General features: G+C 45.5%; 2 protein-coding genes and 2 long non-coding RNA genes across 4 annotated transcripts; 2 read left to right on the top strand and 2 right to left on the bottom strand.

Moving 5' to 3' along the window:
* Nucleotides 1–9,164: 9,164 nt before the first annotated feature.
* On the top strand, nt 9,165–11,264 carry LOC140185041 (uncharacterized). The gene has a single exon (XM_072238261.1). The coding sequence runs from the start codon at nt 9,165–9,167 to the stop codon at nt 11,262–11,264; it is 2,100 nt and encodes a 699-aa protein (XP_072094362.1).
* A 20,747-nt stretch (nt 11,265–32,011) lies between these two features.
* Nucleotides 32,012–47,225, bottom strand: LOC140185406 (uncharacterized). The gene is made up of 2 exons (XR_011882611.1): nt 45,821–47,225; nt 32,012–33,673 (listed from the first exon to the last, which is right to left on the bottom strand). It is a non-coding gene; the product is annotated as an uncharacterized lncRNA (long non-coding RNA).
* A 3,905-nt stretch (nt 47,226–51,130) lies between these two features.
* LOC140185304 (zinc-binding protein A33-like) lies at nt 51,131–63,492 on the bottom strand. The gene is made up of 6 exons (XM_072238694.1): nt 63,069–63,492; nt 62,290–62,385; nt 61,641–61,874; nt 58,786–58,808; nt 58,593–58,711; nt 51,131–51,840 (listed from the first exon to the last, which is right to left on the bottom strand). The coding sequence occupies exons 1-6, from the start codon at nt 63,477–63,479 to the stop codon at nt 51,296–51,298; spliced, it is 1,428 nt and encodes a 475-aa protein (XP_072094795.1). The 5' UTR covers nt 63,480–63,492; the 3' UTR covers nt 51,131–51,295.
* Nucleotides 51,936–61,636, top strand: LOC140185423 (uncharacterized). Its single transcript, XR_011882628.1, has 3 exons — nt 51,936–54,908; nt 57,070–57,276; nt 61,432–61,636. It is a non-coding gene; the product is annotated as an uncharacterized lncRNA (long non-coding RNA).
* Nucleotides 63,493–72,089: the final 8,597 nt, after the last annotated feature.

Genomic DNA, 72,089 nt, shown 5'->3' with positions numbered 1-72,089 from the left:
TCGTTTCCGCCTGCACCACCACTGCTGGCAGCCCATTCCGCGCACTCACCACTCTCTGCGTGAAAAATACTTGGACAGGTACATAGATAGGAAATGGTTAGAGGGATATGGGCAAACACACACAAACGGGACATGCTCAGGAAGACATCTTAGTCTTGCAGATGGATGAAGTGGGCCGTTGGTTAAACATCCATCAAACCCCTCCTAGACCATCATCCTGAGGAATCTCACCCTGGAGTCTGTCTGTGAACTGTTGATTTGACGTCACGTCAGAGGGCAGCTCAGTGCCTCAGAAAGACTGGGTAAGGAGCACAGATTTCATTCCTAAATGGGAATTTGTGCCTGTCTCTTTGACCGTGTGTCACACTCTGATATTATGTGTGTGTGTGTGTTGATTGTGGTAAATATCAGTGTGTTTGTGTGTACACATTGAGGGAGAGTGTGCACATTGAAATATTTGTATGTCACAGTGTGTCATCACATGTCTGGTGTGTGCTGACAATGTGTGACATGTGTGAGTTGTTTAAATAAGTAAATTGCCGTGTCTGAAGAGAATAGTTTCCAGGTTACTGAGGGAAATAACAACATACATTGCTGAGACTCTGACTACAATCTGCCAATTCCTCTTGTGTATGTCTGTGGGGGAGTTTTGCCACGCCGGTTATGCTATGTGTGCTTCTCCGGAAATGAAATCTTGAAAAATGTCAATGCTGGTTGGTGTGTCTGGGCTCATTCTCACAATGCTTCAATGCAGTGGTTTGATAACCATAAGACCATAAGATATAGGAGCAGAATTAGACCATTTGGCCCATCGAGTCTGCTCCACCATTCAATCATGGCTGATCCTTTTTCTCTCCTCAGCCCCACTCCCTGGCCATCTCCCCACAACGTTTGATACTGTGTTCAAACTCTGTTTCTAAATAGACACGCCTTTATCGTGAGGCTGTGCCCTCTTGTCCTAGACTCCCCCACCATGGGAAACATCTTTTCCACATCTTCTCTGTCTTGGCCTTTCAACATTCAAAAGGTTAAAATGAGATTCCCCCCTCATCTTTCTAAATTCCGGTGAGTACAAGCACAGAGCTATCAACTATTCCTCATATGATAACCCTTTCATTCCCGGAACCATCCTTGTGAACCTCCTCTGAACCCTCAATGATACCAGCACATCTTTTCTTAGATGAGGAGCCCAAAATTGTTCACAATACTCAGGGTGAGGCCTCACCAGTGCCTTATAAATCCTCAGCATCACATCCCTGCTCTTGTATTCTAAACCCCATGAACTGAAACAATGGATTTACCTTTCCCACAACTGACTCTACCTGCAAGTTAACCTTTCGGGTGTTCTGCAGAAGGACTCCCAGGTCCATTTGCATCTCAGATTTTTGGATTTTCTCCCCATTTAAAATAATCTGCATATTATGTCTACTACCAAAGTACATGACCATGAATTTTCCAGCATTGTATATCCTACCAAGCAGCCAATGCTCTGACCATACCAATAACATTTCTGGAACACCGTGGGCTCTTAACTTGGTAAGTAGCCTCATGTGTTCAACCTTGTCAAAGGCTTCTGAAAGTCCAAATATACAATATGCACCACAACCCCTTTATCTACCCTACGTGTAATCTCCTCAAAGAATTTCAACAGGTTTGCCAGGCAAGATATTACCTGAAGGAAATGATGCTGACTTGTCCTATCATGTCCAGTGTCACCTAGTATTCCATAACCTCATATGTAACAATTGACACTAATGTCTTCCCAACCACAGAGGTGAGGCTAACTGGTCTATAATTTCCTTTCTGCTGCCTTCCTCCTTACTTATAGAGCTGAGTGATATTTACTGTTTTCCAGTCCTCTAGCACCATGCCAGAGCCCAATGATTTTTGAAAGATCATTTCAAATGCCTCCACAATGTCTACCGCTACATCTTTCAGAACACTAGGGTGCAGTTCATCTGGTCTGAGTGAATTATGAACCTTTTTGAGCACCTTCTCCCCTGTAACAGTAACTGCACTCACTTCTCTTCCCTCGCACTCTTCAACACCTGACACAGTGCTACTGTCTTGCACAGTGAAGACTGATGAAAATACTCATTTAGTTCATCTGCCATCTTTTTGTTCCCCGTTATTATATCTTCGACCTTATTTTCTAGTGGTCCTATATCCACTCTCATCTCTATTTTATTTTTTACAATACTTGAAAAACATTATGATATTGTTTGCTCACTTGTTTTATAAAGACAGGTGTGTAAAAAGGGCCCGAAGGATCATTGGAGACCCGAGTCACCCCAACCACAAACTGTACCAGTTGCTACCATCGGGGAAATGGTACAATAGCATAGAAACCCCAACAGGGTCCAGGGACAATTTCTTCCACCAGGCCATCAGCCTGCTTAACTCATGCTGAGGTAACTGTATTTCTACGTTATATTGACAAGCATGTTCTACATGTAGTTTATCATGAAGAGAACAAGGAGAAAACCCTTAACTCCGAGTGGAGTCATTGGGATGCTGTCATGATGGTGTTTTTTAAGCCGGCTTTCTTATTCTTATGAGGCCGCGTTGCTAGCTCGACGCTCAACCCAGCACGGACACTGTAAATGGCACATTGAGACGGAGACATAACGTAAAGAATTTTACTGCTCGTTCATATGAAGAATGCAAGTAATAGTCAGTTCAATTCAATTTAATATTTCATTTTTCCCCTCCCAATCATTCTTTCAGTTCCTCTCTGTAGGTATTTAAAAGCTTCCCAATTCTCTGTCTCCTATTAATTTTTACTTTGTTGTGTGCCCACTCTTTTGCATTTACATTAGCTTGTCTTCACTTGTCAGCCATTTTGCCATTTGAGTATTTATTTGTTTTTGGAATACGTCTATCCTTCACCTTCCTCATTTTGCCAGAAACTGACACCATTTCTGACAAATATACTTTGGCCAACTCCTTTCTCAGACCACTGTATTTATTTTATCCACTGATTACTACAACGTCAAACATTACTTTCTGCTGATCAAATTTCAGGTTGAACTCAGTCATGTTGTGAGCATTCTCTCCTAAGGTTCTTTTACCTAATCACCTCCGGTTCAATACATAACACCCAACCCAGTAGAGCTGTTCCCCGAGTAGGCTCAATGACAATCTGCTCGATAAAACATCACACAGCATTCAACAAATTCACTCTCTTGAGATCCATTACCAACCTGATTTTCCCAATTGTCCTGCATGTTGAAATCTCCCATGACTATTATAACATTGTCCTTTTCATCAGCCTTTTCTATTTCCAGTTGTAATCTGTGGTCCACATCCAGCTACTGCTGGGATCCTGTATGTGACTGTCATCAGTGTCATTTTTACTTTTGCTGTTCCTTAACTCAACCCACAAGGATTCAATATCTTCCAATCCTATGTCACATCTTTCTACCGATTTACCAGCAGAGCCACACCAACCCCTCTGTCTACCTTCCTATACCACCGAAACATTGTGTAACCTTGGACATTCAGCTCCCAACTACAACCATCCTTCAGCCACGATTCAGTGATGGCCACAACATCATACCTGACAATCTGTGATAGTGCAGCAAGATCATCCACCTTATTTCTCACACTCCATGATTGAGATATAACACTTTATATAGTGTATCTGCAACCCTTTCAATTCTGCATCCCTAATGCACTGATACTCACCCTGCTGGCTGCAATTTTGTCCTTGTACCTGTCCGCCCTATCTGACAGTCTGACTGCATGATATCTTTGCATTTTTACCATCAGTCCTATCCCTTCACTCGTTCCCAACCCACCCCCACAACCAAATTACAGACAATTCTCACTTCAAATTGGAATTTAATTAAACAAGGAGAAATGAATCTTTGTAAGTTTTACCTCGATCAACGGCATCAAGTGTTTCTCTCAGCACTGTGTTTAACAAATAGGGGTAATCGAATTTTTCAAACGGTTGGGCCTCATCTGTCACTGACAATTCCTGGACATCATCATTAATCCTGTAAATATTAAACTACTTGTTATAAACTGCCAGTTTGAACTATACCGATTTTCAATAAAGAGTATGTCCTACCTCCTGTTCCGACGAGCTTCCTCCTGAAATAAATCAAACATAAATCTGATTAGACTTGGACTTACTGTCCACATCATGAATTTCATCCAAGTCATGACAAGGTGTTGAAAATTCCCACTCCCACGGTAACTCACAAACACAACCAAAACAGAACCACCGGTTAAATTACAGGGAAAGTTCCTGAATGTCAAACCATTACTGAGAGGATGAAACTTACAAGGAAGACAGGACAGGTTGTGTATTTTCATCTGGATAGACATTAGGGTGATTAAATGTAGGAATTTAAGATCAATGATGGATTTAATTGTGTGCAGGGGTGAGGCATGTACCTCTATTTATGGGAAGAATTGTGGAAGAGGAAGTTCAGATGGATTTTAATAAATCCCATAAGAAATTTAGTGAAGAGGAACTCGCTACCACAGGAGTGGTTGAAGTGGAACAGCAGAGATTGAATGTAATGGGAAAACTGTATTGTATCATTTCTTAATGCATGCATTACTAAATGAAAATGAAAGAGGACTACCTGTTTTCATAATCTAAAAAAAAAACTGGATAAACACGTGAAGGACCATGGAGTTCAGGGCACTGTTGCTGGGTGTGGGAAGAGAATTCTGAAGCAGGGAAATTGTTGGAGGATGACGGACCGAATGGCCTGTTTATGATGGAGACCGGATGAGATGTACCCCCGGCCACTGTGGGAGGTGAGGGAGGAGATTGCTGAGCCTCTGGCGATGATCTTTGCATCATCAATGGGGACGGCAGATGTTCCGGAGGATTGGAGGGTTGCAGATGTTGTTCCCTTATTCAAGAAAGGGAGTAGAGATAGCCCAGGAAATTACAGAACAGCGAGTCTTACCTCAGTGGTTGATAAGTTGATGGAGAAGATCCTGAGAGGCAGGATTTATGAACATTTGGAGAGGTATAATATTATTAGGAATAGTCAGCATGGTTTTGTCAAGGGCAGGTCGTGCCTTACGAGCCTGATTGAATTTTTTGAGGATGTGACTGATCACATTGATGAAGAAAGAGCAGTAGATGTAGTGTATATAGATTTCAGCAAGGCATTTGATAAGGTACCCCATGCAAGGCTTATTGAGAAAGTAAGGAGACAATGGATCCAAGGGGACATTGCTTTGTGGATCCAGAACTGGCTTGCCCACAGAAGGCAAAAAGTGGCTGTAGACGGGTCATAATCTGCATGGAGCTTGGTCACGAGTGGTGTGCCTCAGGGATCTGTTCTGAGACCCTTACTCTTCGTGATTTTTATAAATGACCTAATGAGGATGTGGAGGGATGGGTTAGAAAGTTTGTTGATGACACAAAGGTTGGAGGTGTTGTGGATAGTGTGGAGGGCTGTCAGAGGTTACAGCAGGACACTGATAGGATGTAAAACTGGGCTGAGAAATGGCAGATGGAGTTCAACCCAGATACGTGTGAAGTGGTAGATTTTGATAGGTCAAATATGATGGCAGAATATAGTATTAATGGTAAGACTCTTGGCAGTGTGGAGGGTGAGAGGCATCTCGGGGTCCGAGTCCACAGGACGCTCAAAGCAGCTGCGCAGGTTGACTCTCTGGTTAAGAAGGCGTACAGTGTATTGGCCTTCATTAATTGTGGGATTGAATTTAGGATCCGAGAGGTAATGTTGCGGCTATATAGGACCCTGGTCAGACCCCATTTGGAGTACTGTGCTCAGTTCTGGTCGCCTCCCAACAGGAAGGATGCAGAAGCCATAGAAAGGGTGCAGAGGAGATTTACAAAGATGTTGCCTGGATTGGAGAGCATACCTAATGAGAATAGGTTGAGTGAATTCGGCCTTTTCACCTTGGAGCGACGGAAGATGAGAGGTGACCTGATAGAGGTATATAAGATGATTGGAGGCATTGATCATGTGGATAGTCAGAGGCTTTTCCCAGGGCTGAAATGGTTGCCACAAAAGTGCGCATGCGCCGGTCGTGCATACAGCCTGGTACAGCCGTTCCGATCTATTCTTACTTTCTTCTTCTTGCTTTTTAATTTATGTTATTTTTTGTATTCTTTTTCTCACGGTAACACGTCGAAGCTGCACCCTCTCTAACATGCTGGTAGAGAGAGTTGTATTTGTTTTTTTTTAAGCGCTGGAAATGGTCACACCCCGACACGCGGGACAGAAGCAAGGTCGCATTGTGTATTCCAGGGACCAGCTAATGCCGGAGGGTTTAGCGAGCAGAGCGGCGGAAATCCGGAGGAAAACACGCAGAGGATGCAGAGGGGGATCACAAAGTCGAGGAAAGAGGACCGGGTCGAGACAACAGAGACTTTTGGAAAAGAGGAGTTCGGTGGGTAATACCGCTCCGGCTGACCAGAAGTGCACTGAGAGCGATAAGCATAAAGGAGTGGGAGCTTACTGATCTGGTTAACAACAGGTGGTGCAATCCTGGGCATATTACGATCGAGGAACGTGTTTGCAGACTGGATATTGAACTTTTTACTGTTGGACTTTTGCCACATTCCACCGTGATACAACACTGGGCGGCGCGGGAGATCGTTCCTGCTTTTGGCCATCGAACGTGCAGCTCCTCCCGTGGAGGGTCAGACACCCTGAGCCAATAGACTGGTCCTGGACTTATTTTCCATCTGGCATATTTGCATTTTGTTGTTTGATTGTTTGTGGTTTTTGTATTGCTATATGTACGCTCTATTCTTGGTTGGTGCGGCTGTAACGAAACCAAATTTCTCTCGGGATTAATAAAGTATATCTATCTAATCAGGACTCAGGTTTAAGGTGCTGGGGAGTAGGTACAGAGTAGATGTCAGGGGTAATTTTTTTACGCAGAGAGTGGTGAGTGCGTGGAATGGGCTGCCGGCAACGGTGGTAGAGGTGGATACGACAGGGTCTTTTAAGAGACTTTTGGATTGGTGGATGGAGTTTAGAAAAATAGAGGGCCCTAGATAAGCCTCGTAATTTCGAATGTAGGTACATTTTCGGCACAACTTTGTGGGCGAAGGGCCTGTATTATGCTGTAGGGTTTCTATGTTTCTATTATTATAGTTCTGTATTTTATTTTTCGCAAAGTCTGCACACTTCCAAGTGAGTTTGCAAATGATCTTTCCGTCACGAAGTTTCCCCTCGGGATCAAATGCGCATGCGTAGAGGTCTGAGCTAATCCCGGATATCGCGCATGCGCTAAGTAGACGAGAGGCTCAGGAGGAGCGGTCGCAGGTAGGAGGAGGCTTCGGGTGGGAAATTAATCACCGGTGTTCGAACCGCGACTGAAGTACAATTACCTTGAGCTCCGGCCACACTGGTTCTACACCCCGCGGCAGCCCCAATGCTATTCCTCTTTCTCAGCCCCACAATCTGTACTCCGGCCCTGGGAACCTTTCGTCTGGTGAGCTCTGGAGCCGCAGCCAGCCCTGCGGCGCATTCGCATCACTGGATCCTGGTACAGCGAGTAGACAGGTTTCTGGTTCCTCCGGCATTCTGGGTAAAGAGGCAGCCATGGGTGAAGTTGCCAGCCTTGTCCCCGTACAGGCGGAGGAAATGGTGTGGGTGGATGTATCTCCCAACTACTGCCGAGCTCCAGCTATTTAAATCCGAGGATTAAGAACTCGGAACAAAAATATAATTCAAATTAATCTCGGATGAATAGTCTACCTTCCAGTCAGTGAAAATGTCATTTAGTGCTGAATTGGGGGAAAAAAAACACATTCTGTCAGCTTTTGTTTTCTCCGGGTGAATAATGATACGAAACACGTTTGTCTTCGATGACAAGTGACTTGTGGCTTTCACATCACAAAAGCGCCACACTCGATTAACTCAAACAACAGGAATTCTGCAGATGCTGGAAATTCAAGCAACACATATCAAAGTTGCTGGTGAACGCAGCCTGATGAAGGGCCCTGACGAAGGGTCTCGGCCTGAAACGTCGACTGCACCTCTTCCTACAGATGCTGCCTGGCCTGCTGCATTCACCAGCAACTTTGATGTGTGACAATCGAATAACTGCTGCCCTCCCCTTCATATTAATTGGCATTGCCATCGATGGGTTCATGACTGTCAATCAGCTCGGGAGAAGGGATCCGAGGAATTAGAAAATCTCCAGGATCAGACGTGTAGTAACAAAGGCTCTCTGTAGTGTTGTGGAACATGACCAGAAATTGAAATAATACCAAAGGACAGAAACAAATTGAGCCACGTCACAGGTTGATTGAGGGCAGAAATACCCATTCTCATCCAGACAGGAATACAGTCAGAGAATTTTCTGGTCAGTTAGGATGCCTGATCCTAGCCCAGTTAGAAGATGAGGAATTCATAGATATACATTGAAATCTACAGTACATTACTAACCCTTTGGCTTCAACTTGAGATGAACTTTCTAACATTGTGATGCTAGAGCTAATGACAGACTAAAATCTCACCTGAAATATTGTCCTTCACCCACTGATATCTTTTGCAAATATTTTTACAGGTTTAAAATGCCAGAACGCTTGTGCACGGGAATCTCAAACACAGCAGCACGTCAGTTTCACTGTCTCTGAATGGATATTTAAGGAGTGAGCAAATATTGTCTTTGCAACAATAACACATCTGTTGTCGATCCTTGGAGATGAAGAAGTATCTCATCCAAACTGGAAATGTATTTTGTGTCTGAAATGAAGTTTTCTGTTGCAACTCAGTGTTATCTACTGGAACCGGGAGCTGAGAACACACCAGCATTTGTTCACTGGAGATCAGTTCTTCAACTGCATTGATTCTACAAGCGATTCAAATGTCTGACTTTCACCTGTTCTATGTGTAGGAGGGGAACTGCTCAGTCATCCAGCCTGAAGAGAGATGAGCAATTTCACACCATAGTGAGATGCTCCACCTGTTCTGACTGTGGAAAGCCATTCATTCTGTCATTGATGCAAAAGATATATCCAAAAATTCAGCAGTCAGAAGATATTGACCTGCTGTGAGTGTGGGAAGGCATTTACACACTCAAACACACCACAGTGACGCCAGCAAGTTTACAGCATGGAAAAGTCAATTACCAGCTCTGAATGTGGGAAAGCATTCACTCAGTCATCTCCACTGAACGAACACCAGCGGGTTCACACTGAGAAGATGCCGTTCACCTGCACAGACTGCGGGAAGGGATTCACTCACTCATCCACACTTCAGAGGCACCAGCGAGTTCACACTGGGGAGAGGCCATTCACCTGCTCAGACTGTGGGAAAGGATTCACTCAGTCATCTCACCTACTGACACACCAGTTAGTTCACACCTGGGACAGACCATTCACGTGTTCTGAATGTGGAAAGGGATTCACTCGGTCAAATCACCTACTAACTCACCAGTTAGTTCACACGGGGGAGTGGCCACTCAGCTGTTCTGAATGTGGGAAGGGATTCACTCAGTCATCCACCCTTGTGAAGCACTTCAGACTTCACACTGGTGAGAGGCCGTTCACCTGCTCAGACTGTGGGAAGGGATTCACTCATCCAGCTCAACTAAAAGAACATCAGTTAGTTCACACTGAAGAGTGGCCACTCACCTGCTCAGACTGTGGGAGGGGATTCACTCGACCATCTCACCTACTGAGACACCAGTTAGTTCACACTGGGCAGAGGCCTTTCACATGCTCTGAATGTGGGAAGAGATTCACTCGGTTATCTCAGCTGAAGGAACATCAGTTTGTTCACACTGGGCATAGGCCATTCATCTGCTCTAAATGTGGGAAGGGATTTGCTCGGTCATTTCAACTGAAGGTACATCAGCGAGTTCACACCGGAGAGAAACCGTTCTGCTGCTCTGAATGTGGGAAGAGATTCACTCAGTCATCCACACTTGTGAAGCACTGTCGAATTCACACTGGGGAGAAGCCATTCACCTGCTCAGACTGTGGGAAGGGATTCACTCAGTCAGTTCAACTAAAGAAACATCAGTTTGTCCACACTGGGGAGAAACCATTCACCTGCTCTGTTTGTGGGAAGGGATTCACATGGTCATCTGACTTGAAAGTTCACCAGCGAATTCACTCTGGGGAGAAGCCATACACCTGCTCAGATTGTGGGAAAGAATTCAAACGGTCATCTGACTTAAAAGTACATCAACGAGTTCACACTGGAGAGAAACCATTCATCTGCTCAAATTGTGGAAAAGAATTTGCACGGTCATCGGACTTGAAAGTGCATCAACGACTTCATACTGGGGAGAAGCTATTCACCTGCTCCGAATGTGGGAAGAGATTCACTCGATCTTCTCACCTACTGACACACCAATTAGTTCACACTGGGGAGAAACCATTCACCTGCTCAGTCTGTGGGAAGAAATTCATTCAGTCATCTGACTTCAAAGTGCATCAGCGAGTTCACACTGGGGAGAAGCCGTTCACCTGCTCTGAATGTGGGAAAGGATTCACTCGGTCTTCGCAATTGAAGGAACATCAGCGAATTCACACTGGGGAGAAACCTTTCAACTGCTCAGACTGTGGGAAGGAATTCAGTCGGTCATCTCAACTGAATGAACATCAACGAGTTCACACTGGGGAGAGGCCTTTCACCTGCTCTGAATGTGGGAAGGCATTCACTCGATCCACTCAGTTACTGACACACCAGTTCATTCACACTGGGGAGAGGCCGTTCACCTGCTCAGACTGTGGGAAGACATTCACTCAGTCATCCATGCTACAGACACACCAGAGAGTTCACACTGGGGAGAGGCCATTCACCTGCTCTGAATGTGGGAAGGGATTCACTCAGTCATCTCACCTACTGACACACCAGTTAGTTCACACATGGGACAGGCCATTCACTTGCTCTGAATGTGGGAAGGGATTCACTCGGTCCACTCACCTACTGTCACATCAGTTAGTTCACACTGGGGAGAGGCCGTTCACCTGCTCAGACTGTGGGAAGACATTCGCTCAGTCATCCATGCTACAGACACATCAGTTAGTTCACACTGGGGAGAGGCCGTTCACCTGCTCAGACTGTGGGAAGGGATTCACTCAGTCATCTCAATTGAAAAAACATCAGCGAGTTCACAGTGGGTGGAAGCCATTCAACTGTTCAGACTGCGGGAAGGAATTCATTCAGTCATCACAACCGGAGGAACATCAGCTCGTTCACATTGGGGAGAAACTGTTCACCTTCCTCAGATTGTCGGAAGAGATTCACTCAGACATCTCACCTAACGACACACCAGACTGTTTTCAGGAGTGAGAGGACGTTGAGCTGCTCAGACTGTGGGAAGGCATTCACACACTTACCCACTCTGAAGGGACAGTGGCGGGTTCACACTGTGGTGAGGGTGGTCACCTGCTCTGAATGTGGGATGGGTTTCAATCAGTCATTCACTCTTGTGTCGCCCTACCGAGCTTTGACCCATCGTTAATCGGAGAGATCAGAAGCTTGAGAGGACGGAACTCACTCAGGTTTGACAATTGAGTGTTAATAGCAGTGGCTCAGGACAGTATTTATTAAAGCTTTGAGCAGTGGCCAATCAGTGTACAGGATTTATTTTCAAAAATAACTTAATGTTAGGCAGGAGCAAGAGGAGTGGCCAGTGTTGGAGCGGCCCATGTTGGAGTGGACAAAGTTGGAGCAGCCCATGCTGGAGTGGACAATGTTGGAGCGGAGACTTTGAGGTTTCAGTGAGGAGAAGGCAAAATTATGACGGAGGTAGAACTTTCTTTTTGCCCCCTTCTTTACATTTGCTCAGTTAGATCAGCCAAGATGCCAGGCAGGATAGTGGAAAGCTCCTCTGGCGGGATGTGGGAAGGCAGGAGACCCCCCCTGTGTCCCTGATAACTACCCCTGTGAGAAGGGCATCCGGCTTCAGCTCCGAACGATCCACATTGAGGAGCTGGAGCTGGAACTGGATGAACCCCAGATCATTTGGGAGGCTGAAGGGGTGATAGGTCGGACATATAGAGAGGTAGTCGCACCCAAGGTGACAGCACAAGAAACTGGGTGACAGGAAGGAGAAAGGGGTTAAACAGTGAGTGCAGTGCACCCCTGTGGCCATCCCTCTGAAGAACACATATATCACCTTAGATACTGTTGGGATGGGGGGATGACCTCACAAAGGGAAGTCACAGCTACAGGGTCTCTGGCGCTTGGTTCTGCAAAGGAAGTTCAGTTAGTGAGGTGCTAAGTAAAGAGACAACTCATCCAGGGCTGTGGTCTCAGGACTGCCATCTGTGCCATGTGCCAGGAATAGGAAGGGTAAACTGTTTGACACGTGGCTAAGGAGTTGGTGCAGCAGGGAGGATGTAACATTTTTGGATTATTTGAGCCCACAGGGATTGCAGTGTGCACAGGCGTGTGAGTGCGTTGGGGAGAGGGGTCATCGTTGGTGGAGACTGAGTGGGCAGACATGTCTGTCTGTCTTTCTCTCGCTCTCTCTATCTCTCTCACACACACACATGCAGTGGAGTGTGAGATAAGGGGAGTGAGAAGGGAAAAGCGAAATGAGCCGTTTGGAGTTAGGGCTCCTTCACAAAGTCCCAGACTCACCCAGCCCTCCCCCTCTGGAATTGATCCCATTCCCTTCCCCAGGCTGGGGGTGGGCATTGAGTTACCTTGTAAACATCTCATGAATTGTTCAATAGCATCTGGTTCACATACTTTGATAATAAAATTACGTTGAACTTGAAGATTTAAACGTATTTTTCATAAAACATGTACTGATGAGAAATGGTCTCAGTGAAGGTCCGAGAGTGGAAAATGAACCGGTGTTCAGACCCACTGCTCCGTGCCAGACAAGAACCCCTGTCTGAGTCTGTCCCGTCTGTCTGTGCTTGACAAACCTCACTCTAAAGTTTCCTTATTCTGCAGCTGTCCCAGGTGTCTTTTATGGTCTTCTCAACCCCATTCTCCTGCCTTTACTAATCAAGCACCGGTCAATGTATGTTTTAACTAAACAGGATGACTTGGACTCTGAGCTGTCCGTGGCAATGAATTTCACAGGTCCGTTATCTCCCTTAATGCACGATCTCTGGTATTTGACATTGTGACCCAGAAGATTAAAAATGTCAGCTATCTACTCTATTGAGATCTTTCGTGATCTTATCAATTTCTATCAGGTCACCCTGAGCCTCCTCCACTCCAGAGAAAACAGCCTAAATTTGTCCAAACTCCCCTTACACAGAAGGAGGAGGAGGAGAAGATGGCGGCGCGACGCAGTGCGCAGCGGCCACTCCGGTGATGAATATATGTTATCTGTCAAGTAGGGTGCCATGCACAATTCTGATTTGATGGAGACAGACATGAGAGCACGGAGGAACATTTGGTGAAACTTCTGAAATGCCTGATTCGCTGCCTCTGCTACTGTGTGATCCAGAATCTCCGGAGGGGAAAGCCCCGAGTCCTCAGCTTTGCTTGTTGCTCGGAGAACAGGGCGGAGTTGAAGCGCACGGTGCTCGGTGTCAGAGGGCTGGTCGGAGGCTCGAATGTTTTCGGACGGACTCAGAGTCGGCTGTGGTCGGGTGCTTCCAGGATGCTGCATCGGCAAGTTTACAGCGCTGGAGGCTCATGGCAGGGAGAGTTTCTTCCTTCTGTCATCTGCGTGAGATGTTGGGGCTATCGGGACTTTGAGGTTTTTTTTTTACCGTGCCCATGGTCTGCTCTTTATCAAATTACGGTATTGCTTTGCACTGTCATAACTCTATGTTATAATTATGTGGTTTTTGTCAGTTTAGTCTTGGTCTGTCCTGTGTTTCTGTGATATCATACTGGAGGAACATTGTATCATTTCTTAATGCATGCACTTATAAATGACAATAAACGAGGACTGAGTGTCCTCATAATCTAATCTAATCTAATGTTTACTTGCAGCAAGGGAAGACTAGCACTGCCCAAGATCTGGTAATAGCTTTATCAAAAAGAGACAATACCATCACCCCTTTGGACACACGTTCAAGGACAGGGTGCATTCTGTTGTCTGCTGAATCAATGTTTGGCATTCTTCCAGTAACACAGCTGCGGTTCTGCACTCAAGTGCTCAGGTACCATCAGCATCATGTTGTACGAAGATTATTAGCAAAGCACTCTGATACACTACAGGTTCCATTTTGTTACAGAAAGAAATGCCATTTTGGACCGACAAGTGAAGTACGTTTCCCCGGTGGTGGAGAAACATTCCTTTACACCTCGCCATCTGTGAAAACACTTATGTCACTCCCCATTTCTGTTCACACCTCCGATCCCTGCGGCCATCACCATCTGTGAAAACCCTTCTTACCCTACACCCATCGTCATTTTGTAACCCCGCCTGACCCCTACACCATTTACCATCCCTGTAAAGCCTCCACCATCCACACTGGCGCAATAGCTGACAGCTGACCTGAGAAGGACACCGACCGTGGCAGGTAGCAGGGCTCACAAAGCACACTCACACCAGCTGACATTTTTTATAACCCGACCGATTTGCATGGTTATCTTGTCTAAACCGCTTCCTACCTTCCTATCTTTACCTTACCCCGGTCCCCCCACTAATCTCCCTCCTGGAACATATCCTTGCAAGCCCCGGGAAGTTCTACACGCTCCCATTTACTTCCTCCCTCAGCTCCATTCTGGCTCAGAAACAGTCCTTCCAGGTGAGGCAACATTTCAAAACGGGGTAAGAATAGGATGATTCGGCAGATGAATGTGTGGTTGAGGAACTGGTGCAGGGGCATTGCATCAGATCTCTGGGTCATTGGGATCTCTCCTGGGGTCGCAATGATCTGTACAACAGGGACGGGTTGTATCTGAACCTGGCGGGGTCCAGTATGCTCGTGGGCAGGTTTGTTACAGCTTGTGTTTAAAATAACTTGTCAGGGGGATGGGAACCGGAGTGTGAGTGCTGGGGATGAGGTAGTTGGTTGGCAACAGAGGTAGTGTGCAGTGAGAGTACTAGCGAGCAGAGGCTGATGTCAGGGCAAAATTACAGTCAACGGGATGAGTTGCAGCGTTAAAGTGGGATAACATTGATAAGGGGGGATGAATGCAGGACTGGGGGTGTTATATTTGAATGTGCGCAGCGTACAGAATAACTTCCTCCCCCTGGTGTGAAGTTGCTGGAGTTTCAGCAGATGCGATGACTGATTAAATCTCTTTCCTCACTCAGTACAGAAGTATGGCCTCTACTTATTGTGAACTCGCTGGAGCCTCTCAAGGTGGGTCAACTGAATGAAACTCTTCCCACGCTCCGAACCGGTGTACAACTGCTTCCCCCTGCGTGAAATGGCTGGAGCTTCAGTCGCTGAATTAACTGATTGAACCCTTCCCACACTCGCCGCTGGTGAATGGGCTCTCCCTCGAGTGACCGCTCCGGTATCTCTGCTGATCGGATGTTTGTATGAATCCTTTCCCACACCCGGAGGTGAACGGCCTCACCCCAGTGTGAACTTGCTGGTGTATCTGCAGGTACAATGTCCTCATGCATCCGTTCCAAAATGAGAGCCCGTGAATGACATCCCACCGCTACCAACTGACTGGCCATTCATCAGCTCAGATCACGGACGTGTACACATATTCGGGTTTCCTTGTCACAACTGTGTGCTGTCTTCTCCAGCATCTCCTGCTCCACATTCGAGGACTGAAGACATTCAATTCCTGGTGAAGTAACAAACACAGCAGAACTGATGTGCTTTGTGTTTGATATTCCCACACACAGACCCTTTGCCTTTTCCACACGGTCAAAATTCTGCAAATGTCAATGGATGGAAGACAGCTGAAATGATTTTAGTCTGAATGGTGACCTCTGGTATCAGACTGTAATAGCAAGGTTCAACACTGGTCGGAGGGGGAATCCCTCATCTACTATATCTGCTGTCCCGTCTGATAGTGACTGCGGGTCAGGGTAGGAGACAGGGGGAGAGACTACATCTGCTGTCTCGTCTGACAGTGACTGCGGGTCAGGGTAGGAGACAGGGAGAGGGACTACATCTGCTGACCCGTCTGACAGTGACTGTAGGTCAGGGTAGGAGACAGGGGGAGAGACTACATCTGCTGTCCCGTCTGACAGTGACTGTAGGTCAGGGTAGGAGACAGGGGGAGAGACTACATCTGCTGACCCTGCCGGTATCAGCCCCAGGGTACTGAAGACCTGTATGATCCTGCTGTCTGGGATTTTGCAGCACCATTACAATCTGAGACCAAAACCAAGGAAATGGTTATTGATTTTCGGAGGAAGAGGACTGTGACGAGTCCTGTATACATTCTGGAGGAAGAGGACTGTGACGAGTCCTGTATACATTCTGGAGGAAGAGGACTGTGACGAGTCCTGTATACGTTCTGGCGGAAGAGGTTACTGTGGCGGAGGTGTACAGTTACTTAGGGGTTCACCTCAGCAAAAGACACGACTGGAAAACCAACACAAAGGCTGTTTAAAAGAAGGGGACGAGCAGACTCTATTTTCTAAGGAAGTCGAGATCCTTGAATGTGTGAGGAAGGTTGGTGCAGATATTTTACCGATCTGTTGTAGCCAGTGCAGTCTTCTTTGCTGTTTTCTGTTGGGGGAGCAGCATCGGTGTTGGTGATGCAAAAAGACGAAATAATCTCATCAAAAAGGCTGGATCCATCCTTGGCCAGAAGCCCGACTCTTTCGAGTGAGTGGTGGAGTGGAGGTCACTAAACAAACTGTCATCGATTATGAACAATCTGTCAAATCCTCTCCATGACCTACTGAACAGGCAGCAAAGCCCCTGACCCCTTTCGAACAGACTCAGTCAACTCCGCTGCTACCAGAGGATGCTGAAAAGAGGATGCTGTCCAAGTTGCATGCCATCTCGGTCAATGTCTCCCATCCACTACATAATGTACTGGTTGGGCACAGCAGTACATTCAGCCAGAGACTCATTCCACCGAGATGCAACACAGAGCGTCATAGGAAGTCATTCCTGCCTGTGGCCATCAAACTTTACAACTCCTCCCTTGGAGGGTCAGACACCCTGAGCCAATAGGCTGGTCCTGGACTTATTTCATAATTTACTGGCATAATTTACATATTACTATTTAACTATTTATGGTTTTATTACTATTTATTATTTATGGTGCAACTGTAACGAAAACCAATTTCCCCCGGGATCGATAATGTATGACTATGACTGTCAGTGTTTTGTAAAGTTGACCTGTAACTTTCTAAGACGGGTTTGGTGGTGCAGACGGATTTGAGGATTCTGCGGATTTGGAGAATATGAGGGAGCACATGGATTTAGCTCAGAAATGGGTGTTTGTCAGCGAATATTGCGGTGTATGCGGTTTTGAGGGTGGCGGCGGATGTGGGGGCACACAGAAAATGGGTGTGCTCACCGATTTCAGGGTGCATACATATTTGGGCGTTCCTGTGACTGTTTGCAGAAATTTGGGAATGATGGCGGTTTTGAGGGTGCACACGGATTTTGGGGAATCGGTGGTTTGGAGCATGCTCATGAATTTGGGGGTGCACATCTATTTCAGGTTTCTCACGATTTAGATGTATGACGACTCTAAAAGTTATTTTATGAAGAGATACTTCAATAGTCAATGGAGTTTGGACTTTGAAATTTGCTCTTGCCCTTTTCCAAGGTGGAGGCAGCTGTTTTGTGAACTATTCGAAATGATTCTTGTTCTGGGATAATCCAGTGTGCATGCTGGGGTGTCCGCTGATTTGGAGCTGTGACGAATCTCCGGGTTGTTTCATTTCTACAGACATTAATAGTAAATGCAATTTGAATTTTGAAATTTGTTCTTAATGTTTTATGATTTAGGCAATCATTTTGTGAAATGTTTGAAATGAGAGTTCGCGAGCATCTGCAGTTTGCAGAGACAAATGGGAAGGAAATGCACCAAGGGGAAATAAACTGAATTCGAAGTATACGGACAGGTGTACAGTCAGGCAGGGTCAGGCAGAGACAGTGAGTCTACCCACACGCACAGACACAGAAACACTCTGACACACATAGACAGACAAAAAGACACAGACACACACGCACGCGCACAGAGACATACAAGCACACACGCACACGAACCACCCCCCCACACACCAGAACAAACACACACACACACACACACACACACACACACACACACACACACACACACACACACAACTACATTTTCTTAACCACCTCTCCAGCCCTCCGCCATGTTCTCTGACATATGCGGGGTGATAAGATTAAAACATAATCTCCCGTCCACACTAGACTGCTGAGTTTGCTGGCCATGTATAAGGGTGAGAGTTTGGTCCCAGACGAACCCCACAGGCAGTTTCATGGGGAACCTCTCGGTAGAATCCCCTAAACACAATCTATATCAAGAGTAATAGTGGGTGATTCAATACATTTCATAAGCTACAATGACATAATTTACTGCAATATTGTGTGTTTGACAAATGGTTCCTTTGAAGTACATATTTACAGGGGAAACACATTTAACTGATGAGACACTTCGGAAGGTTCAGTCACATTTCTTGGGGCAAACTAACTCTCACAAATGATCTAAAAATGATTACTTAAATTAATCGCAATCTGTCACCGCGGGGATTGCACCTGCCTGATGTAATCGGTTTGTAAACACTTTAAACATGCTTATTTTTAAACCTGTTGAAACCTGTCCCTGTGGAGTAGCTGAATGGTATTAAAAACCCCAGGAATATTGTGCCACAACACTTTATTCCGCGAAATCGCTTGTAGCATAGGGGCTCAGACACTGGACAGAGTAAATGTCTGCAATGTTAGTTAGATACGAGAGTGTGGAGAAAATATTGTACGTGTTCATTGCCGTCATTGGAGTTCCTGGTGAGTGAGAGAGCAATTCATGTTTGGTATTTCTGTGTGTTAACCATGTGAATCTGTTTACGATCATTTGACGAGCTTCTAACTTGATGATAATTGCACAAATATCCGTCAGAAATATCGATCCTGTCAGTTCAACATTCAGATTTTCACATTTAATAACAAGCGGAACTAAACCTCCGTCTCTCCTCAAACTCAGGGTATCGACTCGAATGTTAGTCTTGCCTTTAATGACAGCTTGTCTAGAGTTGGCTCTGTTTTGGCGACGGGCAGCTCTGCTGAAGGTGAAATTGGGAGGGTTTACGTTGTAAAGTTCACTGTTTCTGACTTATTGATCAGAGAGAAAACCCGGTCCTGTGTTTTACGTCTCCCCGTGGAATCTCTCAGAGTCGGGTTTCACTGTCTTTTGGTCAATGATCGGGTCTTATCACCAGAGCCAGTGGCCACGCATCTGCTCACTAGTATTATCGAATTCATCTGTGCTGTAGAATCAGTCCATTAATGGAGCCCGTCAGCCTCTGATTACAGAGTTGTTTCTACTTTCCCACTACCACCCGTCATAAATTGGGGGACAACTTCGTCCTGACGAAGGATCTTACCCGAAAGTGGAGTTTGTTCAATTCCATGTATGGTGCCTGACCTGCCGAGTTCCTCCAGTATTTTGTGTGTGTTCCTCAATTCTGTATTCATTTTCGGCTGCACCTGATGCTGAGTTTCCTGACGCCTGGTCAGTCACGGTTAAATCAGCGACTGGAATCAGGATTAGCACTGATCGGTGTTGTTGTTCATGCAGATTTTCTTCTTTTTTATCGCCGACGAATGTCTCTGATCCCCACACTGAGGACAGCAGGTCAGAGAGGGTGTGAGCCGTGTCTGGTGTTAGATTAGCATTCGCAGACTCCAGCACTCCTGATCATTAGCTGAAACCCGATCCCGTGTTAATTCCCGCAGAATGGGTTCAGTAGTTCCCAATCTCTGTTCCCTCTCACCAGTGAATTTAGTGGCGATTGTGATCCTGTCTCGGGGAAAGTGCGGCCTCTCTACCTGCACCACTCGCTACCTGGTGGCCATGGCAACGGCGGATCTCATGACAATTATCACCGAGGTCATTTTGTATCAAATCACCTTGCATTACTTCCCGTGGAGTTTTCTGGGCATCACCCCGGTGTGCAGTGTTATCGAAGTACTGACGTTCTCCGCCACTGACTGTTCTGTCTGGTTCACCGTCACTTTCACTTTTGATCGTTTTGTCGCCATTTGCTGCCAGAAGCTGAAGACAAAATATTGCACCGGGAAAATTGCGGCTGTGGTTCTAACACAAACCGGAGTACTGTCCTGTCAGAGACATGTTCCCCGATACTTCACGCAGGAACCCAGCGTGATCATCGACAATGTACCGTGGTTCTGTAAACTCATGGACAAGTATTTCACTGACCCCGGGTGGGTAGTATACGATTGGTTCGATACGGTTTTCACTCCGTTCCTCCCTTTCGCTGCGATCCTGTTGCTCAACGCTCTGACAGTCAGGCACATTTTAGTGGCCAGTCGGGTCCGTAAGGGGCTGAAGGGTCAGAGTAAGGAGGAGAACCGCAGTGACCCGGGGATGGAGAGCAGGAGGAGGTCTGTGGTTTTACTCTTCACCCTCTCCGGCAGCTTCATCCTCCTGTGGATGACACTGGTTGTAAATTTCATATATTATCAGATCTCAGGAAAAGGATACGATTTCATTGATTCGGAATGGATCTATCTTGTCGGCTATTTGCTGAGGAATTTCAGCTGCTGCACGAACACATTTATTTACGCGGTGACTCAGTCGAAATTCAGGGAGCAGATGATCAGCGCGGTGAAATATCCGGTCACCTCGGTGCTTCAGTTCATTAACAAAGCCGCGTCCTGAGCACAAGACAAAGGCGGCCGCGTTTTCTCCAGCCCGAAATTCAGTTCCTCACATTAACCGCCTAATCTCCCAGGTCTTATTCCCGGGCAGATTGCCCCATCGACCGGCAGCTCCGGGACATTAGCCCAGGCAACCTGTTCATATTCTATACCTTCACAGTATGGTATTGGTCAAATTTGACCGGCCCCATGAATCCCCTCATAACAAGTGTCTATCCCAAGTTTTGGACCACAGATCTATTCGTAGTGTATAAATCGCCTGTCTGACATTAATAAATGAATGATTAATCCTTAATTAATGTTTCAGAGATCTAAAATCCATTTCAATAGGTACGGGTCAAATTTGACCTGGAACAACCTCAATACAGAAAACAAAATGTAGTACCTGTACAAAAGAAAACCATAGAAACTACAGCACAGAAACAGGCCTTTTGGCCCTTCTTGGCTGTGCCGAACCATTTTCTGACTAGTCCCACTGACCTGCACACGGTCCATATCCCTCCATACACCTCCCATCCATGTATCTGTCCAATTTATTCTTAAATGTTAAAAAAGAACCCGCATTTACCACCTCGTCTGGCAGCTCATTCCATACTCCCACCACTCTCTGTGTGAAGAAGCCCCCTTAATGTTCCCTTTAAACTTTTCCTCTTCGCCCTTAACCCATGTCTTCTGGTGTTTTTCTCCCCTTGCCTCAGTGGAAAAAGCCTGCTTGCATTCACTCTATCTATACCCATCGTAATTTTATATCTCTATCAAATCTCCCCTAATTCTTTTACGCTCCAGGGAATAAAGTCCTAACTTATTCAACCTTTCTCTGTAACTGAGTTTTTCAAGTCTCGGCAACATCCTTGTGAACCTTCTATACACTCTTTCAACCTTATTAATATCCTTCCTGTAACTTGGTGACCAAAACTGAACACAATACTCCAGATTCGGCCTCATCAGTGTATTATACAACCTCATCATAACATTCCAGCTCTTATACTCAATACTTTGATTAATAAAGGCCAATGTACCAAAAGCTCTCTTTACGACCCTATCTACCTGTGACGCAACTTTTAGGGAATTTTGTATCTGTATTCCCAGATCCCTCTGTTCTACTGCATTCCTCAGTGCCTTACCGTTTTCCCTGTATGTTCCACCTTGGTTTGTCCTTCCAAAGTGCAATATCTCACATTTGTCTGTATTAAACTCCATCTGCCATTTTCAGCCCATTTTTCCAGCTGGTCCAAATCCCTCTGCAAGCTTTGAAAACCTTCCTCACTGTCCACAACACTTCCAATCTTTGTATCATTAACAAATTTGTTGATCCAATTTACCACATTATCATCTAGATCATTGATATAGATGATAAATAACAATGGACCCAGCACTGATCCCTGTGGCACACCACTAGTCACAGGCCTCCACTCGGAGAAGCAATTCTCTACCACCACTCTTTGGCTTCTTCCGTTGAGCCAATGTCTAATCCAATTTACCACCTCTCCATGTATACCTAGAGACTGAATTTTCCTAACTAACCTCCCATGCGGGACCTTGTCAAAGGCTTTACTGAAGTCCATGTAGACAACGTCCACTGCCTTCCCTTCATCCACTTTCCTGGTAACCTCCTCGACAAACTCCAATAGATTGGTCAGACATGACCTTCCACGCACAAAGCCATGTTGACTCTCCCTAATAAGTCCCTGTCTATCCAAATGTTTGTAGATTCTGTCTCTTAGTACTCCCTCCAATAACTTACCCACTACCGACGTCAAACTTACCGGCCTATATTTTCCTGGATTACTTTTCGATCCTTTTTTAAACACCGGAACAACATGAGCCATTTTTCAATCCTCCGGCACCTCACCCGTAGACACCGACATTTTAAATATATCTGCCAGGGCCCCTGCAATTTCAACACTAGTCTCCTTCAAGTTCCGAGGGAATACCCTGTCAGGTCCTGGGGATTTATCCACTTTAATTTGCCTCAAGATAGCAAGCACCTCCACCTTTTCAATCTGTACAGTTTCCATGATCTCACTACTTGCTTCCCTTAATTCCATAGACTTCATGCCAGTTTCCTTAGTAAATACAGTCGCAAAAAACCTATTTAAGATCTCCCCCATTTCCTTTGGTTCCGCACATAGCCGACCACTCTGATCTTCAAGAGGACCAATTTTATCCCTTACAATCCTTTTGCTCTTAATATACCTGTAAAAGCTCATTGGATGATCCTTCACTTTGACTGCCAAGGCAACCTCATGTCTTCTTTTAGCCCTCCTGATTTCCTTTTTAAGTATTTCCTTGCACTTTTCGTACTCCTCAAGTACCTTATTTACTCCCTGTTTCCTATACATGTCATACAACTCTCTTCTTCTTTATCAGACTTGCAATATCCCTTGAGAACCAAGGTTCCTTATTCCTATTCACCTTGCCTTTAATCCTGACAGGAACATACAAACTCTGCACTCTCAAAATTTCTCCTTTGAAGGCTTCTCACCTACCAAACACATCTTTGCCAGAGAACAACCTGTCCCAATCCACACTGTTTAGATCCTTTCTCATTTTTTTTTTCAAATTTGGCCTTTTTCCAGTTTAGGAACCTCAACCCGAGGACCAGAACTATCTTTATTCATGATCGTGTTGAAACTAATGGTGTTATAATCAGTGGAACCAAGATGTTCCCGTTCACACACTTCCGTCACCTGTCCTAACTCGTTTCATAACAGGAGATCTAATATTGCATCCGCTCTAGGTGGTACCTCTATATATTGATTTAGAAAACTTTCCTGAACACATTTTACAAACTGTAACCCATCTCGACCCCTAACAGTATGGGAGTCCCAATCAATATGTGGAAAATTAAAATCCCCTACCGCCACAACTTAATGTTTCCTGCAGTTGCCTGCTATCTCTCTGCAGATTTGCTCCTCCAATTCTCGTTGACTATTGGGTGTTCTATAATACAATCCCAGCAATGTGGCCATACCTTTCCTGTTTCTCAGCTCCAACCATAAGTACTCAGTAGACAAGCCCTCTAATCTGTCCTGCCTGAGCACTGCCGTAACATTTTCCCTGACAAGCAATGCTACCGCCCCCCCCCCACCCCCACAACCTTTTATTCCTCTGCCTCGATCACATCTGAAACATCGGAACCCTGGAATATTAAGCTGCCAGTCCTGCCCCTCCTGTAGCCAAGTTTCACTAATTGCTATAACGTCATAATTCCACGTGTCAATCCACACCCTCAACTCGTCTGCCTTCTCCGCAATACTCCTAACATTGAAATATATACACCTCAGAAGATTTTTACCACCACTCGCAACCTTTCTATTAGCGGATTTGCTTGAACTTTTAACATAATTTATTTTCACCCCAGCCACACTGTCAGCTCTTGCACTCTGGTTCCCATCCCCCTGCAAATCTAGTTTAAAGCCTCCCCAGTAGCACTAACAAACCTCCCTGAAAGGATATTGGTCCCCTTGTAGTTCAAGTGTAACCCGTCTCTCTTATACAGGTCCCACCTGCCCCAGAAGAGTTCCCAATGATCCTGAGATCTGAAACCCTGCCCCCCTACACCAGTTCCTCAGCCACTTGTTCATCCTCCAGAGCATCCTATTCCTACCCTCACCGGCACGTAGCACAGGTAGCAATCCTGAGATTACCACCTTCAAGGTCCTGCTTTTCAACTTCCTACCAAGCTCTCTATACTCACTCTCCAGGACCTCCTCACTCTTCCTTGCTATGTCATTGGTACCGATGTGTACCATCACATCTGGCTGATCACCCTCCGACTTCAGAATGTCATGCAATCGATCAGAGACATCCTTGATCCTGGCACCAGGCAGGCAACAAACCATCCTGGATTCTCTGTCACGACCACAGAACCTCCTAACTGTACCTCTAACTATCGAGTCCCCTATCACTACCGCTCTGCTCTTCTTCCATTCTCCCTTCTGCACTGCAGAACCAGACTCAGTGCCAGAGATCCGGCTGCCGCAGCGTCTCTCAGGTAAGTCATCCCCCCCAACAGTATCCAATGCGGTATACTTGTTGTTGAGGGGAATGGCCACAGGGGAACCCTGCTCTGCCTGCCCTTTCCCCTTCACTCGCCTGACAGTGACCCAATTTCCTGTGCTCTGCTCCTTTGGTGTAACTACCTCCCTGAAGCTGCTTTCTATAATCTCCTCTTTCTCCCGAATGATCCGGAGGTATCCAGCTCCTGCTCCAGTTCCCCAATGCGGTTTGTTAGGAGCTGCAGCTGGACGCACTTCTTGCAGGTGTCGCTGCCAGACGCTTTGACTCACCGTAATGTAATGGAATGGTCTCGTCCGAAGCCTCGACTCTATTCTTCTCAATAGATGCTGCTTGAGTTGCTAAGTTTCGTGAAAAGTTGCATTTAGTTCTAGATCGCATTCTATAAAAAGCATCTTTTGTGCTGGAAGACTGCAAAGGAGGTTCAGTACGATTGTGGAGGGTGCAGAACAGGCGCAGGCCTAACCGACGTTTTCTTAACGCATATGGAGAAGTTAGGATTAGATATCTCAAAATGCAGCGGGCAGGCATATGATAACGGGAGCAATATGCGGGGCAAAATAGCGGGGCGCAGAAGAGGGTGCTAGGTACTAACAAAAAAACTCTGTTCATGCCATGCGCCAGCCGCAGCCTAAACCTAGTCATTGTCGATGCTGCAAAATCAACAGTGGAGTCTGTGAGCTTCTTTGGGGCGCTGCAACGTCTATACACACTACTCAGCTCAGCGACACAGAGATGGGAGCTTTTCAAAGAGAACGTGCCACAGATGACCCTCAAGGCCATATCCAACACGCGATGGGAGTGCCGCGTGGAAAGTGTGAAAGTCCTGCGCTACCAGCTTCCCGATGTTGGCAATGCGCTCCTGTGACTGATTGAACATGCCACACAGAAATGTGACAGTGAAACCACATCTGCAGCCAGAGGCCTAGAACAGGAGATCATGTCATGGAAATTCCTGCTGACTGGTATCATCTGGTACAACGTTTTACATGAGGTGAATCGTGTCAGCAAGCTGCTCCGGAGCCCACAAGTGGGAATCGATGTGCTACAGCGCGAGGTGGAATATGTTCTGAAATTTCTCAAGGAATACAGAGAGAACGGCCTTTCATCCGCCCAAACAGATGCCAGAGACACAGCTGAAGAGATAGGGATACCAATGGTCTTTCCTACTGCATGAATCAGAAAACCAAAACGCCAGTTCCAGTGCGAGTCCCAAAGTGCAGATCCTTCCCTGACAGTGGCACCCGAGGAACGGTACCAGAGAGAAGTTTTCCTTCCACTAGTGGACTCTGCCATCACAGGCATCAGTAAGCGCTTCAAGCTGATGGAGTCGTTTTACAGTCTGTTTGGCTTCATTTATGGAAGAGAGGAAATGAAAAAAGCCACCCAAAGTCGCACACTGAAAGACAGCTGCGTAAACATGGAGAGGACACTTGGTGATGTGGATGCTGAGGACCTTCTGAGCGAGGTGTCGGCTGCTGTTGTGCCTGCAAAAAAAAAAAAAAAAAACTGGCCTGCAAATCCTGAGCTACATTTACAGCAACAAGCTGGTTGAACTGTATCCTAACCTCACCATTGCTCTGAGACTCATGCTGACAGTGCCTGTGACTGTAGTGAGTGGAGAGAGAAGTTTTCCGAGACTAAAGCTCATGAAAACGCATCTGAGGACAACAATGCTCCAGGAGCGTCCGTCAGCTCTTGCTCAGGTATCAATTCAGCATGAAATAGCAAGATCACTGGACAAAGATGAGCTCATTAAAGCATTCTCAGCACTCAAGCACAGGAGGGTGTTGAAGTTCTAGTGATAAGTCCTTTAACACATTTTTAGCAGAAATAAAGTTTATAATTATAATAAAATAAGCCACATATTTCACTCAAAATGTGTATAGGTGATTTGGCGGCGTTTCCACAAATCGTAATATCGCTCTCCCGCTTGTGTCCCCTCTCTCTCTGACTCTCCTCCTGTTCGCTCTCCAGGTCTTACGTGAGCTGTCCGTGGTGCTTAAAGAGAGCGAGAGGCAGTTTGTTGTAACCTTCCAGAAGTTCACTTTCAGACACTGTTTATTGAATTAATAAAGTGTGATTTTTTATTAAATATGACATTGCTTTTGTCATTAATTTAATTAGAGGGAAATTCTTTAAGCTGTCTGTTCTTATGTCAGCTGATACCTAACACATAGTGCCATTCGATGCAGACTAGTTGCTGAAAAGGGCGAGGCTTCTCATTCCAAAGCAAAAAATGTCATTGTTTCAGTTTTTAATTAAGATAATTGTTTGGATTATGTTGAGCTCTCTGTCCATTATGCTGAAAGTGCATATAATGCATCAACGTTTAAGTCCGAAATGATACCATTATTGATGCAAACCAACTTGAATATTAGTTTTTATTCTTTATTTTTTTTTGAGGGGGAGGGGGAATCGGCGGTAGGGCCCCACAATAACTCTTGAAATGGACCCCCAGACGCTTTAGGCCGCATATGCGTCTGTGGGCCAGTGTTTGTGGTGGTGGGTGGGTCAGGATTACAGTGGCGTGTGGGGCAGTGTTTTTGGTGGTGGGTGGGTCAGGATTATAGTGACGTATGGAGCAGTGTTTGTGATGGTGGGTGGTCGTTTGTGGAGGTTATGTTTTCTCCATGGACCATGATAATGAAAGGCTTTCCACTGTGAGGGTTAAGGTATGTAAGACCGCAGTGTTAGGTTTTATTTTGACCATCTGGGGAATAGATTATGTCCCGAGGCCTGGTTATTTGGCTTCACCTCGTATTAAGATGTAAGCTCCCCACATTTGGTTTTCTCTGATCTTTATGTTATGTGTGTGTGGGGGTGGGGGCGTACTCAGGATTAAATTAACAGAATTTACTGGATATTCGGTGTTACTTAACCCTGCAACCTGGAGCTTAGGGTGACATATTTTCTGCGATCCCAGCTTGTGTTTAACCTCCTGGTTCCTTTTCTCTTTCTTTTTATCTCGGCTTTTTTTTTTTTGTTGCCATCCCGTGGAAAAGGAGAAGGAAAAGCGTGTCGCCTCTGATTAGATGCAGTTCTGCGGGCAGTGGGAAATTATCTGGTGTTTCCTGATCTCATAATTGGTCGTTCATCGTCACCGAAACCTGCCATATTGCTCTGCCCCACGCCTTCACTAACTAAGTCAACACTTACCTTTACTGGGGTCTTCCTCGTCTTTGCACAAATTTTAATGTGTATGTTTATAACTGTAGGGTTCTCAGTAATATTAACTGTAATGTTAACTGTTAACTGCTAAGTATGCTGAAATGGCTTCTTTGCAATGCTAACTATTAGGTAATGTTCTCCGTCGTTGAAATGCTTGGGTTATAGTTATAGATAACAGAGGAACTAACCAATGGAAGCTGTGTTATTCTATCTGTATGTGTGGGAGTCTGGGTAAGTGGACCGACTTGTCGGGAGGAGAACCGAAGAGGAAGTACGTGCTGGACGCCCTCTGATCGACCACCGTGGTTGGTCCCAGGCGGCGGGTCGGAGGAGATCGACTGGTGGAAAGAAGACCCCGTTAATTGAGCTCCAACTGTTGTGCACGAAGTGGTTGAACTCTGATAAGTTTGGCGCCTTTAACTTTCCTTTTATATTGTATCTGTGTTAATTACATAGTTCCAGTAAGATCTATAAAGTGTAATCTGTAAATCGTACATTGTGTGCTGTCTGATATTTGTTGTGTGAGTTTGTACCAGGGGGCATTACACAGCGACTACGCAAACATGAGACACGGTTTGACGGCCGGACAGGCTTTCCCCCAGACAAACACGAGCCGGTAGCCCTGAGCCTTACAGAACTATCTATTTGTGGTGGGTTTATTGCTTATCGGTAGTGTCTAGGCAAGGGCTGAAGGGTGAGAAGGCCAGGTGCTGTGGCGCCGTGTGGGCCAGGGTTTTTATAGCTGTGAGGGCCAGGTTTAGAGTGGTGCTAGAAAGTTTATGAACCCCGCAGAGTTTTCTCAACTTCTGTATAAACATGATCTGATCTTCATTAATCTCATAAAACTAGACAGAGAAAACAACTCTTGTTCATTTATTTAATGAGAAAAAATGAAGCAATAATACTTACATTTGCTGGGGAAAGTATGTGAACCTCAGGGATAATGCCGTCTACAATATCTATTCGGAGTCCCGTGTTCAATGAGATCAGATTGAATTGTTGGTTGTAGAGGTGTCCTGCCCTATATATATATATAAAGATTCACAAAGTCGAGTTACCATCAGAGCCTGCTCTTCTTCAGCCTGCACCTGTTAATGTGGACCATATCTCGATCAAAAAAATAACTTTCAGCAGAAGTACTGTAGAGATGCACGAATTTGCAAAAGGCTACAAAAACATTTCGAAAGTCCCGAGTGTTTCTTCAGTCCACAGTAAAGGAACCTATCTACACATGGAGGAAATTCAGTACTGTTGCCACTCTCCCTAGGATTAGACGTCCTGCAAAGATCACAAGGGAATCCTTAACGAGATGAAAAATAACCCAAGGATAACAGGAAAAAAAAAACATGCAGAAATCTCTAGAACTTGCTGAAGTCTTGTGTGTCCACTGTTAGAAAAACAGTGAGCTAGAATTGTTTTCATGGAAGAACACCACGGAGGAAATGACTGCTCTTCAAAAAAAAAAACCTTTCTGCACGTCTCAAGCTTACAAAAGACTACCTGGATGCTCTACAAGACTTCTGGGACAATGTTCTGAGGACAGGTGAGACAAATGTTGAAGGTTTTGGCAGAAATGCACATTGCTTTGTTTGGAGGGAAAACAGCACTGCCCACCAACACCAGAACCTCATCATAACTCTGAGGCATGATGGAAGGAGCATTATACTTTGGGACTTCTTCGCTGCGTAAGGTCCTGACAGCTTGTAATCGCTGAGGGAACGATAAATTCAAAGCTGTATCAAGACATTTCATGGGAGAACGTCAGAACAGCAAAGGGTTGGGAAGTTTATTGGGGAAAGAGATACGGGACTGGACAAGGGAAATCTAATAGAGGGCAGATGGGTATCGCCTCCATCTGGTGCTCCACCCTCTTTTACTTTCTTCCATTACCTTATTTACTTCACCCATACCCCTCCTTCCGGTTGTACCTATCAGCTTTTGTTTCTCTCTCTCAACTCCACAGCCTGTAAGCCTGACTTCTCATCTTTATTCCACCAGCCCTGCTGGTGTCCCAGCCGGAAACGTCGACTGTACTCTCTTCCATAGGTGCTGCATAGCCTGCTGAGTTCTTCCAGCAATTTTATATGTGTGTTACTAATTACCCTGTCACCTTTTTTTCTTACCGCGGGCCCATCAACTTTCTCTGGTTCCAATCATCCTTCCTTTCGTCAGTGCTACACTCTACTCTCCCATTAGATTCGTTCTTCTGCAGCTCTTTAACTTTTCCAACCCTCATCTCCCAGCTTCTGAAATCAGTTCAATCCCCTCCCACCAAACTTGCCAACCTCACCGACCAACTGCCAGCTTGTACATCTACGACATTCCTCAACTTCTCATTCTAGCACCTGTTCCCGTCCTTTCCGGTCCCGATGAAGTGTCATTTTACAAAACGTGGACTGTTGAGTGCTGTCCAGAGCGGCTGGACACCATCAAGTAGGAGGGTTCTTCACCGCGGACCTGTCATTACGGGAGGACACCACCAGGTGGCAGTGTTATCAACAAGTTACCGGCCATTGCGGCAGAAAACCACCAGGCGAGAGTGCCGTCCACAGAGGACCTGCCATTCCGCCAGGACGCCGCTGGGTAGGAAAGTTACACACAGAAAATGTTGGAGGAACTCAGCGGGTTAGGCAGCGTCTATGGAAATGAATCAACAATTGACGTTCCGAGCTGAGACCGTTTTTTTCTGGACTGGAATGGAAGGGGGAAGGCCAGAATAAAAAGGCGGGGCAGAAGGAGGAGGATAGCTGTAAGGTGAAGTCCTTCAGCTGGGAAAGATAAAGGGATGGAGAGTAATACATCTGATTGGAAAGGAGAGGATATACCATGGGAGAAAGGGCAAGAGGAGTGTTAACAGTAGGAGGTGATATGCAAGTGAGAAGAGCCAGAGTGGGGGAAAGATGATGAGGAGAGGGGAAAGGATAACGTTTACTGGAAGGAGAAATCGATACTCATGCCATCTGGCTGGAGTTTATATAAAGAAACTATAAGGTGTTACTCTTCCACCCAGTGGTTGGCATCATCATGGCATAACAGGAATCCTTGGACCGACCTTTTGGAACGGGAATGAGAACAGGAATAAAATTGTTTGGTCAGAGGGAAGTTCCAGTTTTGGCAGATGAAACGGAATTGCTAGACGAAGCGATCCCTCCAGTTTACGCCGGGCCTCACCAACGTGGAGGAGCTGCATCAGGAGCACCGGATCCACCGGGTGTCGTGCTCATCTCGCTTTCAGGGAAAGCTGCCAGGAGGAACATTAGTGGAGAAGGACAAATGGAGGGAGCGATCTCTGCAGAAACCGGAAAGTATTGGTGAGGTGGTAAATATGTGTTTGGAGCACAAGACACTGGAACAGAATCAGGTCATTCGGCCCATCGAGTCTGCTTCCCCCATTTCATCATGGCTGATCCATTTCCCTCCTGAACTCATCCTTCTGCCCTCCCACCAGAACAATTCACGCCCGGAGTAATCAAGAACCTGTCAACCTCCGCCATATTTATAGTCCACTAACCTGCCAACACAGCCACCTGTGGCAACGAATTCAACAGATTCATCACCTACTGTTCTCAACCAGGCAATTATAGGGCGGTGAGGCTGACATCAGAAGTGCTAAATCTATTGGATTATCTAAAGGCAAGTCCTGCCGAATGGCCTCGGCCCGACACGTCGAATGTACTCTTTTCCATAGATACTGCCTGGCCTGCTGAGTTCCTCCAGCATTGTGTCTGTGTGTTGCTCGGATTTCCAGCATCTGCAGATTTTCTCTTGTTTCTGACAATCAGTTGCATTCATTTTTTACGGACAGGAAGGCTGGTTTAACATTTTATCTGCAACTGGACACTTCAGTTTTGAACACTGTGAGTGCGATGTTGTACTATGAATATGTTGCCCACTGTGCTCGAAATGTTTTTGTTCTATTTGTTTTCCTTCTCATAAAATGTGTGAATAATTTGTGTTTCTGTTGTTGTGAGTGCGGATTTGTCATGTGTCTGTGATGATGTTGCCGGTATGTTTATCAGAGCAGCTGTGTTTAATGTCATTTTCTGTTCACAACTGTAAAGGAAAATAAAACAATTGTTACTCCGGATCTGATGCAGCAATAAAAAGGGAAACACACAATGATAAAGAACACAATAATAAAAATACAATAAACATAAATACATAGGATAGCTTATATACACAGATTGATTGTATGTCTGTAAAGTGACACCTGGCTGTACATGAGGTGACTGACAGGAAATGATGAAGTAGTGGTGGTTGCGGGTTGCAGGAGTGGGTTAGTGGGAGGAGGTGTTGATTAACTTTGCTTCTTGGGGCGAGTAACTGTTTTGAGTAACTGGGGCGTTTCTGGTGTGGATGCAATGTAGCCTCCTCCATGACGGGATTGGGGCAACAGCCCGTGAGTCGGGTGGGTGGGATCCTTCATGATGTTACTGGCCTTTAGGCCACCTTTTTGTATCCATCTCCCTGATGGTGGACAGACACCTTTTTGTATCCATCTCCCTGATGGTGGACAGACACCTTTTTGTATCCATCTCCCTGATGGTGGACAGGCTGATGTCACTTTGGGCAGTTTGGACCGCCAGTTCAGAGCCTTCCTGTCAGCCGTGGTGCAGTTTCCGTACCGTGCAGTGATGCAACGAGCTAGGATATTCTCCACTGCGCACCTGCAGATTGAAATGCGTGTGGATATACAGTGCACAGCCCAGCTCTCTGCAGCCTCCTCAGAAAGCGGAGGGTCGGTGAGTTTACTGTGACGGTGTAGGATGTGTTCTGGCACCATGAGAGTTTGAGACTGCTGACAGTTTCCACTGCCACGTCACTGATGTAAAGAGCGATGTGAGAGGTGCGAGTTCTCCCAAAGTCAATAACCATCTCCTTTATCCTGCTGACATTGAGGAAGAGGCATCAGGCTTAGCGCTCTTCCACCTCCGCTCTGTCGGCCATCTCACAGTTGTTGGCGATGAGCCCCTCAAGTGTGGTGTCACAGGCGACCCTGACGATGTGATTACTCGGGTGCTTGACTGTGGAGTCATGTGTGAGCAGAGTGTACAGCAATGGGCTCAGCACACAGCCGTGGGGACACTGTGCTGAGGAGGACAGGAGACAGGAACAGATGTACATCCTGACCATCTGATGGATAGCATGATGGGTTGTTTTTGGTATTTCAAATTCTTCTTTCTGTTCTTCACTCAATGACATCTCTGCTGATACACCCTCCGGACCGTACGTAATGGATGTGTCCGGTTAAAGAAAGAGTTTCTGCTCTGTGTTCGGTAAGGACCAGTTGATAATAAATCAGCTGAGATCGTTCCGCATACAGGGTGGTAGAATGTAAATGCATCAGAGGTTTACATGTCAGGAGAAGGTGTCGTAGATAATCAGCGTCGCTGTGCAGTTCAAGACTGTCTGTACCTCGAAAGCAGAGCTGTCCTGCAAGTCTATTCCAGCAGAAGACTCCCATGTGTCCTGGAAACGGAAAATAAAGTCAGTTATAGTGTATCCCGCTGTCTGTCTGCACCTGGTGACATTTACAAAATCAATATGCTGACGGGCTGTCCCATCAGTGGCAGCCTTACACAGTCCCTTTAACCACGTTTCCATGGTAACATTATTAATGTCATTAATGGTTCGTGTCCAATCTCCCTCTCTTCGTCCGTGGAGTTCAAAAACTCTTTCTACTGCACGTCACGCTGGGATTCGAGCTCTTTGTTCTGTCGTCTGCTAACATTAAAACTTCATCCAGAATCCTGGATCCGGGCTGGACTCGGGCTGTCTTAGACTCTGTAGGTGGGTATATAAGAACATACGAAGATAATAATTAGGAGTAGGACTCGGCCATCTGGCCCATCGAGCCTGCTCCGTCATTCAATAAGATCATGGCTGATGTGGCCAAGGACTCACCTTCACCTACCTGTCCCTTAACCCTCCATAACCCTTAATTCCCATACGATGCAAAATCTATCCACCCTTGTCATAAATATATTTACTGAGGTTGCCTCTACTGCTTCATTTTGCAGAGAATTCTACAAATTCACCACTCCAGGAAAAGCAGTTCCATCTCATCTCCGTCCTAAATCTACTCCTCAGAATCTTGAGGCTATGTCCGGAAGTTCCAGTCTCACCTACCAGTGGAAGCAACTTTCCTGCCTAAATCTTATCTATCCCTTTCATAATTTTATATGTTTCCATAAGACCTCGTCTCATTCTTCTGAATTCCAGTGAATATGTCGCAGGTGTTTTAACCTCTGTCCACAATCATTGTGGAAAATCATTTATTTTACCATGAGATCATAGAGAGTCCACATTTGTGGAACGCTGAGTTTGAGTGAAATCATCTTGTGTTTGGTTCCAGTAGCAGACAAGTGTATGTGTCCATATCAGAACAGACGCGTTAGTTAGAACGTTCTTTCCCAACCGTCCACACTTATCACATCTGTACAGCTGTATTATCGCTCTGCTGAGGGGCTGTGGTCAGCACAATAATCTTAGTACTACAGACTTGCAACTGAATTGGATAAATACAGGCTGTCAAGTCACAAAGTTTTAACAGCACACAATTCTTTTAACCCTCTCTTCCCCCTCACTTCCCTTCTCTGTCTGCCACCCTCACCTTCTCTCCATATCTCTCCCACCAATCTCCGCCCTCTGAATGAGAGGGAAATCAGCTTGTATTTGGTTCCAGTAGCAGACAAGTGTGTATGAACTCCTCAGAACAGAGGAGTTAATTCAGAACGTTCTTTCCCATCCGTCTACACTTATCTCATCTGTACAGCTGTATTATCGCTCTACTGAGGGGTTGTGGTCAGCACAATGATCTTAGTTAACAGACTTGCAACTGAATTGGATAAATACCGGCCATCGAAAAAATCATAAAGCTTTAACAACACACAACACTTTTAACCCTCTCTTCCCCCTCCCTACCCTTCTTTCACTACATCTCTCCCCCCACCCTTCCCCCACTCTCCACCCTCTGAGTTAGAGGGAGCTCAGCTTGAGTTCGGATCCAGTAGCAGACAAGTGTGTGTGACTTTATCAGAACAGAGGAGTTAATTCAGAACGTTCTTTCCCAACCGTCCACACTTATCTCATTTGTACAGCTGTATTATCGCTCTACTGAGGGGTTGTGGTCAGCACAATGACCTTAGTTCTGCAGACTTGCAACTGAATTGGATAAATACAGGCTATCGACGAAGTCACAAACTTTCACAGCATACAACTGTTTTAACCCTCTCTCCCCCGCCCCCTCACCTTCTCTCCATTCTCCTCCCTCTGAGTTACAGGGAAATCAGCTCATGTTTCTATCTGGGAAAAATCCACAAGGTCCCAAAGCTTTAACAACACACAGCTCTTTTCACTGTCTCTGCCCGCCCCCCTCCCCTTCTCTCCATTCTCCTCCCTCTGATTACAGGGAAATCAGCTTGTGTTTCTATCTAGGAAAAATCCACAAGCTCCCAAAGCTTTAACAACACACAGCTCTTTTGATTTCATATTTCAAATGTTCTTCCACAGGGCTGATGACTATAAATGCTTTGGCGCTGCCAGTTCAGAGAGCTGACACGTACCTGCTGTCACAGAGAAGGCACAGCACTGCTACTGCTTTAGAAGTTTTCATAAGTTCAGCTTGTCGTCTAAAACTCTGACAAACTTCGATAAATGCATGATAGACAGTATCTTGACTGGTTGCATCACAGCCTGGGACAGAAACCGGTTCCGATGAACGGAAAATTCTACAGAAAGTGCTGGACATCTCCCAGCCAGCAAAAAAAAATAGCACATCGACAAGAAGTGCTGCCACAAGAAAGCAGCATCAATGATAACACCCCCCACCCGCTCAGGCCACGCTCTCTTCCCGCTGCTGCCTTGGGGAAGGAGGTCCCACACGCATGGACACATTTTCCAGGCCTCTGCAACTCATCGTCTCAGCATTATGAGTTTGTCGGTCTTCGTGTGTAGTTTATTTTTATTTTATAACATTTTTCTGTTCTACTGTGCATGCCCGTAAGAAAATGAATATCATGGTCGTACATGGTTATGTATATGTACTTTCATAATAAGTTTAATTTCAAATTTGAGCAAAGACGCAAAAGCACACAGACATCCATCCAAAGGCAGAATGAGACACACACTCACAAACTCACACTCACATACTCACACACACACTCACACACTCAGACTAACAGACACACACACACAAACACACTCACACACACACACAGTCTGACACACTCACACTCACACACACACTCACTCACACAGACACACACACTCACTCACACACACACTCACTCACACAGACACACACTCACACAGACACACACACTCACACACACACTCACTCACACAGACACACACTCACTCACACCCACTCACACAGACACACACACTCACTTTCACAGTCAGACACACACACTCAAACACCGATCCACACGTGCTCGCGCAGAGAGGCACACATTGACATAAATGTGCACACAGGCCATGAGACTCATACGAAACACAGACAGACACACACGTGCTCGCACAGACACATGCTGTGTACAGTACATGCACACTCACACACATCAATAGAAGCAAACAAGCACACAGACTCAAATACACATGCAGACATCACAAGAATCCCGGCCCTGTTGCAAGGCCTGTGGAAAGGATGTGGGAGTGTCCTTTTGAAATGGAGATGAGGAAGAATTTCTTAAACCAGAGATTAGTGAATCTGTGAAATTCCTTGCTACAGCCAGGGGTGGAGGTCGTCATTATTAATATTTAAGGCAGAGGTTGATAGATCCTTGACTGGTCAGGGCATGGAGGGATACAGGGAGAAGGCAGGAGACTGGAGCTGAGAGGGATAATGAATCAGCCGTGTTGAAATTACCGTGCAGACTCGATGAGCCAAATGGCCTAATTATTCTCCTGTAACTTTTGGTCTCATAACAAACTCTCATTCAATGTCAGCAAGAGCAAGGAGCTGATTATTAACCCCAGAGGGAGGGAACGGGAGGTCCATGAGCCAGTCCTCATCGGGGATCAAAGGTGGACAGGGTCACCAGTCTCAAACCTTTGTAATCACCTTCAAGGCTCTTCATCTCATGTTATTAATATGCATTATTATTATTATTATATTTATTTATTTATTTTCTTTTGTATTTGCATAGTTTGTTGTTTTTGTTTGCATATGATTTCCTTTTTCTTTTGTCTGTCCTGTTGAGTACAGTTTTTTATGTTGGCGCGTGGCCAAGTGGTTAAGGCTTTCGTCTAGTGATCTGAAGGTCGCTAGTCGAGCCTTGGCTGAGGCAGCGTGTTGTGTCGTTGAGCAAGGCATTTAACCTCATATTTGCTCTGCGACGACACCGGTGCCAAGCTCTATGGGTCCTAGTGCCCTTCCCTTGTACAACATCGGTGGCGAGCAGAGGGGAGACTTGCAGCATGGGCAACTGCCGGTCTTCCATACAACCTTGCCCAGGCCTGCGCCCTGGAAACCTTCCAAGGCGCAAATCCATGGTCTCGCGAGACTAACGGATGCCTGTTTGTGAATTCTATTATGGTTCTTTGCTTTACTGAGCTTGCCCACAGAAAAACGAATCTCGGGATTCCAGCAGAAGTGGTTCAGGCAGGTTCGATGTTGTCGTTTAAAGTTAAATTGGATAGAAATATGGACAGGAAAGGAACGGGGGGTTATGGGCCGAGTGCAGGTTGGTGGGACTAGGTGAGAGTAAGAGTTCGGCACGAACTAGAAGGGCCGACATGGCCTGTTTCCGTGCTGAAATTGTTATACGGTTATATGAGCGGTTGGTCATGACGAGAATTAACTCCTGCCTGTGCATGGACCTGGACCCACTGCAATTTGCTGATCGCCACAATCTGTCCACAGCAGATGCATTCTCACTGTCTCTCCACTCAGCCTTAGATCAGCAGGACAATAGCAATACACAAGTCAGGCTGCTGATTACAGCTCAGTGTTCAACACAATCAGACCCTCAATTGTAATCAACAAGCTCCAAACCCTGGGCCTCTGTACCTCCTTCTGCAACTGGATCCTCACCAGGAGACCACAGTCTGTGTGGATCAGAAATAACATCTCCTCCTTGCTGACAATCAACACTGACACACCTCAACGATGCGTGCTCAGCCCACTGCTCTGCTCTCTCCACACCCTCGTCTGTGTGTATAGACACATATATAACCTTGACCTCAACATCATTAAGACAAAGGAATTCATTGTGGATTCAGGAAGGGGAAGTCGAGGAACACACACCAGTCCTCATCGTAGGATCAGAAGTGAAAAGGGTGAGCAGTTTCCATTTCCTGACTGTCAACATCTCTGAGGAACTATCCTGGGCCCAACATATTGATGCAGTTACAATGAAGGCACAACATCGGCTATATTTCATTCGGAGATTGAGGGAATCGGTCTGTCACTAAAGACACTTGCAAATTTCTACAGATGTACTGTGGAGAGCATTCTAACTGGTGTTGTCACTGTCTGATGTGGAGAGGCCACTGCACAGGATCGGAAAAAGCTGCAGAAAGTTGTAAACTCAGCCAGCTCCTTCATGGACACTGGACTCCACAGCATCCAGGACACAGTCAAAAGATGATGCCACAAAAAGGTAGCGTCCATCATTAAGCCCCCATCACCCAGGACAGGCCGTCTTCTCATTGATAACATCAAGGAGGATGTACAGGACCCTGGAGACACACTCAACGTTTCAGGAACAGCATCTTCCCCTCTGCCATCAGATTTCTAAATGGACAATGAACTCCAGAACACTTCCTCAGTATTTTCCCTCGCTTTTTGCAGTGCTCTTCAAATTTAATTTTATACATACTGATTGTAATTTGTAGCTTTTATCACTAGATATTGCAATGTACTGCTGTCACAAAACAACAAATTTCACCACATATGCCAGTGATATGAAACCTGATTCTGATACACAAACACACACAGCTGGGCTCAGACACACAACACTCCCACATTCCTCCCATTGTGACTCCCTGCTTGCTCCGTGGCCCCCGGTATGAAGCTCAAACTGTTGCAACACCTACCCTTTAAATTCACGTCTGAGGCTGTATTATATCTGTTCACTGTTTGAGATCGATATTAAATGACAAGCATTGAATGGGAAGGAGGGTTTGAATACAAGAATAAAGATTTCCTCTGAAGGTATATGGGGTCCTGGTGAGAGCGTACATGGAACACTGTGCCCAGGTCTGGTCTCCCTCCCAGAGTCAGCCTGTGGGATGAAGGGAATGAGTGAAGATTTCCCAGCTTGATAAGGGAGGTGAGGTAGTGTCCTCAGAAATAGTATACTGACTTGTCCTGTCTCAAAATTAGAGAACAAAGGCCTGTATTGTGCTATAGGTTTTCTATGTTTTTAAACACTCGATTTCCATACATTCCACATGTTTCCATACATTCCACACTTTTACATAAAGGAGATGTTGTTGATATTGGCCTACAACAAGGAGGATCAGACGGGGAGCTCCAGGTTTTAGAATGGGCACTACTACAACCATTGTCCATGAGGAAAGTCGATGGCCAAACCTCAAAATACGATTCAAAACGTTAATATTTTCAAAAAAGGAAATTTGATACATACCTGTTGAATCAAGAATTTCTTCTACAAGTTCCTGATACATTTTGTTCCCATTCACAACTCTCTACTCTGCCCTTTTCCTTATAAAACTGGCAACCCCACCCCTCTGCCAACTAACCTGTCAAGCCGAACGACAATATAATCCTACACAGGAATAAAAACTTAAAATGTGCAGGTTTCCTGAATAGATATAACATTGGAAAACTTTGACAAATGAGAAGTAAACTTCTTAAAGTCGTGACCATTATAAATCAGAGTTCTCGCATTTCATTGCAATATTTTAATCCTGTTATGTATGTTCACAAGTAGACTGGGATAGAGACACCCCACCCAACAAATCTTCATTTTTAAAGCCTCCAACAAAACACCAGTTACACCAAGATACCTTTCAGCAGCTTTCACAATAATTTCAATTTACTCAGTAGGATGGGATGCCTGAGCAGTACAATTCACCACATCATTTATAAACATCACAAACTTCATTTTATCCGGCAGTGAAGTATCTTTGGTGGGAGAACTGTGATGCTGGCATATCCACTGACGTCACAGTCTGTGCTCTGACTGGGAACACTTTATCCAGTTTACCTGCTCTGCTTGCTGTACTTGTCCATAACAGGCCCTTCTGCTCCTTGTGTTGTTCTGAACCAACTGAACCGGACATTTCATGCCTTACTAAACCAATCCCTCTGCCTACACAAGGAACACATCCCTGTATTCTCCACACATTCAGGTGGTATCTAATAGACTCCATCACATCTGCCTCCACCACCACCCCTGACATTCATTCCAGACACCCGTCACTATGAGTATAAAAAACAAAACTTGAAACACAAATCTCCCTTACAATTCTGAGTCAGGTTTTTAACATCTTTTATAACTGTTTTTTTAAGCAGCAGCTGTGCCGAGAAAAGATGCAAAATTACACTAAATTACAAAATTCATAAATAGTGCAAAAAGGACCAATGAGGTAGTTTTTTTCTCTTTTCTCCTGAAGTGCATGCCCTCAGGTATTAGACATTTCCTCCATAGAGATCAAAATACGGGTTGTCCACTCTGTCTGTGCTTCTCACGTTCCTGTAAATGTCTGTCAGACCTCCCTCAGCCTCAACCACTCCAGAGAAACTAGATCCCGAGATCGTCCATTCTCACTTTATTCAGGCAGCATCCTGTTTAGCCTCTTCCACTCACCATCCAAAACCTCTGCATTATTCCTACATTAGAATGCAATTCTCCAGATGCAACATCACTGCCTGACACTGGAACCAGTATCTGGAGTTGTGAACTCGGATTCCAAGCTCCCTCTGTAGATCAATACTGTCCAATCCCGCCCCATGAATATAACCGCAAGGGGGTAATGCTGAGCCTTTATAACACTCTAGTCAGACCACACTTGGAGTATTGTCAATAGTGTTGGGCTCCATATCTCAGAAAGGATCGGTCGTCATTGGAGAGAGTCCAAAAGAGGTTCAAAAGGATGATTTTGGGAATGAAGTGGTTAACATATGAAGAGCATTTGGCAACTTTTAGCTTGTACACCCTGGAATTCTGAAGAATGCAGAGGGGATCTCATTGAAACCTGTTGAATGATGAAAGGACCAGATAAGGTGGATGTGGAGAGGATGTTTCCGATGGTGGGGCTATCAAAATCCAGAGGGCACAGCCACAAAAAATGAGGGTCCACCTTTTCAAACAGAGGTAAGTTTATAGTTTTTTATTAGACAGGGAGTATTGGATCTGTGGAATGCTCTGCACAGACTGCGGTAGAGGCCAAGTCTGTGGGTATATTTAAGGCAGAAGTTGATTGTTTCCTGATCGGTCAGGGCATCAAAGGATATGGTGAGAGGTCAGGTGTATGGAATTGAGTGTGATCCGGGATCAGCCATGACAGAAAGGCAGCAGACTCGATGGGGTGAATGGCTTAATTCTGCTCCAATTACTTATGGTCTTATGGACACAAACCCCCTGAATCATGATGAATCTCCTCTGCAGTCTTCCAGCACTAAACATCCTTTGTATGGAAAGCTAAGAAGAACTGAATACAACTTTTCAAGAACTTTGGCAAGTCAGGCACCATCTATTGGGGGGAATGGAGTCGATGTTTGGGACAGAACCTCTCTCTTACAGCACTGACACAGACCTTTCGGCCCAACCTTTCCATGCTGTACTGCGGTACACTTAAACAAATCCCTCTGCCTGTCTTTGACACAGAACATAGAAATCTACAGCACATTACAGGCCCTTCAGCCCACAATGTTGTGTCGACCATGTAACCTACTCTAGAAACTGCCTAGGAGTTCCCTATCGTATAGCCGTCAATTTTTCTAAGCTCCATGTGCCTATCTAAAAGTCTCTTACAATACCCTATTGTAACTGCATCTACCACCATTGTTGGCAGTGCAGTATGACTTGGATAGTTCAGGTGAGTGGGAAAATTCATGGCAGATGCAATTTAATGCGGATAAATGTGAGGTTATCCGCTTTGGTGGCAAAAACAGGAAAACAGATTATTATCTGAATGGTGGCCGATTAGGAAATGGGAAGGTGCAACGAGACCTGGGTTTCATTGTACACCAGTCATTGAAAGTGGGCATGCAGGTACAGCAGGCGGTGAAAAAGGCGAATGGTATGCTGGCATTTATAGCGAGAGGATTCGAGTACAGGAGCAGGAAGGTACTACTGCAGTTGTACAAGGCCTTGGTGAGACCACACCTGGAGTATTGTGTTCAGTTTTGGTCCCCTAATCTGAGGAAAGGCATCCTTGCCATAGAGGGAGTACAAAGAAGGTTCACCAGATTGATTCCTGGGATGGCAGGACTTTTATATGAGGAAAGACTGGATCGACTAGGCTTATACTCATTGAAATTTAGAAGATTGATGGGGGATCTTATTAAAACATATAAAATCCTAACGGGATTGGACAGGCTAGATGCAGGAAGATTGTTCCCGATGTTGGGGAAGTACAGAACGGGGGGGGGGGGTCACAGTTTGAGGATAAAGGGGAAGCCTTTTAGGACCGAGATTGGGAAAAACTTCTTCACACAGAGAGTGGTGAATCTGTGGAATTCTCTGCCACAGGAAGCAGTTGAGGCCAGTTCATTGGCTATATTTAAGAGGGAGTTAGATATGGCCCTTGTGGCTAAAGGGATCGGGGGTATGGAGAGAAGGCAGGTACAGGGTTCTGAGTTGGATGATCAGCCATGATCATACTGAATGGCGGTGCAGGCTTGAAGGGCCGAATGGCCTACTGTACCTATTTTCTATGTTTTTCTATGTTTCTATTCCAGACACCATCCACACTCTGTGTGAAAAACTTAACCCCTGACATCCCCCTTGTACCGACTTCCAAGCACCTGAAAACTATGTCCCCTCCTGTTAGTCATTTCCCTCCCTCTTTCATATCCACATTCCTTTTGTAGTGAGGTGACCAGAGTTGAACACAGTACTGCAAGTGGGGACTAAATGTCTCCTAATATAGCTTCACCATTCCCTCACAGCTCTTGAACTCAGTCCCACGGTTGATGAATCCATCACACCAGACGCCTTCTTAACAACACTGCCAACCTGTACAGCAGCTTTGAGTGTCGTATGGACACGGACCCCAAGATCTCTCTGACCCTCCACACTGCCAAGAGTCTTACCATTAATGTATCATTCTGTGTTCAAAATTGACCTGTCAAACTGATCCGCTTCACACGTATCTGGGTTGAACTCCATCTGCCACTTCTCAGCCCAGTTCTGCATCCTATCTATTTTCCGCTGTAATCTCTAACAACCCTCCAGACTCTCCACAACACCCCCAACTTTTGTGTCATCAAGTCAAGTCGCTTTTATTGTCATTTCGACCATAAACTGCTGGTACAGTACACAGTAAAAACAAAACCACGTTCCTCCAGGACCCTGGTGCTACATGAAACAACACAAAACTACACTAGACTGTGTGAGACAGCACAAGGCTACACCAGACTAGGTAAAACAACATAAAAACTGCACTAGACTACAGCCCTGCACAGCACTACATAAAGTGCACAAAACAGTGCAGGGCAGTACAATAATTAATAAACAAGACAATAAGCACAGTAGAGGACAAATTACAATATAATAATAAATGATGTAGATGTCAGTCTAGACTCTGGGTATTGAGCAGTCTGATGGCTGGGGGGAAGAAACTGTTGCACAGTCTGGTCGTGAGAGCCCGAATACTTCGGTACCTTTTGCCAGATGGCAGGACGGAGAAGAGTTTGTGTGAGGGGTGCAATAGACAATAGGTGCAGGAGTCGGCCATTCGGCCCTTCGAGCCAGCACTACCATTCACTGTGATCATGGCTGATCATCCACAATCAGTACCCCGTTCCCGTCTTCTCCCCATATCCATTGACTCCGCTATCATTAAGAGCTCTATCTAACTCTTTCTTGAAAGCATCCAGAGAATTGGCCTCCATTGTCTTCTGAGGCAGAGCATTCCACAGATCCACAGCTCTCTGGGTGAAAATGTTTTTCCTCAACCCCGTTCTAAATGGCCTACCCCTTATTCTTAAACTGTGGCCCTGTTCTGTACTCCCCAACATTGGGAACATGTTTCCTGCCTCCAGTGTGTCCAATCCCTTAATAATCTTATATGTTTCAATCAGATCCCCTCTCATCCTTCTAAATTCTAGTGTATACAAGCCCAGTCGCTCCAATCTTTCAACATATGACAGTCCCGCCATACCGGGAATTAACCTTGTGAGCCTACGCTGCACTCCCTCAGCAGCAAAAATGTACTTCCTCAAATTTGGAGACCAAAACTGCACACAATACTCCAGGTGTAGTCTCACCGGGGCCCTGTACAACTGCAGAAGGACCTCTTTGCTCCTATACTCAATTCCCCTTGTTATGAAGGCCAACATGCCATTAGCTTTCTTCACTGCCTGCTGTCCTGCATGCTTACTTTCAGTGACTGATGTACAGGAACACCCAGATCTTGTTGTACTTCCCCTTTTCCGAACTTGACAACATTCAGAGCATAATCTGCCTTCCTGTTCTTGCCACCAAAGTGGATAATCTCAAATTTATCCGCATTAAACTGCATCAGCCACGCATCTGCCCACTCACCCAACCAGTCCAAGTCACACGGCATTCTCATAACATCCTCCTCACATTTCACACTGCCACTCAGCTTTGTGTCATCTGCAAAGTTGCTAATGTTATTTATAATCCCTTCATCTAAATCATTAATGTATATTGTAAGTAGCTGCGGTCCCAGCACCGAGCTTTGCGGTACCCCACCAGTCACTGCCTGGCATTCTGAAAAGGACCAGTTAATCCCTACTCTTTGTTTCCTGTCTGCCAACCAATTTTCTATCCATGTCAGTATCCTACCCCCAATACAATGTGCTCTAATTTTGCCCACTAATCTCCTACGTGGGACCTTATCAAAGGCTTTCTGAAAGTCCAGGTACACTACATCCACTGGCTCTCCCTTGTCCATTTTCATAGCTACACCCTCAAAAAATTCCAGAAGATTAGTCAAGTGTGATTTCCCCTTTGTAAATCCATGCTGACTCAGACCAATCCTGTTACTGCTATTAAAATGTGCTGCTATTTCATCTTTTATAATTGACTCCAGCATCTTCCCCACCACTGATGTCAGATTAGCTGGTCTATAATTCCGATTTCTGTCTCCCTCCTTTCTTAAAAAGTGCGATAACATTAGCTACCCTCCAATCCACAGGAACACATCCTGAATCTATAGGGCATTGGAAAATGATTAGCAATGCGTCCACGATTTCTAGAGCCACCTCCTTAAGTACTCTGGGATGCAGACCATCGATTCTGGGGATTTATCACCCTTCAGTCCCATCAGTCTATCCAACACCATTTTCTGCCTAATGTGAATTTCCTTCAGTTCCTCCGTTACCTTAGGTCCTCCGGCCACTATTACATCTGGGAGATTGTGTCTTCCCCAGTGAAGACAGATCCAAAGTATCTGTTCAACTCGTCTGCCATTTCTTTGTTTCCATAATAAATTCACCCGTTTCTTTCTTCAAGGGCCCAACTTTGGTCTTAATTAATGTTTTCCTCTTCACATATCTAAAAAGCTTTTACTATCCTCCTTTGTATTCTTGGCTTGCTTACCTAATCTTTTCTCCCCGTTTTGCCTTTTTAGGTATCTTCTGTTGCTCTTTAAAAGTTTCCCAATCCTCTGGCTTCCCCCTCATCTTTGCTATGTTATACTTCTCTTTTATTTGTATACTGTCCTTTACTTCCCTTGTCAGCCACCGACGCCCCTTACTCCCCTTCGGATCTTTCTTCCTCTTTGAATGAACTGACCCTGCACCTTCTGTATTATTGCCAGAAATACCTGCCACTGGTGCGTGGGGCCCCTCACAACACTGTTAGCCTTGCGGGGCAGCGTGTGATGTAAATGTCTGTAATCAGCGGGGCCTTCTGGGAGTTGTAGTCATACCCCTCGCCTCCTCGTACACTCCCTGCAAAGACATTTTTCCTCAGCTGCCACAAGTTTTGCCGGAACGGACTGACTGAGGCGACGAAGGAGAACCGCGCCCGTCCTTGTGGACGCCGAGTCCGGCGACCATCGACAGCAGCGACTCGCTGAACTTCGCCATGGCCATGGAGCGGAAGAGGAGGGGCCGAACATGGGGCAGATTTCCACCAGCCTATCGTAGCGCAGACCCACCACTAACCCCTGCTGTCAGTGGCTATATTGCCTGTCGGTCAAATCAGAACTCACACGGTGATTAGTTAATATGAACGTCAGTCAGCCTCCTGTCCTGACGCGCTTGAGTTTGGATTTACTGTATATCGGGGACTGGAAGCCCATATATTTGAATGTGTTTGGTAAAGCAAATTGGGAGAAATGTAAGTTTTTATGTGATGATGCATCAGTCTCCGAGTAACACTATTAATAATAGAAGGGCACAGGCCGTGATGAGGAAGGCGGTGATTTACTGGAATTATATTGAGATAATATTTGAAGGGATATTAAACTTGGAGGTGTTTGCGATGTGGTTAAGGAAATGGGGGGATTTGAAATGATCATATTATTCCAGTGTTGATTAATGAGGGCAAAATGATTGTGACTGAAACAGGGGAGGTTGTGTTACTGGCTGGGTCATTTGCTGTCATTCAAAATCAAGACCATTTAAGTGAAGAAGTTAAACAATGTAGGGATATGTTTTTCAGTGAATAAATACCCTGATGTGTTGGAACCCAGTCATAGTATCACTGATGTAGAGTTTTCTTTGCAGAAATTTAAGAAATCTATTATTAATTCAGGTCAGGCACCCCAGGAAAGTGTGATATATGTAATTGTAATTCTCTCTCGTGAAAATATTAAATTTTTGAATTGTGTTTGGAGATCAGGCCATCTTCTTCCCTCATGCAATATGGCAGCAGTTGTGCCTGTTCTGAAACCTGGGAGATCCCCGTCTGATCCTTCTCGTTTTGGGCCTATATCGTTAATGTCTCATTCATGTAAACTGATGGAATGTATGGTAATCGAGTGCTTGAGTTATATTTTGGAAAAGAGAGGTGATATAGCATTTTATCAGAGTGGATCTTGGAAGGGCAGAATAACATTAGATTCAGTTTTAGATTTGGAAGATGATATTAGGAAAGCACAGTTAAATAAAGATGTTGTAATAGCAGTATTATTTGCTATTGTTACCACATATGATATGTTATGGACGGAAGGACTTTTGATCAAATTTTGGAGATTAGGAATGAGTGTAGATTGCATAATTTATCTGAGTGTTTTATTTGGACGGACTGTGCAGGAATGGGTGGGCACATGATATGAAATTATATGATTAAATTCTTGAGGAATGGTCTGTCATAAGTTTTCCAGACATGCGGATGGATAATAAACTGACATGGAAACACCCTATCAGTAAAATAATTTATATGTGTGGCTATTCTAGGGTGCAACAGGAAAATCTTTGTTGATTTTCTATATTTGTTTAATTCAATCTGTTCTTGATACTGGCTGTGTGGCTTAAGGATCAGCTTCATCTTCAACTTTATTCTGTTTGGGTGTGATACCAGCACAGGCTTTAAGATTGTGTTGTGGTGCAGTAAGGTCGTCTCCTGTTTCGGCTTTACTGGTTGAAATAGGATAATTGCCCTCACAATGACAGAGGGTGAAGTTGCTGTTAACATACTGGATTAATTTGAGGGGTAAAGAAATATCATCATGTTAAAGGTGTGATAGAGGACTGTTGGGAACATCACAAGAAGAATGTTTTTAGTTCTGGGTGGCTGGGTTCTTATCAAGCTGGGAATATGGGTGTATTGGATGATACAACATCTCCCACTGTAGCTTTCTCTGTAGCACCACCTTGTTTTTCCAATGACTTCAGTTGATTTTAGGTAACACAATAGGATTATGTTCTGCCTGAGAGTCTGCTGGTTCATCGGTATATTAATGAAAGTTGTTATCATACGGAAACCATTTTTACAGATGGATGAAATGATAATTTAACTGGGAATGTTGGTGTGGCTGTTTTCTTTCTTTGTGTCTGAATTGCAGGTAATGATAAAGAAATGACTTACCAGCCACTAATCAGTACATGATGCATAATTCATTGTCATCCTTTTAGGCTTACAGTGGGTGGAAGAAATTGGTCCATGCTAATTTGTAATTTCTTCAGAATCCTTTTCGGTTTTGATAAGACTTAAAACAGGTTATTCTAGCAGTAGGTCAGATTTGCTGTTAGAAACTCATCAAACAGTATTTCATATACAAGGTTTGGTTCATATGTCTACACATTATGGATCCTGCACAGCGCACTGTTGAGGGAAATGATCAGGCTGACTGTTTAGCAAAAACACCTGTTAAAAGTTCAGCTGTGGAAATCAACCTTCCACTTAGCAAATCAGAAGCTAAGGGTTAAGAATTAGTGGCTTATGGCAAGACTTGTAAGATAATGGACACAAGGACAGACACCTTTACAGAATACATAAACCTGTTGGGTTTATAGAAGAAGGCCTGAAAACAAGAAGGGGGAAGGAATTATATTGACAGAACTTGGAATTGTCCACACTATGCTTAATTATACCTTGTATCTAATTGGAAAACTTCATTCTGTGTCATGTACATTTTGACATTATGAAACTGTTAAACACATACTATTTCAGTGTGAAGCATATCAGGCTGAAAAATCAATTGCAGTCTCAGTATGAACTTTGGGGGCCAGATGGGAGTGACTTTAAGCTAATTCACAGCATTTACTGGGAAAAGGCATGTAATAATGGTAATGTCACAATTGTAATGAGGGATTTCAATATGCAAGGGGATTGGGAAAATCAGGTTGGTGTCAGATCACAAGAGAGGGAATTTGTTGAATGCCTACGAGATGGCTTTTCAGAGCAGCTTGTGCTTGGGCCGACTTGGGGAAAGGTCACCCTTCATTGGGTGTTGTACAATAACCCTGACCTTATTCAGGAGCTTAAAGTAAAGGAACCTGTCAGAGGCAGTGATCATAATATAATTGAATTCATACTGCAATTTCATAGGGAGAAGCTTAAGTCACATGTATCAGTCTCACAATGGAATAAAGGGAATTACAGAGGCATGAGAGAGGTGAATTGGAGGAGGATACTGGTGGGAGGACGGTGAGCAGAGGTGGCTGAAGCATCTGGGAATAGCTCACAAGGTGCAGGATAGACATGTCTCACAGAAGAAGTTCTCAAGTGGCAGGGGTAGGCACCCGTGGCTGACAAGGGAAGTTAGGGACTGCTTAAAACCTGAGGAAATGTCATATAAGGTAGCACAAGTGAGTGGGATGCTGGATTATTGGATTCTTTGAAAATCCAAAAAAAGGCAACTAACAAGCAATAAGAACGTTAAAGATGAAATATGAGGCAAATGAGCCAATAATAAAATAAAGCTGGACACTCAGAGTTTTTTTTCCCAGTTAAATAAGGAGTGAAACGGAGATGAGAGTTGCCATTGGACGACTGGAAAATGATGCTGATGGGGGACAAAGAAATGGCAGATGACTTATTGAATACTTTGCAACAATCTTCACTGTGGAAGACACAACAGGATTGAGTGACTTTGCTGTTACAAAGGAAAAAGTGCTGATCAAACTCAAAGGTCTTAAGGTGGATGAGTCATCTGGACCAGATGGACTACATCCCAGAGTCCTGAGGGATGTTGAAGAGATAATGGATGCATTGGTCACGATCTTTCAAGAATCACTTGATCCTGGCATGGTCCAGGAGGACTGGAAAATAGAAAATTGCACATTTCGGAAGGGAGAAAGGCAAAAGAAAGGAAATTATAGGCCAGTTAACTGAACCGCAGTAGTTGGGATAGTATTGTAGTCTTTTTTTGAGGAGGAGTTTTCAAGGTATTTGGAGACTGATGATAAAATAAGTCAATGTCAGCATGATTTCTGTGAAAGAAAACCGGGCCTAACAAACCTTTAGAGGTCTTTGAGGAAGTGAAGAGGAGGGTGGACAAATGAGAGGCAGTGGATATCATTTACTTGGATTTTCAGAAGGCCTTTGATAAGGTAGCACACACGAGGCTGCTGAACACTATAAAATCCTATGGCATTACAGGAAAGATACTGGCATGGACAGAGGAATGGCTGACAGGCAGGAGGCAGCGAGTGGGAATAAATAGGGCTTTTTCAGGTTGGCTGCCAGTGACTAGTGGTGTTCCTCAGGGGTCAGTGTTGGGACTGCCACGTTGTTTGTCAGTGATTTAGATAATGTAATTGATGGCTTTGTGGCAAAGTTTGTGGATGATGCAAAGAAAGGTGCAGGGGTAGGTAGTGCTGAGGAAGCAATACGATTACAGCAGGACTTGGACAAATTGGAAGAAGTGTTAAAAACATGGCAGATTGAATACAGTGTTGGGAAATATATGATCATGCATTTTGATCCAAGGAATAATATTACTCAGTGTTATTTAACTAGACAGAAAATTCACAGGTGCCAGGGACTTAGGAGTTCTCCTGCAAGAGTCCCAGAAGGTTATTTCACATTTTGAGTCTGTGATAAAGAAGGGAAATGCAATGCTGGCTTTTCTCTGAAGGGGAATAGAATATTTAAGCAAGGAAATAATGCTGAGCATTTATAAGACACAAGTTAGGCTGTACTTGGAGTTTAATCAACGTTTTGGGTCCCATATCTTAGAGAGGAAAGGGGAGTCTCATTGAAACCTACCGAGTGTTGAACGGACTAGATAGAGTGGATGTGGAGAGGTTGTTTCATGTGGTGGGGATACCCAGACTAGAGGACACAGTCTCAACATTGAGGGGACCTTGTGAACAGAGGTCAGGAGGAATATTTTTAGCCAGAGAGTAGTGACCCTGTGGAATACTCTATCACAGACTGCGGTGGAGGTCAAGGCTGTGGGTATATTTAAGGCGGAGGTTGATCATTTCCTGATCGATCAGGCCATCAAAATACATGGAGAGAAGGCAGGTGTATGGGGTTGAGTGGGATCCGGGATCAGCCATGATGGAATGGCGGGGCGGAGTCGATGGGCTGAACGGTCTAATTCTGCTCCTGTGTGTTATGGTCTGACCAAGATTCACCCTGACCCCCCTCCCCCAGTCAGCACCGCCCCCACTTGTCCCATTTAACCTGTCTCAGTGAAGGTGGACTTTAGGACCCGGGGGAGCTCAGGACCCGCCGCCCCGCGGCTGCTGCTGAATCCGCGGTGTTTCTGTTCCGTTGTCGGATGCGGTGAACGAGTTAAAATTGACGGATCGATAATTCTCATCTCGTGTTTATTTCACTCTCCGCACATTTATATTTACAGGGACTTTACTCCTGACGCCGGTCCCAGGACCCGACCCGATTACAAACCCGGAGCGGAACCGGAGCAGATTCTCAGCCACTGGTTTACATTCCGAGGCCAGAAGAGAGGATAAAGTTTCCCCGTGAATTTATTCCCAGTGAAGGTGTGGAGATGGGACTTGGTCTCCGCGTTGTAAAATGAAACTGTCCCGGACTGGTAACTGAGATAAACTCCCACCCTCCCGGGGATGGGACCGGCAGGGAGACGGGGCCCAGGGGAGGGGAACACGTCACAATCCCGATGTAATACGTCATCAACCCGCCCGATGACCCAGAATCCGGTCTCCGGCCTCAGTCTGACCCATCCCTTCCTCTCCACAGACTCTGCGGCGACTCCCAGACACCAGATCCGATTCCCCGTCACCTCCACCTCCCAGTAATGTCTCCCCGATGTGAATCCCTCCGATCCCAGCACACAAGTCCAGTATGTGAATCTCTTCCCGGTGTCAGGGAGATTCCTCCGGGTCCGGGTCCATCTCACACTCTTCCGATCCTCAGACACCTCGAGATACGGATGCGCCGTTTCCACATCCAGGGTGACAGAGACTGGGGGGAGAAGCAGAGAATTAGAGAGTCCCCGGGGATCGGGGGGAGACTGGGGCAGCGCTGCCCCGGGGATCGGGGGGAGACTCGGTCAGCGCGGCCCCGGGGACCAGTGGAAAGGCCGCTAGGCCTCAGGCGCGGTCGGATGGCCGACAGGAACCTTTCCCGAGGTTTGAAAGACGAAAGCGGATGGACAACTAAAGTCTCCCCAAGGGTTTCCGCTGGACGGAGAGCAGAGATTTCCCGATCAAACAGACACAAAATGCTGGAGGAACCGAACGGGTCAGGCAGCATGTGTGGAGAGAGATGGACAGTCTACATTTCAGGTCGACATCTTCCCTCATGAACGGAAATACATAGGGGAGATAAACAGCAGAAACTAGAGCGGGATAGGGATGGATTAAGATGGGCAGGGGCTGGGTGACTGGATTATCAGGAGGTCACAGAGTTTCTTCGGCCCAACTTGTTCGTGCCGAGCAGCTTCCTTTAATGAGCTAGTCCCATTTGTCCATTATTCCTTTCACCTTTCTTATCCACGTACCTGCCAAGATCTATTTTAAAACATTCTCCCTGTACCCATCTCTACAGTTGACCAAGGGCCCCCTGTAAACAGAGATAACCCTCTTCCCCTTCCACTTTATCTTTTCTGTTACTGATTTTTCACCTGGAGCCTACCAGCCTTCTCCTTCCCACCCGCCCCCCCGCCCACCTTCTTTATTGGGCCTCTGCCCCTTCCCTCTACATCCTGACGAAAGGTTTCGGCCTGAAACGTGAACCGATCTTTTCCACGGATGCTGCCCGACCTGCTGAGTTCCTCCAGTATGTTGTGAGTGTTGCTTTAACTCTCTTCCCTGTCCAATGTACCATGAATTTTAGTGTCACCCATAAACCTACTAATTATGTCACCTACATTATCATCCAAATCATTAGTATGATTGACAAACAACCGCGGCCCCAGCACCGACCTCTGCAGGTCACAGGCCTCCAGTCCTCTGTGTTTAAGAGACACTTGGACAGACACTTCAATAGGCAAGGCACAGAAGGAGACTGACCTAATGCTGGCCAATGCGATGAATGTAGATGGGTAAATAGGTCAGCACAGAGGTGATGGGTCGAAGGGCACATTTCAATGCTGTACGGCGATGGCTCTGTGAACTGAATGGATAAGAACCCCCAAACCCCTTCCCCCGACGGGTGCTGAGAATTCCAAACAGACAGTGACCCCTGACCCTTGACTCCTCAGACAGGGAAACATCCTGGCTGCATCCTTGCTGCCAGTTGACTCCTGAAAGAATTTTGTGCTTCCCTGAGATCTCGTCTCATTCTTCTGAACAGGGAACAGGGAACAGAGAACATAGAACAGTACAGCACAGGAACAGGCCCTTCATTCAATGTTAACATTCATTTGTGAGTGGGGAGTGTGAAGGTTCGAGACAGTAAAGGGAGTGATAACAGGAACCAGTAGGGGAGAGATGAATGGCAGATTGAACCAGAGCCAGGTGAGGGAGGGATGCAAAGCCTGTGGGCAAACTGTGTGCATAGACGTAACGAGTAGCTGGAGGGGGACAAAGATGGAGATGAGGATCCATTTGTCCCCTTTCCCACAACCCCATCACCCGCAGCCCCTCATTAGGACAGGGGAAGTATTTGCAGGGACCCTTAAACAACACGGGTTCTGATGCAGGGTTTCATCCCAAACTGTCAACTCCAGTCTTTGTTGTTCTGCAATTATCACTGCTTGTGTCCCCTTCCAATCTACTTTGCCCAGCAACTCCCTCAAGCCTCTGCAACTAACTTTACTCCTCTCTGACTCATCTCCCTTTCCATCTCATGATACATCTGACTTTATCTCCCTGTCAAACGCTGGCGTGAATTCTATCATTTTATGATCACTGCTTCCTAACAATTCTTTTACCTTAAGCTCGCAAATCATATCTGGTTCATTATAAAAATCCCACTCCAGAATTGCCTTTCTCCCATCGGGCTCAACCACAATCTGTTCTAAAAAGCCATCTTGGGGGCATTCTACAAATTTCCTCTCCTGGAATGCAGCACAACATGATTTTCCCAATCTACATGCTGTTGAATCCCCCCATTCCGACCTTCACTGTGCCCTTTTTCCATCTCCTGGTGTGATTTGTATCCCATTTCGATCCAGGCTACTATTTGGAGGGCTGTATATAATTACCATCAGGGTCTTTTTACCCTTGCAGTTTTTTAACTCTACCCACAATGACTCAACATCTTCCAATCGTATGTCACCTCTCTCTAAGGATTTCATTTCACTTTTTGCCAACAGACCCTCCCCATCCCCTCTGCCTACCTGCCTGTCCTTTGAATACAAGGTGTATCCTTGGATGTTGGACTTCAACCAGGATCTCCTTTCAGCCACAACTCAGTGACGCCAACAAAGTTATACCTGCCAATCTCTACCTGTGCTACAACATCATCTACCTTATTCCGTATGCTGGAGCATTCAAATATAACACCTTCAGTCCTGTATTCATCAGCCTATTCGACACTGTCCACAGGAACTTAAGCAAGGTCTTTGATGTCAATTACAGACCACACTGGGGGTATTCTCTGCATTTCCGCTTCCCTGAATATGAGGAAAAATAGAAACATAGAAAACCTACAGCAAAATACAGGCCCTTCGGCCCACAAAGCTGTGCTGAACATGCCCCTACCTTAGAACTACCTAGGCTTTACCCATGGCCCTCTATTTTTCTAAGCTCCATGTAGCCATTCAAGAGTCTCTCAAAAGACCCTGTCGTTTCCGCCTGCACCACCACTGCCGGCAGCCCATTCCGCGCACTCACCACTCTCTGCGTGAAAAAAACTTGGACAGGTACATAGATGGGAAATGGTTAGAGGGATATGGGCAAACACACACAAACGGGACATGCTCAGGAAGACATCTTAGTCTTGCAGATGGATGAAGTGGGCCGTTGGTTAAACATCCATCAAACCCTCCCAGATCATCATCCTGAGCAATCTCACCCTGGAGTCTGTCTGTGAACTGTTGATGTGACGTCACATCAGAGGGCAGCTCAATGCCTCAGAAAGACTGGGTAAGGAGCACAGATTTCATTCCTAAATGGGAATTTGTGCCTGTCTCTTTGACCGTGTGTCACACTCTGATATTATGTGTGTGTTTATGTGTTGATTGTGGTAAATATCAGTGTGTTTGTGTGTACACATTGAGGGAGAGTGTGCACATTGAAATATTTGTATGTCACTGTGTGTCATCACATGTCTGGTGTGTGCTGACAATGTGTGACAAGTGTGAGTTGTTTAAATAAGTAAATTACCGTGTCTGAAGAGAATAGTTTCCAGGTTACTGAGGGAAATAACAACGTACATTGCTGAGACTCTGACTACAATCTGCCAATTCCTCTTGTGTATGTGTGTGGGGGAGTTTTGCCAGGCCGGTTATGCTGTGTGTGCTTCTCCCGAAATGAAATCTTGAAAAATGTCAATGCTGGTTGGTGTGTCTGGGCTCATTCTCACAATGCTTCAATGTAGTGGTTTGATAACCATAAGACCATAAGATATAGGAGCAGAATTAGGCCATTTGGCCCATCGAGTCTGCTCCACCATTCAATCATGGCTGATCCTGTTTCTCTCCTCCTCAACCCCACTCCCCGGCCATCTCCCCACAACGTTTGATACTGTGTTCAAACTCTGTTTCTAAATAGACACGCCTTTATCGTGAGGCTGTGCCCTCTTGTCCTAGACTCCCCCACCATGGGAAACATCCTTTCCACATCTTCTCTGTCTTGGCCTTTCAACATTCAAAAGGTTAAAATGAGATTCCCCCCTCATCTTTCTAAATTCCAGTGAGTACAGGCACTGAGCTATCAAATATTCCTCATATGATAACCCTTTCATTCCCGGAACCATCCTTGTGAACCTCCTCTGAACACTCAACTATACCAGCACATCTTTTCTTAGATGAGGAGCCCAAAACTGTTCACAATACTCAGGGTGAGGCCTCACCAGTGCCTTATAAACCCTCAGCATCACATCCCTGCTCTTGTATTCTAAACCCCTTGAACTGAAACAATGGATTTACCTTTCCCACAAATGACTCTACCTGCAAGTTAACCTTCAGGGTGTTCTGCAGAAGGACCCCCAGGTCCATTTCCATCTCAGATTTTTGGATTTTCTCCCCATTTAAAATAATCTGCATATTATGTCTACTACCAAAGTACATGACCATGAATTTTCCAGCATTGTATATCCTACCAACCAGCCAATGCTCTGACCATACCAATAACATTTCTGTAATACCGTGGGCTCTTAACTTGGTAAGCAGCCTCATGTGTTCAACCTTGTCAAAGGCCTTCTGAAAGTCCAAATATACAACATGCACTACAACCCCTTTATCTACCCTACGTGTAATCTCCTCAAAGAATTCCAACAGGTTTGCCAGGCAAAATATTCCCTAAAGGAAGCCATGCTGACTTTTCCTATCTTGTCCAGTGTCACCTAGTATTCCATAACCTCATAATTAACAATTGACACTAATGTCTTCCCAACCACAGAGGTGAGGCTAACTGGTCTATAATTTCCTTTCTGTTGCGTTCCTCCTTACTTATAGAGTTGAGTGACATTTACAGTTTTCCAGTCCTCTTGCACCACACCAGAGCCCAATGATTTTTGAAAGATCATTTCAAATACCTCCACAATGTCTACCGTTACCTCTTTCAGAACACTAGGGTGCAGTTCATCTGGTCTGAGTGACTTATGTCCCTTTTTGAGCACCTTCTCCCTTGTAACAGTAACTGCACTCACTTCTCTTCCCTCGCACTCTTCAACATCTGGCACAGTGCTACTGTCTTCCACAATGAAGACTGATGCAAAATACTCATTTAGTTCATCTGCCATCTCTTTCTGCCTCGTTATTATATCTTCAACCTTATTTTCTAGTGGTCCTATATCCACTCTCATCTCTATTTTATTTTTTACAATACTTGAAAAACATTATGATATTGTTTGCTCACTTGTTTTACAAAGACAGGTGTGTAAAAAGGGCCCGAAGGATCATTGGAGACCCGAGTCACCCCAACCACAAACTGTGCTGGTTGCTACCGTCTGGGGAATGTACCGTAGCATAAAAACCCCAACAGAGTCCAGGGACAATTCCTTCCACCAGGCCATCAGCCTGCTTAACTCATGCTGAGGTAACTGTATTTCTACGTTATATTGACAAGCATGTTATACATGTAGTTTATCAGGAAGAGAAGAAGAAGAAAGCCCTTAACTCCGAGTGGAGTCACCGGGATGCTGTCATGATGGCGTTTTTTTAAGCCGGCTTTCTTATTCTTATGAGGCCGCGTTGCTAGCTCGACGCTCAACCCAGCACGGATACTGTAAATGGCACATTGAGACGGAGACATAACGTAAAGAATTTTACTGCTCGTTCATATGAAGAATGTAAGTAACAGTCAGTTCAATTCAATTTAATATTTCATTTTTCTCCTCTCAATCATTCTTTCAGTTCCTCTCTGTAGGTATTTAAAAGCTTCCCAATTCTCTGGCTCCTATTAATTTTTACTTTGTTGTGTGCCCACTCTTTTGCATTTACATTAGCTTGTCTTCCCTTGTCAGCCATTTTGCCATTTGAGTATTTATTTATTTTTGGAATACATCTATCCTTCACCTTCCTTATTTTCCCAGAAACTGACACCATTTCTGACAAATTTACTTTGGCCAACTCCTTTCTCGGACCACTATAATTTATTTCATCCTCTGAAATACTACAACGTCAGACGTTACTTTCTGCTTATCAAATTTCAGGTTGGACTCAGTTATGTTGTGAGAATTCTCTCCTAAGGGTTCTTTTACCTAATCACCTCTGGTTCAATACATAACACCCAATCCAGTAGAGCTGTTCCCCGAGTAGTCTCATGGACACACATCAAAGTTGCTGGTGAATGCAGCAGGCCAGGCAGCATCTCTAGGAAGAGGTGCAGTCGACTAGTCCTGACGAAGGGTCTTGGCCTGAAACGTCGACTGCACCTCTTCCTAGAGATGCTGCCTGGCTTGCTGCGTTCACCAGCAGCTTTGATGTGTGTTGCTTGAATTTCCAGCATCTGCAGAATGCCTGTTGTTTGAGTCTCATGGACAAACTGCTCGATAAAACATCACACAGCATTCAACAAATTCACTCTCTTGAGATCCATTACCAACCTGATTTTCCCAATTGACCTGCTTGCTGAAATAAAAAACTCAACCCACGAGGATTCAATATCTTCCTATCCTATCTCACTTCTTTCTACTGATTTACCAGCAGAACCACACCAACCACCCATGTCTACCTTCCAATAACACCGATACATTGTGTAACCTTGGACATTCAGCTCCCAACTACAACCATCCTTCAGCCATGATTCAGTGATGGCCAAAACATCATATCTGATAATCTGTAATCGAGCAACAAGATCATCCACCTTATTTCTCACACTCCATGCATTGAGATATAACACGTTGTGTACTATATCTGCTACCCTTTTTATTCTGCATCCCTAATGCACTGATACTCACCCTGCTGGCTGCAATTTTGTCCTTGCATCTGTCCGCCCTATCTGACAGTCTGACTGCATGATACCTTTGCATTTTTAGTATCAGTCCTATCGCTTCACTCGTTCCCAACCCCCCCCCCACACACACACACAACCAAATTACAGACAATTCTCGCTTCAAATTGGAACTTAACTGAACAAGGAGAAATGAATCTTTATAAGTTTTACCTCGATTAACGGCATCAAGTGTTTCACTCAGCACTGTGTTCAACAAATAGGGGTGATGGAATTTTTCAAACAGTTGGGCCTCTTCTGTCACTGACAATTCCTGGACATCGTCATTAATCCTGTAAATATTAAACTGCTTGTTATAAACTGCAAGTTTGAACTATACAGGTTTTCAATGAAGAGTATGTCCTACCTCCTGTTCCGACGAGCTTCCTCCTGAAATAAATCAGACATAAATCTGATTAGACTTGGACTTACTGTCGACATCCTGAATTTCATCCAAATCATTCAAAGGTGTTGAAAATTCCCACTCTCACGGTAACTCAGAAACACAACCAATACAGAACCACGGATTAAATTACAGGGAAAGTCTCTGAATGTCAGACCATTACTGAGAGGATGAAATTTACGGGGAAGACAGGACAGGTTGTGTATTTTCATCTGGATATGCCATTAGGGTGATAAAATGTAGGAATTTAAGATCAGTGATGGATTTAATTATGTGCGGGGTTTGGATGTACCTCTATTTATGGGAAGAATTGTGGGAGGGGAAACTCCAAATGGATTTTAATAAATCCCATATGAAATTCAGTGAAGAGGAATTCGCTACCACAGGAGTGGTTGTAGCGGAAGAGGAGAGATTGAATGTAATGGGGAAAACTGGATAAACACGTGAGGGACCATGGAGTTCAGGGCACTGTTGCTGGGTGTGGGAAGAGAATTCTGAAGCAGGGAAATTGTTATAGGATGATGGACCGAATGGCCTGTTTATGATGGAGACCGGGTGAGATGCACCACAGTCCACTGTGGGAGGTGAGGGAGGAGATTGCTGAGCCTCTGGCGATGATCTTTGCATCATCAATGGGGACGGGAGAGGTTCCAGAAGATTGGAGGGTTGCAGATGTTGTTCCCTTATTCAAGAAAAGGAGTAGAGATAGCCCAGTAAATTATAGACCAGTGAGTCAACTTCAGTGGTTGGTAATTTGATGGAGAAGATCCTGAGAGGCAGGATTTGTCAAAGGCAGGTCGTGCCTTACGACACTGATTGAATTTTTTGAGGATGTGACAAAACATATTGATGAAGGTAGAACAGTAGATGTAGTGTATATGGATTTCAGCAAGGGATCCCAGGGGATATTGATTTGTGCAACCAGAATTGCCTTTCCCACAGAAGGCAAAGAGTGATTGTAGACGGGACATATTCTGCATGGAGGTCGGTGATCAGTGGTTTGCCTCAGGGATCTGTTCTGGGAGCCCTTCTCTTTGTAATTTTTATAAATGACCTGGATCAGGAAATGGAGGGATGGGTTAGTAAATTTGATGATGACACAAAGGTTGGGGGTGTTGTCGATAATGTGGAGGTCTGTCAGAGTTTACAGCGTGACAGCAATAGGATGCAAATCTGGGCTGAGAAGTGGCAGTTTGCAGTTCAAACCAGATAATGGTGAAATATGATGGCAGACTTTGGTACTAATGGTAAGACTCTTGGCAGTGTGGAGGAGCAGAGGGATCTTGGGGTCCGAGTCCATAGGACACTCAAATCTGCTACACAAGTTGACTCTGTGGTTAAGAAGGGATTCGGTGCATCGGCCTTCATCAACCACGGGACTGAGTTTAGGAGCCGAGAGGTAATCTCACAGCTATGTAAGAGCCTGTTCAGGCCCCACTTGGAGTGCTGTGCTCAGTTCTGGTCGCCTCACTACAGAAAGGATGTGGAAACCATAGAAGGGGTGCAGAGGAGATTTACAAAGATGTTGCCTGGATTGGGGAGCATGCCTTATGAGAATGGGTTGAGTGAACTCGGCCTTTTCTCTTTGGAGCGACGGAGGATGAGAGGTGACCTGATAGAGCTGTATAAGATGATGAGAGGCATTGATCAGAGTCAGAGGCTTTTTCCCAGGGCTGAAATGGCTAGCAAGAGAGCACACAGTTTTAAGGTGCTTGGAAATATGTACAGAGGAGATGTCAGGGGTAATATTTTTACGCAGAGAGTGCTGAATGTGTGGAATGGGCTGCCAACAATGGTAGTGGATGCCAGTACGATGGGGTCTTTTAAGAGACTCCTGGATAGGCACATGGAGCTCGGAAAGATGAGGGCTATGGGTAACCCTAGGTAATTCCTAAAGTAAGGACATGTTGGACTGAAGGGCTTGTATTGTGCTGTAGGTTTTCAATGTTTATATTTCTACGTTTCTAATGTGAAACTTAATTGAAAAAATAAAGAAACATTGAAAGTTTGCCTAACCTGACGGAAACCGGATACAGAGGATAAGTCTGATGTGTGGGTCACATTCTATGTTTTCACGGATTGACAGAGAGACCCTCACACCCACCGCACCAAACACACTCACAGCCTGTGACTGGAACTGGGTGTTAATGGGAGATTTAGAGGATATTTAATGTGATAAGTAATAGACAATCAGCAGCTCTGTTTTATGATCAGAACAAATTATTTCAGAGAAGTTTGCATTCTGTCCTGGGACGTACAGAGGTTGTGAAAGTCCAGTTTTGGGACAACAGCAACCCTGAATGGTTGCATCAACTGTCTGGTGAAAAACAGTTTACTGCCATTTATTAATGCTGTGTCTAGGAGCAATGCATCTGTTTTCTGTCTTTGATAACCCTGTCTGTTTTCTGTGGTACGTGATTGTTACAGTAACTACTCACGTGTGTGGCGGCCTGGTAATAGCGAAGGGAATAAGTTACGTATTCATGCTTTGTTCTGGGCAGTTTTGAGCTGAGGACGGAAGATATCTTGTCGTTTGTTGATCGCTTCGTTGCTGATTAATTTACGATTAATTACGCTGAAATTTCATTGCCTCATGATTGTATCTTGCAGATAAAGGATTGAATACCTGTCTTCGACATTTTGGAAGGTTGTTATTGGAGTGACTGGAGGGCTCGTCATACAATCATAACTATCTGTGTGACGTTGCCAGCAGCGGCAATTGGTTAGTTAGAATTGGCCACTGTGCTGTGTTTATTTCAAATATACCACTGTTCATTTAGTGCCCTTTGACAGAAACAAACTGAAATAAAATCCCTCACCTTGAGAAATATCACACTGTCTTTTTGATCCATCTGTTCCTTTAACGTAGTGATTTCCTCCTGAATAAGCCTTATCTGCTTCTGAATCTCACGAAGATTTTTCTCCATTGGATTGAGAATCCTCTTCTCTTCCTCCCTGAGATCCCTGAGTAAGCTCTGCTCTTTCTCAGTGATAATCTGGCGCAGTTCAGCAAACTGGGATGTGAAACGGGACTGAAGGCTGTGTGACTGTTCCTGTCGAATGAAAGGTGAAGATGAATTTACTGTATTGCTATGTGTATTTCCTTATGACATTAAGGAGACCATTCGGTCCATTAATGTCCATGCTAACTCTGAAACATTCCCATCAACCCCATTCACTTACGTTTTCCTGAAACCAATTCTCCCCATTGACCCATTAACTCCCACCCGATTCACATACACCCTCCCCCACCTTCACAGGGTTAATTGTAATTAACCATTCATCCAGCATGTCCTTGGGATGTGTCTGAAACTGTCGTGGTCACAGAGAGAACATGCAAACTCCACACAGACAATACCAGAGGTCAGGATTGAACCCAGGTCACTGGAGCTGCGATACTCTGCTATTCCGCATTAAAGAGAGCAAAACTATACAGTAATATCAGAAATTCCACTCAGAAAGCCTCACCCGAACTCCGGAAATCTTCTCTTTCTGTTGCTGCTCCTTTTCCTGGAAGTCTGATTTCTTTTTTGTGAAAGAGTCTAAGGAAGATTTAAGCTGATCCTGGAAGTCAGAGAGCGAAGGAAAAAGTAACAAAAAAAGATGGATCAAAAGAAACAGGTGATCAAACCCGATCATCGCACACAAAATGCCGGTGGAACTCAGTGAGTCAGGCAGCATCTGTGCAGGGGAAATAAACATTCGACGTTTCGGGATGTGACCCTTCATTAGGACTGGGAAGGAATGGGGCAGAAGCCAGAATAAAAAGTTTGGGGATGAGAACCAGCTGACAGGTGACGGGTGAGACAACGTGAGGGGGAACGTGGGGGAGGGTGATGAAGTGAGAAGCTGAGAGGGGACAGGTGGAAAAGGAAAGGATCTGGAGAAGAAGGAATCTAAACGAGAGGACAATCGACCATGGAAGAAACGGGAGGAACTGCGGCTGTTTGGGGCCCTGAATGGTGACGAGTGAGGAGGTTAGGAGTCGGGTGCAGCATTTGTCCCGCTTCCAGGTGTCAGTGCCAGGAGGGAGATCAGTGGGGAGGAGCGAGTGGACAAGGGCGATACAGTACGGTGAGCGATTCCGACAGAGAGCGGAGAGATGTGGGGTGTGGGATGGGCTGTGGGACGGATAGATGGTAGAATCCCGTTGGAGATGGCGGAAGTTGCAGAGAATGATGCGTTGGTTATGGAGGCTCGTGTAGGGTTTAGGAACTGTGTTAAGTATTAAATTAGTTAGTTTTTACCATGTAGATTTTAACAGCTTCTTTAATCGGCCTGAAGCGGTGCTCTCTGTGTTCTTCCGCAACTGCGCAGATTACACAGATCAGTGTCTTGTCCGTTTCACAAAACAGCTTCAGTTCTTCCTCATGTTCCTCGCACTGAAGTTTACTTTCCTTCCCTTTCGGATTCAGGTTTAGATTTCGCGCTTTTTCAGCCAGATTTGCTAAGGCCCGACTGACCTTGAGGGTGCGGTCAGCAATCTCCTCTCTACATTCCGGGCAGGAGTTTCTCTCCTCCCTTTCCCAACACCGTGTGATACAAGAACGACAGAAGTTGTGTCCACACTCCAGTATAACCGGATCTGTGAAGAAATCCAGACAGATGGGACAAATTACCTCCTCGGTCCAACTCTCGGCCGGTGCTTTCGAAGCCATGTTAACTCCCGGCACTTCCTGATTCAGAACGCTTCCGCTTTCGGGGAGCTGCCGATCCCCTGCAGTACCGCGATTGTCCACTACACGCGCTGCAGACTCATGGGTGAACATGGTTTTGCTGGATGTGTTCAGTGGAAATTCTGGCCATTTCTATGTTTAGTGTGGATCAAAAACACATTAAACAGGCAACAGATAAAAAAACGTGGCCATGGACTGTCTAAGCCCGGCTACGAGCGGAAAAGGGTTGGCTATATGGACAGCAACCCTATCTCGTAAAAACCTCGTGCGACAAAAATGTCACCTGCATCTCCAAAGGCCCCATCACTGCGATCGGAAGGACCTTCACCTGGAAGGCGATTGAAGTCGTGTGATCATCCTCGGATTGAGGATGAGGAGAAATTTCCCCACCCACAGTGCGGTGAATATTTGGAGTATTCTCCACAAGTTTTCTAAATTAAAAGGGCTGCTGCTGGCGGCCTGTGCCCCAGTGGGCGTGATGGGCTGAAAAAGAAGCTGAACAGAAATTAAGCCGGAGAGAAGAGCCTGGTTCAGTCTGAGGCAGGGCTCAGGGGGGAGTTCTAAAGACATGAGAGACTGCAGATGCTGGAATCTCTGGTGAGAAACATGATGCTGGAGGAACTGAGCGGGTCAGGCAGGATCTATGGAGAGAAATGTACAATCAACTTTCCGGGTCGAGATCCTTCACCTGGACTTTCTCAACCCGAAATATCGATTGCCCATTTCCCTCCACGGATGCTGCGTGACCCGTTGAGTTCCTCCAGCAGCTCGTTTTTTCTAAAGCTTTCTCCAGGTCTAAAGAGAGTCAGAGTGGAGCGTAAAACGGTGGATTTGTGAACAGTGACGATAACTATTAAATTAGCTCATGCCAGGAGAGTGGGGATGTGGAGAGAATATTGTGCTGTGCAGTGGTGATGACCGACCTGTGGCTGCAGGAAAAAGCACAGCGCTGGACATTCTACGTCACAGGGTGGAAAATGATATTTGTTTTCGGCGAGGTCCTGATTTCAACAGCCCTTCGTGTGAAAAACTTCGTGACTGAACCCATGTCAGTCCCGTCTCCAACAGAAGCCCAGTCTCCCTCACTCTGGACACAGATCAGATGCTGATACTTCTTTGTATCAAAGTAAGCTTTATATAGAATATTCAGAATGATAAAACGTGCAGTGCCTTTCCCCAAAGAATTTACATTTGTCGTCTATGCCGTGTTTAGTGTTTTACATTCGGTAAAACCGATAGGACTGTTGTCGCGCACGTGCCCCCCGCCCCCCGGGATGTTTCACTCCTACAATAACTGAGAGGCTTCCTCAGCCGACCCGGCCCCTCCCGGTCCAGTACTAGAGGATCTCTATAGTTTCAATGGTGTCCCTGCAGCCTGGAATGTGCCAGTCGGCAGCATTCCTCCACGACAGGGATTTCCCAACTCTTTTATGCCAAAGACCAATTCCATTAACCTTGGACCCCAGGGTGGGAACCCCTGCTCTCCGGACATCTCGGTATGGTGACAGACCAACAATTTCCTGGCGTCTTTCGCCGAGTTGATCATCTTCCAGCAGCACTTGATGTCCGTTTTCCTCTGCGTCCTGGGAACAGCCCGAGGATCAGTGATCCTTCTGCCACGCAGCCGCTGTGACACAGACCCTTGCATCTTTCTCCACATATCTTCACCATCCCACAGTCCGCAAAGAGGTGAGTGACCGTCTCGTCTCCACTGCAGTAATCTCGGGGCAGCGCGCTGTGGGAGTGATCTCCGGGCATGCAGCAAGGATCAGACTGGGAGGCCCTTCTCACCGACAGCCAGGTAAGGTCTTGCTGCCTGTTGGTGAGATCTGGTGAGGAGGCATTCTGCCAGATGGTCTGAACTGTCTGCTTAGCGAACCACTCCACTATGTCCATCCAGTTCTTCTCCTGCAGTAACTGCAGGACATTCCGTGCTGACCACTGTCTGATGTTCTTGTGGTCAAAGCTGCTGGTCTGAAAGAACTGTAACCAACTTCATTATCACAAGCAACCAACAAACAATAAACAACAAACAAACCCCCCTCCCACTTTCAAATCTCTTACTAACTCTTTCTTCAGTTAGTCCTGACGAAGGGTCTCGGCCTGAAACGTCGACTGTACCGCTTCCTAGAGATGCTGCCTGGCCTGCTGCGTACACCAGCAACTTTGATGTGTGTTGCTTTCATTATCACAATGCTTCCTGATTGAGACAGACACAGTCTCACAGGGTATTTACAGGGTAGGGGCAGGAATGATATTTCTCCTTGCTGGGCAGTGGAACCGGGGATCACAGACTCAAAATCCAAGGTCACCTCAGCAGGAATGAGATGAGGATAAATTTCCCCGCCCACAGTGCGGTGAATATTTTGTGTTTTCTAAATTAAAAAGACATATTTAGGGGCTCGGCCATGATGGATGGGAACTTTGAAGGAAAGTGGCGCTGAGGTCGAGGATCAGCCATTTCTAATTGAGGGGCAGAACAGCGCAAGGGACCGAACGGCAACGCCTGCTCCTGTTTCTTATTTTCTAAAGCACGAATTTACCTTTGCGCCTTGTTCTCCCTTGGCTTTCAGCCTGTCGGATTGCACAGGGGTGCGGTGAGAGCTCCGGAGATCCATCGGCAGCCGCTGCGGTTATTTCATCTCTTGTTATTTATCGCTATTTCTCCATATTTGCATTTGTACCGTTTGTTACCTTCAGCACTCTGGTTGATCTTTCACTGCCTGCTTCTGTTATGGTTACTATTGTTTACTTTTTCTGAGTATGTCCGCAGGAAAATGCTTCTCGGGGTTGTATGTGGTGACTTATCTAAACTCTGATGATAAAATTTACTTTGATCTTTGAGCTTCGGGGAACTTCCATTGATTCTGAGAACAAACTGTGAATGACATATTTTGATTGTTAATAAGTCTTAACACTTGACCAAGAGTTGAGAGTAAACACATGATTTACTGTAAACATCTTTCATTTGTAAATGAACAGAGTCAACGCAAAATTTTATTGTTAATAACTGTATTGAATAAGGACTCACAGTCAACGAATGGTTTTCTTTTTCTGTATGTAATTATTTTTATTTTGTAATATTTCTGAATAAAGTATTTTTGGAAAAAAAAGACATCTCCGTCTCCCGGCAGCAGCCCGTCCTCAGACACACTCACAGCCAATCATCGATCACTGCTGGGAGAAGGATTCTCTCATTGGCTGGGGGTGTCAGTGGGCGGGACGCTGAGCGCTGGAAGCGGGCCGGAGTCCGGAACCGGGACCGAGTGAGGCCGGAGACTGGGAGCTGCGCCTCGGGTTTCGGCTGCAACACCGGCCGGTCCTGAATCCTTTCGAAGGCAGAGCTGAAGAGACTGGCGGAGATTCCGTGAGATGTTTCAGCTACACGGAGGGCGCCCGGTCTTTCCCCGCCGAGGATCGGGGCCTGTTGTCTGGACTCGTCCCCTGCTGCTGGGAGACGGGAGCTGCCGATGGATCTCCGAAGCTCTCACCGCTCCCCTGTGCAATCCGAATGGCTGAAATCCAAAGGAAAACAAGGCACAAAGGTAAACTCATGCTCTAGAAAATAAGAAACAGGAGCAGGCGTGGCCATTCGGCCCGCTGCGCCTGTCCTACCCTTTCCTCAGAATACACCCGATCTTTAACCTCAGCGCCACTTTCCTGCAACGTTCCCAGCATCGCAGAACCCTTAAATTTGGCTTTTGAATTTAGAAAACTTGTGAAGAACATTCCAAATATTCACCACAATCTGAGTGAGGAAATTTCTCCGCACCCTGTCAAAACCCTGTGAAACTGTGTCTGTCTCAGTCAGACCACCTCTCATTTCTCTAGTTTTGAGACAGGCCCAGTCAGTGTAATCTCCCTGAGGACACTACCACATCCCTGAAATCAATCTGGGAAAATCCTTCATTCCCTTTATTCCATAGACTGTCTCCGGGAAGGAGACCAGACCTGTGCACAGTGTTCCATGTTGGCCCTCAACAGGGCCCCACATACCTTCAGAGGCGCTTTTTATTCTTGCATTAGACCATAAAACCATTTCCCTGCCATGTCTGCTCGCCATTTCATCATGGCTGATCCAATTTTCCTGTCTGCAGCTACAGTATCTCCTGCCGCACCCCCTACCCCGAATCCCGCCATGCCCTGACCAATCAAAAATCAATCAGCCTTTGTCTTCAATATGAATAATGACTTGGCCTCCCAAGCTGCCTGGGGCAAAGATTTCCACAGACTCAGTTCTGCCTGCTACAGAAATTCCTCCTCATCTCCGTTCCAAAAGGACACCCGTCTATTTTGAGGCTGTGTCCTCTGGTCTTAGACCCGCCCACCAGAGGAAACATCTTCTCCACATTCACTCCATCACGGTCCTTCAGGATTCAATAGGTTTCAATTAGGGTACCCTTCAGTCTTCTGAATTCCAGTGAATTCAGGCCCAGAGCCAGCGAACGATTTTCATATAACAAGCCATTTAATCCTGGAATCATTTTCATGAACCACATTTGAACCCTTTCCAGTTTCAGCTCACCCTTTCCAAGATAAGGGACACAAAACTGTCCTCAGTACTCCAAGTGAGGCCTCACCAGTGCTTTATAAAGACTCAACGTTACATCTTTGCATTTATAGTCTCGTCCTCTTCAAATGAATGGTGACATCACATATGCCTTCCTCACCACAGACTCCTGCAAATTAACCTTCAGGGAATCCCGCACAGGGACTCCCAAATCCCTTTGCATCTCAGTTTTTGAATTTTCTCTCCATTTAGAAAATAGTCCATTAGACTAATAGACAATAGACAAGGTGCAGGAGTAGGCCATTCAGCCCTTCGAGCCAGCACCGCCATTCACTGTGATCATGGCTGATCATCCACTATCAGTATCCAGTTCCTGCCTTATCCCCATCACCTTTGATTCCACTATCTTTAAGAGCTCTATCCATCTCTTTTTTGAAAGCATCCAGAGACTTGGCCTCCACAGCCTTCTGGGGCAGAGCATTCCATATATCCACCACTCTCTGGGTGAAAAAGTTTTTCCTCAACTCCGTTCTAAATGGCCTACCCCTAATTCTTAAACTGTGGCCTCTGGTTCTGGACTCACCCATCAGTGGGAACATGCTTCCTGCCTCCAGCGTGTCCAATCCCTTAATAATCTTATATGTTTCAATAAGATCCCCTCTCAGCCTTCTAAATTCCAGAGTATACAAGCCCAGTCGCTCCAATCTTTCGACATATGACAGTCCCAGGAATTAACCTTGTGAACCCACGCTGCATTCCCTCAATAGCAAGAATGTCCTTCCTCAAATCTGGAGACCAAAACTGCACACAGTACTCCAGGTGTGGTCTGACCAGGGCCCTGTACAGCTGCAGAAGGCCCTCTTTGCTCCTATACTCAATTCCCCTTGTTATGAAAACCAGCATGCCATTAGCTTTCTTCACTGCCTGCTGTACTTGCATGCTTGCTTTCAGTGACTGATGTACAAGAACACCTAGATCTCGTTGTGCTTTCCCTTTTCATAACTTGACTCCATTTAGATAATAATCTGCTCTCCCATTCTTCCACCAGAGTGGATAACCTCACATTTCTCTACGTTAAACTGCATCTGCCCAGTCACCCAGCCTGTCCAAGTCACCCTGCATTCTCATAACCTCCTCCTCACATTTCACACTGCCTTCCAGCTTTGTGTCATCGGCAAATTTGCTAATGTTACTTTTAATTCTCTCATCTAAATCATTAATATATATTGTAAACAGCTGAGGTCCCAGCACTGAACCCTGTAGTACCCCACTGGTCACCGACTGCCATTCCGAAAGGGACCCGTTAATCACTACTCTTCATTTTCTGTCAGCCAGCCAATATTCAATCCATTTCAGTACCCTGCCCCGATACCATGTGCCCTAATTTTGGCCACTAATCTCCTCTGTGGGACTTTCTCAAAGGCTTTCTGAAAGTCCAGGTACAGTATAAGAACCATAAGACATAAGAGCAGAATTGGGCCATCTGGCCCATCCAGTGCTCCACCATTCAATCATGGCTGATCCTTTTTTTTAAATCTCCTCCTCAATCCCAGACCCTGGCCTTCTCTCTGTAACCTTTGCTGTTATGTCTAAACAAGAAGCTGTCAATCACTGCATTAAATACACCCAACGACCTGGCCTTCACAGCTTCATGTGGCAACAAATTCCACAAGTTCACCACCCTTTGCCGAAAGAAATTTCTTTGCATCTCTGTTTTCATAGGGCGCCCCTCTATTCTGAGGCTGTGCCCTCTTGTCCTGGACTCTCACAGCATGGGAAACATCCTTTCTATATCTACTCTGTCTTGGCCTTTCAACATTCTAAAGGTTTCAATGAGATCCCCGCATCATCCTTCTGAATTCCTGCAAGTATAGACCCAGAACCATCAAACGTTCCTCATATGATAACCCTTTCATTCCTGGAATCATCCTTGTGAACCTCCTCTGGACCCTCTCCAATGCCAGCACATCTTTTCTCAGATGAGGGGGCCAAAACTGTTCACAATACTCAAGGTGAGGCCTCACCAGTGCCTTATAAAGCCTCAGCATCGCATCCCTGCTCTAGTATTCTAAACCTCTTGAAATGAATGCTAACATGGCATTTGCCTTCCTCATCACCGAACCAACTCAACCTGCAAGTTAACCTTCAGGGTGTTCTGCACAAGGACTCCCAAGTCTATCTGCAGCTCAGATTCCTGGATTTTCTCCCCATTTAGAAAATATTCCACTCGTTTATTTCTACTGCCAAAGTGCCTGACCAGGTATTTTACAACATTGTATTTAATTTGTCATGTTCTTGCCCATTCTCCCAATCTGTCTAAGTCCTTCTGCATCCTACCTGATTCCTGAACATTACCATCCCCTCCACCAATCTTCGTGTCATCTGCAAACTTGGAAACAAAGCCATCTATTCCATCATCTAATTCATTAATATACAGAATAAAAAGAAGTGGTCTCAAAACCGACCCCTGCGGAGCACCACTAGTCACTGGCAGCCAACCAGAAAATGATCTTTTTATTCCCACTTGCTGCCTCCTACCAATCAGCCAATGCTCCAACCATATTAGTAACTTTCCTGTAATACCATAGGCTCTTAACTTGGTAAACAGTCTCATGTGTGGCACCTTGTCAAAAGCCTTCTGAAAGTCCAAATACACAATGTCCACTGCATCCCTTTTATCTATCCTACTTGTAATCTCCTCAAAGAATTCCAACAAATTCATCAGCTAAGATTTTCCTGAAAGGAAACCATTCTGACTTTGTACCATCTTGTCCTGTGTCACCAAGTACTCCAACAGCTCATCCTTAACAATTGACTCTAACATCTTCCCAACCACTGACGCCAGGCTAACTGGTCTATAATTTCCTTTCTGCTGCCTTCCTCCTTTCTTAAAGAGTGGAGTAACATTTGCAATTTTCCAGTCCTCTGGCACCATGCCAGAGTCGGTTGATTTTTGAAAGATCATCTCTAATTCCACAACAATCTCTGTTGCTACCTCTTTCAGAACCCTAGGGTGCAGTTCCTCTGGTCCGGGGGACTTACGTACCTTTAGGTCTTTCAGCTTTTTGAGCACCTTTCTCTTGAAACAGCAACTGCACCCACTTCTCTTCCTTCACACATTACAACATCAGGCACACTGCTAGTGTCTTCCACAGTGAAAACTGACACAAAATATTCATTTAGTTCATCAGCCATCTCCCTGTCCCCTGTTATTATTTCTCCTGCCTCATTTTCTAGCGGTCCTATGTCCACTGTCATTTCTCTTTTTAACATACATGAGACAACTCTTACTATCCACTGTGTTATCATTTGCTAGTTGGTTTCAGATTTCATCTTTTCCCTTCTAATGATTTTTTACTCGCTCTCTGGAGTGTGAGGGGATCCAGGAGTGCCCCTATTAACTGATTGAAGAGAGACAGAGAGAGACATTCATCATTGATGGTTTGTTTGGATAGGAGAGAGAGAGACAGTTATTTACCACCGATACATTGTTTTGAAAAGGGAGAGAGAGACGAAGATTAACGGTTGGACTGTCATTTTAAGGCATTGAAAGTAACTTTGGATTTTTACTGAGTTTGGAGTTGGAGACAGCACCGAGCAGCTCGAAGGTTGCTATTGTGGCCAACAGGATATTATTGATGTTACTTTCGAGGACTTGTTGCCTGCTTGTGCATTTCTTCACAGACAATGGAAGGAGGGACTCTTTGAATGACAGGTGATGCTCAGCCTGGTGAAATAAATGGGAGGTCAGATGATACAGACCTCAGACACATGATCTGGACACTGAATGAGCATTGTCGGGCCGCAGGAAAAGTGGGTTTTGGAGGATCAATCAGGTGCATTGATCCAAATTGCTATTCCAACATAGGAGAAGGGGTTGACTGGTGGGGAGGTGTCTGTGTGTCCACCCTCGCCTGGGTGATAGCTCCACCACAGAAGACCGGTCCCCCCTTGTTACAGTCACAGTCGGTGACTTGTAAAGGATTTTGAAGGACGACGAGAATATCAACGGCATCAGCTCACCTGAAGACTCATCTCCCCCTCCCCCCTCCCCCCCTCCCCCCTTCCCCCTCCCCCCCTCC

This window comes from Mobula birostris, chromosome 20, assembly GCF_030028105.1.
Source record: "Mobula birostris isolate sMobBir1 chromosome 20, sMobBir1.hap1, whole genome shotgun sequence".
Lineage (NCBI taxonomy): Eukaryota > Metazoa > Chordata > Chondrichthyes > Myliobatiformes > Myliobatidae > Mobula > Mobula birostris.
The sequence above is the reverse complement of the archived record's forward strand: the minus strand, read 5'-3'. Positions and strand labels throughout refer to the sequence as shown.

Excerpts from the sequence above, each read along its gene's own strand:
- LOC140185041 (XM_072238261.1), top strand. The coding sequence starts at position 9,165 with ATGCCGTTCACCTGCACAGACTGCGGGAAGGGATTCACTCACTCATCC.
- LOC140185304 (XM_072238694.1), bottom strand. The coding sequence starts at position 63,479 with ATGGCTTCGAAAGCACCGGCCGAGAGTTGGACCGAGGAGGTAATTTGT. Across the intron at positions 61,875-62,289 it reads AGAAGATTTCCGGAGTTCGG|GAACAGTCACACAGCCTTCA; the intron begins GTGAGGCTTTCT and ends TTCATTCGACAG. Across the intron at positions 58,712-58,785 it reads GAAGCTCGTCGGAACAGGAG|GATTAATGACGATGTCCAGG; the intron begins GTAGGACATACT and ends TAATATTTACAG.